Source organism: Apium graveolens, chromosome 11, assembly GCF_009905375.1.
Source record: "Apium graveolens cultivar Ventura chromosome 11, ASM990537v1, whole genome shotgun sequence".
Lineage (NCBI taxonomy): Eukaryota > Viridiplantae > Streptophyta > Magnoliopsida > Apiales > Apiaceae > Apium > Apium graveolens.
Window position 1 is genome coordinate 192,967,324 of NC_133657.1, and position 72,089 is coordinate 193,039,412.

General features: G+C 34.4%; 2 protein-coding genes and 1 non-coding gene across 3 annotated transcripts; 2 read left to right on the forward strand and 1 right to left on the reverse strand.

Moving 5' to 3' along the window:
* Positions 1–13,519: 13,519 nt before the first annotated feature.
* On the reverse strand, positions 13,520–28,200 carry LOC141698246 (protein NRT1/ PTR FAMILY 2.7-like). Its single transcript, XM_074502917.1, has 4 exons — positions 27,908–28,200; positions 27,610–27,827; positions 14,586–15,082; positions 13,520–14,511 (listed from the first exon to the last, which is right to left on the reverse strand). Exons 1-4 carry the CDS (start codon positions 28,032–28,034, stop codon positions 13,668–13,670), a joined length of 1,686 nt encoding a protein of 561 aa, XP_074359018.1. The 5' UTR covers positions 28,035–28,200; the 3' UTR covers positions 13,520–13,667.
* A 31,087-nt stretch (positions 28,201–59,287) lies between these two features.
* On the forward strand, positions 59,288–59,394 carry LOC141699393 (small nucleolar RNA R71). Its single transcript, XR_012565860.1, has one exon. It is a non-coding gene; the product is annotated as a small nucleolar RNA R71 (small nucleolar RNA).
* An 8,279-nt stretch (positions 59,395–67,673) lies between these two features.
* LOC141696367 (uncharacterized) lies at positions 67,674–68,309 on the forward strand. The gene has a single exon (XM_074500517.1). The coding sequence runs from the start codon at positions 67,674–67,676 to the stop codon at positions 68,307–68,309; it is 636 nt and encodes a 211-aa protein (XP_074356618.1).
* Positions 68,310–72,089: the final 3,780 nt, after the last annotated feature.

Below are 72,089 nucleotides of genomic sequence, written 5' to 3' on the forward strand. Positions count from 1 at the left end.
CGGAAGATTTGATGAGCATTTTCACGCTAGCAAATATTGCTGAGCCACATAAACTATTCAAGAAGGATACTAAAAGAAAATCCAACTAATTTTTTAAGCTTAGGTATTATGACCAATTGTGTAATATACTTGTAAATGTTTAGTTCAAAAACCTACCATGAAAAAATTGATATTTATTTGTTTAATCCTTTCCTATGAGTTTTCTATTTTCAAATTGTTTTTCATATATGTAGGATTAGAATAATGTTGTAAACTTTAGGGAACCAGGATAACTACAGTTATATCCCTTTTGTGCGCGTCTTTTAACTAACTATCACTAGAACTGATTAGTGTTCCGCTTCCATACCGAGGAAGTGATGCTCCATATAAGTTTGCATAAGTTTGCAGGATGAATAATCCAAATCACTTACTTTAACACAGAGCATCTTCAAGGATGATAATATGATAGTTATATTTTTAGCTAAATAAATATCAAATATTTATTATATAAAATTTAGCTAGTTAAATTTATTTTGTTCCAACTTTGTGATAGGTTAAATAATTAGAATTATTTCAACATTTGTTATAAAAAGAACCACGCATTTCCATTTATATGATAACCTGAAGATATTCAAAGATGCTGGATTGATAAATGAAGCAGCATGAGATACTAGGAATATTTTGTCTTATTTCATTGTCTCTTTATCATGTGACTTGGTGATATATAAACCAAGGGTAGCAAGTTGAAAAATATCCAAGTTAGTAAGCAATTACTAGAGAAATAGATAAAGCTACATTTGTAAAAAAAATCTATGTTCTTCGTAAGTTCAACTTGTAAGCAGCTGTGTGTAAACATTGCATCACAGAGTTCTCATATTAATATATATCTCTGTTGGATAATTTCAATCCACCAGAAAGTTTTTAAATACTTGTATTTAATTACTTTGTGTTTTGATTTCATCAATACTTTCATTCCCCATAGCCAAATCAAACACAGTTATATATTCACAATAGAACTTTTCTTAAAATTGAAAAAGTAGCCAGAATTACATTCAGCACCCATTTGTAATTATTTGTTAGATTGTTAGGGAATAACACTACGGACAAAAGAAAGGTTTATTAGAAAAGGGATTTTGGCAGCTCAAAAAAGTATCTAGTGAAATCTTACATAGCTTAAGGGAAAAGTTGGGATGACACAGATAATGAAGAAGAGCAATTTAGAAATCTTGCACTGATGGCAGAATCTACTTCACAAGTATCATTTCCAACTGTTCATGTTTTACCTACTGACAATCCATGTGAGAATGAAAACTTTTTTGCTTTAGATAAACTATCTTAGTGTATAAAAATGTAATTTATTATGATAGACATAAGGTAGAATGCAATACTAAGGAATGTGTCGAGCAATATACTGCCTTAAGAGAAGTCTATTGAAACATTTGTACTACACTAAGGTGCACTAATGAGACTGTGGGTGAATTAGAAGAAGAAGTAAAGAAACTCCAAATTGAAAATGATAAGATAGTTTTTCATAATGTCACTTTGGAAAATCATTAGCAGACAAATAAAAATTTAGAGCTTAAGATTAAAAAGCACCTTGAGACAAAGGAAGAGATTTAAAGCAAGATTACAAATTTAGATAATAAATTGCATGCTTTTACAGATACTTCTAATCTTGCTAAGAAGCTCATAATTGATCAAGTAGTTGGTGGAAAGGTTGGGATACGTCTATACTGTGACGAACTTAGAAAATCTTCTAAGAAATATGAAGTTGAGGAGAAAGTTATCAATCCCCCTAGTACACCTCATGTTCTTAAAAGAGCCAAGAAGCCTCTATTAAGAAAGCAACTGTTGAGCCCTTTGATGAAGATAATCTCTATTTCATCATGAGATGCTTGTTGAGGAACTTGAGATCTCAAGGACACAAAAGGCAAAGAGACTTATGTCTGTTGCTAATGACACTGATCAATCTAATGTAGAACTAGGTTTTACTTCTAAGAATAAGAGAAGTAGGAATAAAAATGGAAGGATATGATCTAATGGCCCTAGCTAGGAAGTTGTGTAATAATTGTGGTTCTGCTGTTCACCTCAATCATGCTTGTAGAAAGGTTAATGTAGATAGTGCTAAGAATGCTTATGTGCATAACATGCCTAACTTGCCTCATTCTCCTAAGCGCATAAAGCCCGTTTGCATGCCATAACCACGAATTCACAAATACGAATTCAGATAAGATAACTCTCAGAAATATGAAAAAACTCTCGAGGGTTTTTGATTAATAATAAGATAATAATCTAGTACATAGTGATGATGTTTATGTAGGTAGGGACATAAAACCCTAAAACAAAAGAAATAAACCAAATCCAAATTAAAAATAAAATATTTATTATAAGGCAGCATGATCATGATCATGCAGTATTTACCATGATCATGCACAACCACCAAGTAGCAACTATTGAAAATTTCCTATTTGGTATGAGCATGCCATCCGAAAGCGTGATCATATCATCATCCCTTCTCAACAATGTGATCATACAGTCCTTTTATTTGTTCTCTTTTTTCGATCCATAGCATCCTCATTCTTCGCGACAAGCTATCCTACATCAAATATGAATAGTTGAATCGGAAGATTTGATGAGCATTTTCACGGTAGCAAATATCGCTGAGCCACATAAACTATTGAAGAAGGATACTAAGAGCAAATCCAACTGATTTTTTAAACAATCCTTTAAGTTCAAATATAAGAAATTTGATAGAATATAATACTCCAACAGTGTCTTACTAGTTTAATAAATTACTAAGACACCCAATTCATACCATACTTTTAAGGTACCACAAGTCATACCTTATATCATCTTTATCAATAAAAAAATTATATTTTTCTCTTTTTTTTACTTATTTTCTCTCTCTTCTTTGAATTTATTGTATATATCTTTTTAAATTTATTATTATTATATTAACAAGAAAGAAGTATAATGAATATTGTTGGATCTAAAATGCAATATCGTATCTTAAATCACTAAAAATTAAAATTTTATAATATTTATAAGAAACTTGTCATTAGCACATTGTTGGGCTTGCTCTAACTATTTCACTAGCTATTTAATTGAAGTTGATGGATGGAGTGCCCCATTAGAGTTGCCTTGAGTGGACAAGATCCGAAAGAAAGGATTAATTTCATAAATATAAGAGCAAGGCATGGGCCAGGGAGGGAGATATTCTTTTTCGTGAATAATCAGTGATTTTATTATTGAATTGTATCCCAAATACAATAAACATTGAAAAAGCATATCTTTCATTCAGAAAGTGCTTATCATCTAACTGAAGATAATGCATATATGTCCCCAAAAACTTAAATAATAAAACCTTAATGTTTGAAAGAATAACCCACAAAAAAGGCCTCGTTAAAACCTTTAAGAGTAAAACCCAATGGGAAAAAACTCAAGAAGGAAAAAAAGTGCCCTCAACAAAGTACATTATATACAAAGCTAGTAAAACTAGTGTCTTCCGATAGTAAAAAAATGCCCATTGTCATCAAAATTTGTAACTAAGTTGCATTGTACACCGAGATCCCTCGCTATATAGCTGTGCTTTAAAATGTGAAACTCTTCCCGTTAGAAGTTCACCATGTCATCAAAATTATAGCAAAATTGTCTTATATTCCGAGTTTCCTGGTGGTAGTCCTTTAAAGTCTTATAATAGAACACTCATTTAAGTCTTTTTCAAACATCATGAAAATGAGAACAAAAAAATAAGGAGAATATATTAAAATAAGAGAACATTATATCTGATAAAACATGATAAAACATATAATTCATAAACATTAAGAAAATAAAATAAAATATAACCAAAGAAAATTTGTAGTTAGACACAAACAAGCCAACAAATTGACACTTGATTGCCTCTCAAAGGCCAAAATTATGTCATCAAAAAGGTAACCCACAAAAGGTACAATAAAGCCTTCAATTAAGGCACTAAATAAAATTATTCGGTCAAATAATTAATCAAATAATTGATTCAAATATAATAACATTATCTCCAAACAAGGTACAGTAGAACCTCTACATAAGAATACTCTATGTAGGAATAACCTCCTTATTGTAATAAAAAATTAAGGCCCCAAGTTGGGCCTGTTATAATTAAGAATAACATCAACATTGTAATATTCTATACTTTTTATAAGTACATCCTTTATTAATTTTCCTCTATATAAGAATAAAAATACTTAAAATTATATATATACACACATATATATACATATGTGTGTGATAAATATATATTCAATAATATAGTCTTCTTACATAAATAAACGTGAAAGATAACTTAATATATTTTCCAATATTATATTGTTTTGATTAAAATTGCATCATAGTTGCGCGCTCATATAATCACCTTGTTAATTTGTTTCAAAAAATTCATGTATTTGATATTATGTTACATAATTCGTCTCAAAAAGTTATAATATATCTTTTAAATACATGTATCAAGATATATAATACATAGTTTTAATTAATTTTTTAAATTCAAAATTTATTTGGCAACCTCTATGAAAGAATAACTCCTCTATAATAATATTTTTTGTCTGTTCTAACAATATTATTATATAGAGGTTTTACTGTACTAGCAAATTTAAAGTATCCGTGCAAATAAACAAATCAAATTTAATAATCAATGATTATAAAACTCGTCAGATAATAAAATAAGAAGATTCTATTAAAAATAGTAAAACAAGTAATAAATCCCTTAATTTAAGGGATAAAGAGAGAACAGCTACTTTAATTTGAAAATTGAAAAAAAAATCAAAAGTTTGTTAAACAATCGGAAAATAAAGAATGGATATACCTAAATTAGTGCATTAAACGTAAAATACAAGGCAAGGAATTGACAAATCATAACTTTTCGCACAAAAACACGCAAGCGTACTCTGTCGAAAGTAGTATAAGATTAAGTTCAGTTCGTTCCCACGGAGACTGCTTTAATTTAGAATGTGCACTTATGCAACAATGTATGATTAGTATTCACTACTAAGAAAAGTATCAATTTGTATTTGATTTAACTAGTTAAAAGTAATTATGCTATAATGGATTAACTAAAAGATTGAAATCAAGTTACTTATATGAAATAAAATATGGGATTCTAACTTCTTTAAATACTTCATTCAGAGTTTATAACTTTAATCATAGTATGTGACGGTGATGATAACTAATCAGATAACACGAAATCAGTGCACGCTATCTTTCGATATACATGTACCCTACAATTCAGCATCCATAATTTAGATAGAAGCTGGGCAGACACCGATTATGTTTAGACCTTATATGTCTATAAGATTTGAAAACAAACGGTTTAAGAGCAAGTTATCCATTTAGATTATATAGGACAGTGTAAGATGGTTAAAATTATACTACGAATCATGCATGACAAAACATCCATAAACCTATGCTAGCATGGCAAGTTCTAAACCTCTATATCCACTTTCGCATTCAATAGAGATTAACAAACAACTTAGATGTTAGCTACGCATCCAAGAAGATTAAGCACAACCATACGAGGATATCAATAATTCACCACACACTAAAACTTTAAGGCAATCAACTACTAAAATCCATAAATAAGTCCGTTAGAATCCCATGATAACGATTAGTTCATTATCAAACGTCTCGTTATCATGGGTTCCAATGAAAATTAGATAGTAAAAAGGTTCATAATACTACAAGAGAATATAAAAGTACTAGAGTTTAGACCAAATCCAAAACGAGCATCCAAAGTATCGCCTAATTAGAAGAATACAAAAGAACGATGTAGAACTAAGTCTTCTTCTTCTTAGCCATCTTGTGTGCTTTAGGTTTTCCAGAGTTCTCTCTTTGTTCCTTGTTGTTTAATTCGTCTCATTTTCTTTATCTATATGCTCCTAGCTCGGGCACGCCTAGGTCAAGCATGGGCGCGCTCTGCTACTGGAAAATAGGGCGCGGGCGTCCCAAGGTCAAGCGCGAGTGTGCCTAGCTACTGGAAAAATTCTGTAGTTTTCTTATTTCTCGTTCTGATCTTCTCGCAAGCGCTCGCACTTCATTTCCTGATCTCTTATCACCATAAAAGCATATAGAAATCCATTCCTACCTCCAACTAAAGCCCTTCATAGACTCAACATAAAATTCATTAAAAACACCGCATACTTGAGGTCAAATCCTCAACTTAAGCCGATATAAAGCGTTCTAAATGGATGTAAAATCCACTTATCACACCTCTAAACTTAAATTGATTCTTGCCCTCAAGCATAAATAGACTCTACAACTACTACTACTAATGCATGAATGCAACTAAATGATAATGCGAAGATTCTCTCGGTATAACCATAACCAAATCAATAATTCAATGTCTCTAAGATTGCAATAACTTTAAACAGAGCTCGACTAAGTCTCATATATTAATTTACAAGCCAGAAACATGAGTGTGTGTATGCTTATCATATATACTCCCAACACTAGATCAAAACCATATCATATTCTTCGCCATAACAATCACAATCTTATAAGTAGAATGAAATCTAAACACCACATTACTCCAAAACACCTTCATTATCACTAGAGTTAGACAAGGATTCATGCTATAACACTGAACACATCACACATATGCTTATTTGACCATGCCCCTGTCTGAACAAGAACGGCTCATCCAATCGATACCACTTCACTTCATGTAAAAACTTCTTTCTTTGAGTATAAAAAAATTATTAGGGAATAATATTACTCACAAGATAGTTCACAATATCTGCAAAACATGGTTCTTCTTCTTGCACCCTAAAAAGTTGTTCATCGGGAAAAGTTCCATTGATTAATGTGTTATCTTGTGAAGCTTTACCTTGATCTTCCAAGCGTGATAGATTATCTGCTACATGGTTTTCTGTACCTTTCCTGTCTTTGATTTCCAAATCGAATTCATGAAGCAAGAGAATCCATCGAATCAATCAAGGTTTTGAATCTTTTTTCGAGACCAGATTTCTAATAGCAGCATGATCAGTGTAAACTGTCACTTTTGTCCCAAGCAAGTAAGATCTGAATTTCTCGAACCCGTAGACAATTGTCAAAAGCTCATTCTCCATAGTAGTGTAATTCAGCTGAGCACCATTATGGGTTTTACTAGCATAATAAACCACATGGAAAATGTTCTTCTTCCTCTGACCAAGAACAGCTCCAACTGCAAAGTCACTAGCATCACACATCATCTAGAAGGGCTCATCCTAAACAGGTGCAGTAATAATAGGTGTTGTAGTCAAATTTTTTTTCAAAGTCTCGAAAGCAGCCAAACATTCTTCATCAAACTTTAAGGAAACATCCTTCTCCAATAAATTGCATAAGGGTTTAGAGATTTTAGGGAAGTCTTTAATGAATCACCCATAAAAACCCGCATGACCAAGAAAACTACGGATTCCTTTAACTAAGATTGGTAGGGGAAGATTTTCAATAACCCCCATTTTTGCCTTATCCACTTCCAGCCCTTTGCTAGATACCTTATGTAATATCCGGGATATATCGTGTAATTATTTTTGCTATTATATAATTATTATGTGTGTTCAGTATATATTCTGTGAGCTAATTGTTAAGTGTTATCTGTACTTGAATATTCAAAAATAATATTAATTGAGTATTTTAATTTTTATATGTCCAAAATAAAATATAGATAATTGTCATATCTTCCTAATTATTTTTATGTTGGTTTATGGATTTATAAGAATCATATGAAATTTCTAAAATCTTTTTCCGGGTTATTAAAATCTATTTTATAAAAACGGGAACTAACCGACATCAACCGTTGTTACATTTTTGGAACCCGAAACTCTTTCGAGAACTCCTTCCTAACCGAATTGTAATATTCCGAGCATATTCCATGTTTCGACTTTTTCGATCCGGCGTACGGTTTGTCCTGCGCGGGTCCCGGCGCAACATTTTCGATACAATATTTGATTCGATAAATCAATAAAACCCGTATTTTCGATAAACGGGAGCTTTTTATTAAACTATCACAATTATCACTTCGTAATACGTGTAATCAGGCGCTGAGACCAAGACCGTAGTACAAATTGTACTGATTTGGATAATTATCCCGAAAACCGATACCGTTTGGATCAGTTTTTACAAATAAACGTATCGTTTTATATCCGGAATGATCCAACGGGATCCTAATTTTCCGTAATTATAAATAGCATTTTACCGTATTTATTTCATATCAAAATCATTTGCAGACAGATAATTATATAATTTTCAGAGAAAAACCTTAATTTCCTAAAACTGTTCTAAGAATCAAACAAGCATTTGGAGGTGTTATTGAATTCGGTTTGGAAAGCTCGAGTAACCAATCTGAAGGTCTTGAAGAGCTCTACCAGATTCTGTAATCCATACACCTGCAGAAATCAAGGTTATTTTTTTAAAAATTTATTTATTTTCGAATTTATTTTATTAAAAATATGAATTTTTGTTCGGATGATTGTTTGTTTGATTTGATGATTGCATGTTGTAGAGCTTGTTTTCCTGATGATTTTCATATGTCATACGTCTGATTTGGAGTTCAATAACATGTTCAAATTTGAGTTTGATTTTCGAATTTTAAAATTAGGGTTTATAACCCGTATGAATGTTCTTAATTGAAATTTGGGGGTTTCTTATTCTGTGATAGATTGATGTTGTGTTATAGTGGGTTGTGTTCTCTGTGAAATTTGCAATCTAGTCCTATAAGTTTCATGAACCAACGAGGTCTGTGGAGAAGGGAGTTGTGTTTTGAAGCTTTCCGATGTTCGCCGGAAACTGGAAAATTTCACGGCCAAATTCCGGCCAACTCAGGGATTGTTAGGATGAATTGATTGCATGGTTGTGTTCCTGGTAACCTGTAGATGTGATCTGGAGGTGTTGGTGGGGTGAGGACGCCGGTAACATGTTCTCCGGCCATCCCCGACTTTTTCCGGCGACTGGACTCCAAAATTGCAGTTTGATCCCTGCAGTTTTGAAAACAATGCAGTTTGGTCCCTGTAGTTTCCAGACTTTATAAAAATTGGATTTCTGTTTTAAAAATGTTTAAAAATCATATTTCCTATTTATTTTTATTAAAAAATTAGTTTTTAATTTCTGAAAATTCTAAAAATTATTATTTTAATTCTGAAAATTATTTTTAATTCACAAATAAATCTAAATTAATTAGTTAATTAATTCCAGTTAATTTCTAATTGATTAATTGGTCAATTAATTCAAAAATTAATTGATTAATTAATTTAATTAATTATTAATTGATTTTAATTAATTATTTAATTAGATTTAATTATTTAAAAATGATTTAAAAATTTTGAAAAATAGTTTCGAGCTTTAAAATATTATTCTAAATTATTTCCAAGGCTCGATAATTATTCTAAAATTATTTCGGAGCCAGAATTGGCCAACCGAACCCTGTTTATTAACCCAAAATTGATTCAACGACCCGTTTTAATTCCGAAAAATGTTTTAAAAATTATTTTAAATACCAGAAAGCCTATTTATGACCCGAGACTTCTTTATAAATAATATATCATTGATTACGTGATGTATTATGTGCTATATGTGACTTGTTAATTGACTATCGGTCTATATATTCAGTGTTTACTTGATTATCGCATAACTTTCAATCTGTTAATCGGATTTGGGTAAAACGAAGGGTAGATAGAAGTATGTGTTGAATAGAATTTCATGAGTAAATTATTGATAGATGCTTATGATATATGAGCAGAAGAGGCAAGACGTAGGAAAGGGAAACAGATAGTTGAGGAGTAAGACGCTTGTGATTGGAAGTGAGTGCAGTGTAGTAAGCTAATATCAGGCAAGTGTTCTGAACTTTCTCGAGATATTGTAGTATTTGATAGTCAGATTGATATTGCAAGTGCTTTGAAGTACTGAAACCTAAACTTTGATTCCAGTTATTGTTCTTGAGCCATAAACCTTATTCTTTCTAGACCATTGACTGTTGTATACCTAAACACAAATCTCAAGTATACGATATTACTCCACAAATACATGTAAACAAAATCCCAAACACTGAACTGAATTACTTGTACATTCAATCATTGTATCCTATGCTTTGAAAGCCCAAATCTTTGAAACCCTGAAATGTTGATTCCTTTGTTATCCAATTCTTTCATTACCCAGCATCCAAGCTTGTAAATTGCCTTATTGATCCTTACAAGGATTGAAACCCTTTCATTGTTAAACATTTATTGTTGTTAATGATTTCGGTTATTGTTTATTATTGCATATTCTGTTATTATGTTAGAATTGGATTGTTTTTATAAAATTGTGGACCAGATTCGTGGTCAGACCATATAATGGTCAAGTTAGGCCAATGTGTGCCTTGGATCCAGTAGTTAGAGCAATGTTGTGTGCCTTGCTCGGGGTTAGTGCGTGACTGATCAGCAGCCTAACCTTGGTTTTTAAATTAAAAGTATAGTATCCAATTCTAAATCATAATCCATTGTTCACTTGATATCATAATCATATTCACCTGATGATCATTATTCTCAGTTTTATCATTGTGACTTGCTGAGCTAGTTAGCTCATTTGTGCGATGTTGTTTATATTCTTTCCAGTTAAAAAGGAACCAGTTGGTAGCAAGGATCCCCAGTCCAGCGCGAGAGCTAGGGGTTCAGGTTGAGAAAGCTGAGCTAGTAGGCTTCTTTTGGGATAATTTAAATTTGTAAAAGTTTGTAATAATGTTTAATACTCAGTTTGAGTTTGAAATAGTTGGGATTTGAACGGTTTGTAATATATTAGTGTGTTTGGCTTGTGTGCATACTTTAACCTGTTGCGGTCCGTGGTGGTTGGTAAGTAGGGTCACTGCATATATTATTATTATCTTTATTATTATTATAAACAGGTTATAATTAAGGTGTGTGTGTGGACCCCAAACTTCTGACCCGGGTTTGGAGGGCGCCACAGGTTTGGTATCAGAGCTACAGGTTATAAGTCACTGACACAAGCCTAGGTTGACGGGAATGGGTAGAGGGATAGGATTAGAAGTAAGGTATAGGATGATAGAACGTCGAGAGGTTGAGTGTTATGGTATAACCGGTATTAGTATAGTTTGCGTCGTGGTACGAGATTCTTATATTACGATATGATTTCAGCTAGCAGAGATGGCCGACTCTTTTATTCCCGTATCAGCTGATCACTCAGAGCCTTCAGTTGGAGCACCAGCATCGGATCCACGTCCTGTTATTCCACCAGCATTGGCTATTCTACCTCCACCGGTGTTGCAGCCCGTACCATTGCAGGCTATTCCACCTCCAGGCATGAGGCCACCTGTCAGAGGACCCCCACCTGCCGATTCAGGCTTTACTAGTCATTCAGTCACAGGAGTACCTTTCCAGTTCTCTTCCTATCATGTCCCATATCATCAGTTTGAGGCTTGCCTTATGGAGCAGCGATTCCTACAGGGTCAGATCCAGGAGTTATTTTGATATGAAATTTTGGATATATCACTAATATATATATATATATATCTATTGACATCCATACGGTTGGATCGTTGAAAAATATTTTTAAAATAATCGAAACACTAATTCAGGTTTCAACACTAGTCAGCTATACTAGTCAAACTAATGCTTGACTGTTAAAATGTCAAACCAAATAAAATTATTTTGATATGAAATTTTGGTTATATCACTAATATATATATATATATATATATATTGACATCGATATGGTTGCATCGTTGAAAAATATTTTTAAAAATATCGAAACACAAATTCAGGATTAAAAGCTAGTTAGCTGTACTAATCAAATTGATGCTTGACTATTAAAATGTAAAATCAAATAAAATTATTTTGATATGAAATTTTGGTTATATCACTAATATATATATCTATTGACATCCATACGGTTGGATTGTTGAAAAATATTTTTAAAATAATTGAAACACTAATTCAGGATTCAACACTAGTTAGCTGTACTAGTCAAACTGATGTTTGACTGTTAAAATGTCAAACCAAATAAAATTATTTTGATATGAAATTTTGGTTATATCACTAATATATATATCTATTGACATCGATACGGTTGGATCATTGAAAAATATTTTTAAAAATATCGAAACACAAATCCAGGATTAAACGCTAGTTAGTTGTACTAGTCAAATTGATGCTTGACTATTATAATGTCAAACCAAATAAAATTATTTTGATATGAAATTTTGGTTATATCCCTAATATAGTAACCATTTTTTTTAAAACATTTTAATATTCAAACTAGTTGATGTTACTCTAATACAAACTTACAATTTTAATGGGCCTCAATTCCTAACATATGACAGTTTTTTCTGTCGGAAGTTATTAATTTACGACATAAAATTGCGTCGTAAATTTATGTTTTATTTTATCAAATGTGGGTTCCACTTACCTAACTTGCGACGTATTTCCTAACTTTGTGACGAAATTAATACTTATGACGAAATGGTTACTTATAACGAAATGGTTACTTATGACGAAATATGTACTTATGACAAAATTGGAACTTGCGACATAATTGATACTTATCACGGAAATCTGAACTTAAGACTTGAGCAAAAACGTCGAATAATTTTCGTCGTAAATGGGCCAATTGCGACGAATTGTAGTGTAAAAATTCTGTCGTAAATGGGCATATTTCTTGTAGTGGACAAATGACAAACGAGTTATGGTTAGGATTTTCAGATAATCCAACATAGCCCTTACTCATACTAAAATTAAAAATAAAACCCTAACTTATGCACCTGTTCTAAAGGACGCGTCTCCTCTGAATTAAACCCTAGCTCTATTCACTCCAAGTGTGCTATATATAAAAAGCCCCCCGGCCATGTCAAATATTCACCAATACACGACCCATCAAATATATCTCAAAACATTTTGGTCTCCGTTCATTTCAAATCCTTCATATTTCCGTGATTTTGTAAAGTCAAAGCAATGGAAACCGAGTTCAATGGCCATGACAGCAAATGGATTGCTTTGTATGATCCAGCCCTGCATTTCGTTGAAGAAAAAATCAGCAACAAAGATTTTAATCTTTTCCATGCAATTGAAAGGAAGCTATTCTACAGGCTAGTCCATAAACTTGGTCGAAATATTGATGAATCTATGCATGTAGTGGCATTCCTCATCTGGCTCGAAAGAATCCGTTACAGCCACAACCCCGTCCACAAAGTGATTGCATGGCCGTTTCATCTGGTTGATGAACTTTCCAATGAAATTGCAGGATTTTTAAAGTGCCTAGAGAGAGAGAAAATAGGTAGCGAGTACATTTGTCTGTATTCCGTTCGAAAGTTATGTTCTCGCCACATCAAGTTGTTCGAGTTTCACCATAGAAGGAATAGTATTCTTGAGAGGGCTTGGAGGAAATATAGGCTCCACAAAGCAAGTGACGAACAACCATTGAATGTTCGAATGGTTGGTTTATGCTAGATATGTGCTGCTCTATGCATTTTAAAAACACACTACACTCCTTGGTTTGTTAAAAAACCAAAAGATACAAGAATTTGTAATAACATATATACTAAATGTATACTAATATCCATCCAATAAATCCAGCATTCTGCAAGAAGAAAGTGACTGTTTGCTACAGCCTAAATGCAGTATAGTTGCTCTTTCATATATCAATTGAAAGCAGTACTATTAATGATACTTATTTATTCATATATAGCACACACATTAATTTCCATAGGGATCAGAATGGACACTAAGCTTCATAGCAGCACCATAGTTAAAAAACTTGGCACAAATGAGATAGTAGGCGAAATTCACCATTCCAATTCCTGACATAATCCAGTAAACATAATCTGCTCTTCCTTCATTAATATCATCAGGCAACCAGTCTGTAGCTCGACGTATTAATCCAATGACCACAGCACTTGAATAAAAGCCAATTCCAACTATCAAAGATATCATGGCAGTCGCAGTGTTCCTTAAGGATTCTGGAAATTCTTGATAATAAAATGCAACCTGTCCCGGATAATGTAATGCTTCACTGATCCCGATAATTGTTAAGTTTATCACTAGCCAAAATGCTGACATTGGTACTACCGAGCCTGGTTGATCATCTAAATGTAAATTTTTCACAACTTGAAGTCGCTTATTTTCCACTAGGGCAGATCCTACTAGGGCTATGATGTTAATAATATGACCTACTCCAATTCGTTGAAGTGGAGTTGGGTAATGACCAAATAATTTTTGCCACATGGGAAACACCAATCGGTCCAAGATTGAGAGCGATATGCACGTCGACAAGATGTTAAAGGTTAGAAATGAAGCTGCGGGAACCTCAAAGTTATCTCCAAAATGTTTGTCCATTGTAAGAGCTTCAAGAAGTATTAAACTCATAAAAACACCTATTGTAGCACTTAATAGAATACTAGAAGACCATAGGGGAATTATTTTCAATAGGGTTTTAAGGTCTTCTACTTCTTCAACTGTACAAAGCTTCCATGATCTCTTATCTAGCAATAGATCACTTGATTGATTACTTTCAGGTTTTAAAGCTGCGTTGTTTAAGAAGCTGCACGATAGAATATTAATAATGTTAATACAGAACAATAACCGACTTGGGATGCGGTAGGAGGTATATATTACCTGAAGTCAGTAGTAGGGCCACAGTTTAACCTTGACAACTCAGCAGTCCCATAAAAATAGCAATTACTTCTTGCTGCATTTCTTTTCATGATTGCTGCACCTACAACTCTAGCAATGCTTGTGAAAGGGCTTTCTTTAGGCTTCACATAGCGATAATATTGCTTTCCAAGCATAAACACCATGAATCCACTTAGATTTGCAGCAACACAAACTCCAAACCCCAAACCCCAACTTACTCTTTCTTGAATATAGACCACCACTGTGGAGCTAGTGGCTATGCAAGCATATGAAATTACAAAATACCAGTTGAAGAATATGGAATGCTCATGATTGTGTTGAAATTGATTTGCTCCCATGGTAGCTAAGGTGATCCCCGTGCCGCCTGCCCCAAGTGAAGCTAGAACTATACCAGTGTACAATGCTCCCAGTGATGCACTGGTGCATGGTGGAGGGCGCAAGAAGTCCACTGAAGCAGTCAAGGTTATCAAGATCATACCCTAATTAGATATAACATTTTTAGCAAGTGTGAGACTTTGTGTTACTATTATTAGCAATTGTGCTAAAAATGCATAAACATATATATACATGCTTAATTCTTTCCGTAGAAAAGATATTAAGATATTTAAGATTGTCATTTTTTAGCAACAAAAAAAAAGATTAATATTATTCGGTATATATTTGTTGAGTAAAGTTTTGGTATAACAAATAAAGCCAATAAAATATATATATATATATATGATTTTCAATATTTTTTCCAGAAGGGATTTGGTTTATATTAGTTATATGCTAGATATTATGGCTAGGACTATATATCATTCGAGATGCTCTTAGAAAAGAGATCATTCTAGTATAGTGCATAAATCGTACTGATTAGTTTAGTAGATTTGGAATCAAAAAATTAGTAGATCTCTTCCGCTTAAAAAATGGAAATGGATTGTGTGTTGTAGAAATACTTTTGAGAAGTTGAGATAAATTGTGGATACTAAACCGGTCATCGGCCTTCCTGATTTTGATAAGCCATTGGAAGTTCGTACAAATGTCTCGGATAAAGCTATTGGGGTGTATTGATACAATAGGGTCATCCAATTGCATATGAAAGTAGGAAGTTAAAAGACCTACAAAAAAAAATGTTCTATCGTTTTAACTTAAATTGTCTAGATATGGTAGTCGGGTAAAAACATGATCGGATTTCACTCAAAATGGTAGGAAATATCGTTGATCGGTCTTGGCATCCGAATTCATGTTTGACAACACATGTCTGGGCCCTTGCGCTAACATGGTGGACCCACTTTGACAAGGTGCCATAATAAACATGTGACTAATACTAATTCATGCGTGTCAGTTAGACATCACCGGTTGGGCATATTTAAACTCATGTTAAAATTTAGTGGCCAGTATGAACCCAACCGTTTAGTCAGTTTAAACCTGTTTGTTCAGGAAGTCAAATTTAAAATGGTCGTACTAACCCCATTTTTGGTAGTACATGAGCAACTGCAACAAATAGTGTCAAGGTTGGCATGAGGTGCTAAATTGGGACGTCAAAGGGAGGGTGTCAATAAATTTGCGGGTCCAGTCATAAATAAAAATATTAAGTTGACATATTTTGTAGTGATCCTAAATATGTTGGCATTTTAATCTTAAACGTCTTATTTAATAATGTTTTGTTTGTATTGATTGCTTTGTTTTAGTCCCTACAACTAATGACTTAGTCGTAGCATTGGTGGAAAGCTTTTATGATCGTGCAGAATAGGAAATTAGAGTATTTTAGGAAGCAGTTAGCCCAGTTCCTGATTTTTAGCTTTCCAATTCTATGTTATACTATATTGATTAATAAAAAGGCATGTCTTTAACGAGCATATGTTCTTTCTAGTGTTCTATTTATTGTTCTCAATTCAAGATCAAACATCTATAATACAAATACATATATTAGGTGGGCAAATTATCTCGGAATTGGTATTAGGGCTCTTTTTCCTCAGTATATGTCCAAGTACATGCCAAAGACGATGATGATATAAGCAGGCAAAAATAAGGGAGGAGAATTGGGCTTGAGTTACCCGATGTTACCAAAGAGTAATTATACGCCTTGGTCCTTGAAAATGAGAATGGTCATGTAGGTTCATGGAATTTAGGATACAATGAAACCAAGTGATCCAAAATCAGGGATCGAGGAGAGAACGGATAAGGTTTCCCTTGATATGATCTACCAAGACATACGAGAAGATATGTTGTTGTTAGGTCACGAAGTATCGTAGAAGGGGGGGTTGAATAGGATACTCACTAAATTAAAAAAAATCGAATCTTTTGCGGATAAATAATTTAGTGTTCGGTTAGTGGTTCCGTGTTTTTGAGGTGGATAGTGTTTAGGTCAATAAAGTAACGAACACAAGATATTCATGGAAGTATATATATATATATAAATAAATAAATTCTCGGGGGTGTTGCTACACTCTGGTATAAATATTAACCGGCTACAATCGAAGAACAACAATGTTCTTGCTTCGACAAAGATAAAAATTAAATCCTATACAATGATCTAACTTTTTGTTTGTCTAAGGATCTAATTACCGGATAACGATTATAATGCCCCTATGGATATACGAGAGTTAATTTGGGAATTATAACATTTTTCTGATGAGAAGTTTTACGGATATTTAATGTGCCTGAACTTCTCTGTAAATCTTTATTTCTTATTTTATCAGCTCTCATATGAGAAGAAGATTAACATAACAATAACTGATTTTTTTTGTTCTTCTGCTGCTTGTGTGGATTTATATCAATCTTGATTATGTGGCTAAATATTAACCAAGTAAATGAATTAAATAATCAATAAAGTTATGGTTGAGAGATGACTTGCTTCCAGGGAGCTTTAGCCTTGCTCACTTGCGAATAGAAGAGTGGAATAGCATTTGGAATTATATTTACATGTCTTACTGGTGATTACAAGGATGGAATGATAGATTACCTTAATAAAAATCTTACTTGAGACCTTGTAGACTCCCTTGTAGCTAGGTGGCAACTCCATTGTCTCCTAGAATGCTAAGCTGAGAGTTTAAGTGCCTAGGAATCTCACTGGCGACTTTGAGTACCACCAAGGAGTGTAATTTACGCATATACTCCCTTGGATAACCTTAGTTGCGACCAAGGAGCTGTTGAAATGCTAACTTGCAACCTGGACCTCCCATGTAGCATTCTTTACTTAGTTTCTAACTAAGTGGCGACTAGAAGGCACCAAGGGGAAGCTAACTTGCAACTGGAGATTCCTTGTAAGCTTAGTTTGCGAGTACAAGGCTACTAGAAGTGCACTCTAGTAACCACTAACTGGCTTAGCTTTAATTCGTATTATATCCTTGATTATATTGTTAAGTTTGCAACAACTTTATTGCTTCAAACACTAACTATCAATAAATAATTGTACTTACACTGGAATCTTTTCTGGTACTCAGACACCTTCTTCATTGTTTCTACAATCTTGAGTACTTCATTCAATGTTCTTCACTAACGCTTGAACATATAAATGAACTCCTTTCAGTGAGTATAACATCAAGACTGCAGATGTCTTCTTCAACCTTTATCTATACCATGTTTCCAATTCTTCAGATTCCTATGCTTCAAACACTGTCTATCTTCTTTCAATGCTAATACACTGAAATTTTCTGATGGCACTTTTACACTGAATCTTTAATATTTCTGAAACCCTGAAAGTCTTAAACCTTTATTCTTCACTGAGTCATGAACATATTAATGAACTTCTTTCAGTAACCTGTAAACAGGCTTCAAACCTTCTTCTAATCTTTTGATTCTTTGTATTTGTCTTTTCTTTAATTCTTCTTGATTTCTTATATAGACGTAGTATTATTTACCTGTCATGTTCTAGCATTGAGTAATCACGTCAACTATTCATACAGCTTCGCAATCTCACCAACAGTTATTGCCTATTGCAGTGAAGAAAATGGCAAAGGAAGCATCGGCGATCAAAATTATGTGTCTAGGCACAGAACGAATGAAAAAATCAAAGATTCAGATATTGAAAGTCGAGTTCATGTCATTAAGTATGAACGGACCTGAACAACTTGATGGTTTTTACGTGAAACTGAATGGGCTTATATTGACTATTTGGGCTCTTGGACAAGAAATAGGTGATCATATATGTTGAGAAATTGCTTCATACAGTTCCTTCAAAAATTTTGAAAATTGCATTACAATAGAATAATTTGGAGATCTGTAGATGATATCGGTAGAAGTGGCTATTGGGTTACCTAAGGCCCATGAAGATTAATTGGAAGGACATAATGAGAATACTAGAGAGCAACTATAATTGACAAAGAAGAAATGGTCAAAAAGAGAAAATGACGAGGATAAACTTTTGTTTACAAGAAGAATGGCTTAAGTGAACAAATAAATAAAGACAAATGAACAATCATACATGAAGGGTCGTGGAGGACGAGATAAAAGCAGGGTCAGGTGCTATAATTGCAACATTCTTGGCCATTACGTGAAACCTCGACGAACTATGGAGCATAAACAAGAAGCCAGTAGAGGAATTGGAAAATGAAGAGCCTGCCCTTCTATTGGTCAAATTAGGAGAAGGAAGACAATAATATGATGTTACTCAACGAGTAAAGAGTAGTACCAAAACGTATTCCACATGGTGAAGAAACAGAAATATGGTAGATATGGCGAGGAGTTATACGAAAGAAGGTGCAGGTTCCATCCATGTTGTAGGGTGAATCTGTTAGTCATTTAGTTTATGTTCTTAATAGGCTTTCCGCTCCAGCTTTATTGGGACAGACACCTCATGAAGCACGGACTGAGAAAAAATCACATGTTGGTCATATACATGTACTTGGGTTCTTAGCTCATATGAAGGTTTCTAGTATTAAAATAATGGAACTTGACGATCGTAATAAGAGAGTAGTAAATCTTAGAAAGGAGTTAGGAACTAAATTGAACGATTAGTATGATCCTGAAAGCTAGCATATATATGTTAGTAGGGATGTAATTTTTACCTAATCTTAATTATGAATAAATGAGATTATATTTACATATGTATCGAAGTTTAGTGAATAAGAAATATATTTGTATGTATAATGAACAAGTGTGTATCATGGACACTAATCAAATCAAGATATGTGATTAATGACTTGAAGCTTAAAATTTTATTTAATTACAAAATTTTAATTAGTTCTTAGTTATCGTTATAAAAAGGTTATAATTGGATATGATATACATGATATATTGATAAAACTAAGACATGGCAAGAATACTAAAATATGATAAGAGCATAAATATGGTATGAACAAGATATGGGATTTGAAATTACTTGGAATCAATTTTGATTATATTAACTCAAAGTAATATACTAGACTTTGTATACTATATTAACTGAAAGTAATCTACTAGTCTGTGTGTACAATTTGAGAAAACTTGAGAAATTTTTTGAAAACATAATTGTTATGCACTCATACCAGATGTGTATATTTTCTTCTTTCTAATTTTAAGTGTATTTTGTACTTTCTCCATTTCTTCATTATTTAAAAAAAAAATTCCTCTTTCTTTTCTTGAAACAACATCATTATATTTCTTGTAGTGGAGTCCTTATTTTTTTTAGTACGAGGATACTTTACTCCTTTTCTTCAAAAGGCCTTTGAGTGAGATTTCTTTTTCATCGAAAGTTGATTTGTCTTCGAGATAATGTTGATTTACTCGTAGTGGGAATCTACTTTTGAGTGGAATTTATGTTGATGTCTCTTTATTTCGAAATTACAACTTAAATAAATATAAATATTAAGTACATGTAAGAGGAAATATTTAAACTCTTTTTACTATTTTACCCTTAATAATTTCGGATTAACAAGTATATATATAAATTGATTATAACAACAAAACAAAGATAAACTAGAACATTTGTAATAATAATAATTTGCATTAAAACATTGAGGGTATTTTTGACTTTTTCTCAAATAATCAATAGTAGAAACAACAGGGGAAATTCCGCGGTAAACATCTTTATTGTCATCACCTAAATGTATTGAACTACTTTCATCATCGAAATCATCTATATAATTTGCTAATTTAAGTAAGGTTCTTTGTACTGGCTTCTGGTATTTGTTTGGGCATTTAATTTTGGGAGAAGAAAGCAGTAACTTCTTTGTTGATAATAAATTATTGTCTTGATAACCATTTGTTGATGTTATATTTTGAAATCTTCTGATCTTCTTTGAAATTGTTCCACCACTTGATTCTGAAAGATAGAACAATGCTTAATTGTTGATCTTTAATAAAATTTTAAATTCTCAATAACAAATCCAGGGAATGAAGAATTTTGGACATAACATTAGTAGAGGGGAATATCGGCTTTAATAGTCTGTGGGCTTGAAATTTGTTTTGAACAGCCTTAAAAATTAAGAGGCATTTGGAGTAAGAATTTTTGTCAACTGACTCGAAGAAATCCCACAATTGTAGAAATGAAAAAAGCCGTTCTTGTAATTTTATTTTGGTCTTCAAGTAAAATAGCCAGAATGATTGTTTTTCTACTTATGGATAAAAAATGAATTGTGTCATGGTTGTTGGTAATCCCAGTAGGCTCCACTAGCTTGGGTGAATGACTTGTTATATTTGATATATTGCATTCGAGGGGGTTGAATATCCCATATCCTGGGCATTGTAAAATTATTTGAAGATAACTGATTATATGTGCAAAAGAATTACTTGGTAGTAGTCCCTAGTTTTGTATAGATCCCAAGGTTTAAACATTCATCCTTAAGGAAAAACATCTGATATAGCCAAAAAACACATCATCATTATTGAATCCATATTTTATTGATACGCCGTTCTAGTGGTTTCTTTTGGAAAAAAAAATCAGAATTTGATTTGAAGTTTGATTGGCTTATGAACAATTCCTGGTTTAGAATTTTTGGGAGATGAACTTCAAGATTTGATAGAGGTTTTTGTGGAACTAATAGTGTTGGGTTTTGGAAATAGACATACTATTTAGTCTGGATAGAAGTATTAGTGGGTTGACTGGATGAAGTATTTTGATGGACAACTTGAATTCAATTTTCGGAAGAGGTTAGAGATGATGTTGAGTGATTTTTGATATTGAGACCATGGGATTTAATAGTTTGAAGAACTATAAATAAATTATTATTATCTTCATATTCAATTACATGATGAAGTACTTGTTTTGCTTTATTGCTGAGTGTTCTGGAACGAATCTGGAAAGGTTGGGGCTTTACTCCCACCTCTGCCTTTTCGAGGCATTCATTATCATTTTTACAGAAAGCACGAGTAAGTAATTCAGGAATACGGTTCATATCTCCTTTAATATATTTAATGTCAAACTAAAAATTGCTTAATACTCCCTCTATCCAATTCATTTCTCTACACTTTTCTTTTTGGTACGTCCCTCTCAATTTTTCAATGTTCCAAAAATAGTAAAGTTTTATAATATAAAAATTAACTATATCTACTCACATCCACTATGTTATTCCACTACACTCACTATATACATTAAGAATTGATCGATCCCACCACTTTACCCATTTTCCATACTTTTTATCACAAAATACCCACAAAAGCGGTACCAATTCAATGAACTCAGACTTTGAGCAATATTGCATAATAGAGATCAATGATCTCGAATCAAATGAGATGATATCAAAATCTAGATCACGTGGTGTTTTACAGCATTTTATGTCAATATAAACTCTGAAATTTAGAGAGGCTTCCCACTACTAGTTATCAATTATAAGCATCTACATAAAGCTCTAAAATGGGTAAGGTACCATATGCCTAATAAAAAATATCCTTTACTATAGCTAAATTCTTCAATAATTTTTTTAAAATTTGATTTAAAATCAGGATTTTGGTAGATTCAAATCCATCCAAAAAAGATATAATATGTTTGTGGTATCATTTGGACAGTATGAATGAAATGTCCTTCCATTTGGGATCAAAACTGCCCCTAGAGAATTTCAAAGAATCGTGAATGACATATTTAATGACTACTCTACCTTATATATAGTTTACATCGATGATGTGCTAGATTTTTCAGAAACTATTGAATAACATTTAAAGCACCTTAAAAAAATCCATGTATTTTTAAGAAAAAAAAATTAGTCATATTACAATCTAAAGCTTTACTCTTTCAAACTAGTGTAAGATTTCTTGGTCACAACATCTCATAAGGAATCGTTGCACCCATTGAAAGAGCTCTAACCTTTGCCACAAAATTTCCTGATAAAATCATCGATAATACCCAATTCCGGAGGTTTTCAGGAAGTCTCAATTATGTCTTAGACTTCTATCCCAATATTAATAGGATAGCCAAACTCTTAAATGACCGTCTTAAGGTTAATCATGTTTCTTGGTCATACGAACATATTAAACTAGTCCAACAAACCAAAGCATAAGTTTTATATATCCCTTGTCTACACCTTGTTGATCCTAATGCACCTAAAATTTTGATTTATATGCACCTGAGTTAGGATATAGAATTATACTGAAATATATAGTCAATGGTAAAGAACAAACATCAGTTTACATTTGCACGCTAGATGATTTTTAAAGGAATTCTTCTACTATAAAAAACGAAATGCTTTCAATTTTTTCTGCATTATAAAATCTCAAAATGATTTATTAAACCAAAAAATTCTTCTTATAGTCGATTGTAACTCTGTAAAAGAGGTTTTACAAAAAGATGTTCAAAATATTGCATCGTAAAAATTTTTGCCATGTGTAAAACCTTATTAAGCAATTCTTATTTTAACATTGAACATATTAAAGAGATATGAACTGTGTTCCTGATTTTCTTAGTCGTGATTTCTGCAATACAGATAGATTAATGCCTCGAAAAGGCAGGGGTGGGGGTAAAGCCCCAACCTTTCTAGATATGTCCCATGACACTCAACAACAAATCAAAAAAAGTACTTCATCAGGAAAGCCTATCATATCTTCGATCCATAAGGTAATTGAATATGAGTATGATAATAATTTATTTATAGCTCTTCAAACCATTAAATCTCATTGTCTCAATATCAAAACTCCCTCAACAACATCTTAAAGCTCTTCAAAAAATTCAATTCAAGGTTTCCATCAAAACACTTCATCCAGTCAGCCCACTAATACTTCTATCCAGACTAAATAGTAGGTCCATTTTCAAAACTCAGCCCTGTTAGTTCTACAAAAACCTCTATCAAAGCTTGAAGTTCATCTTTTAAAAATTCAAAACCCGGAAGTATTCACAAGCCAATCAAACTTCTCCAAATCAAATTTTGAGAATTTACCAAAACAAACCATCAAAAGGTCATATCAATATAGAATATGGATTTAACAATATGATGCTTTTTTTATTATTTTTCCCAAATGATGGATATTCAAACCTTGGGATCTATACAAAATTCAGTGACTACTACCAAGTCATTCTTTTGCATACATAATCAATTACCTTGAGACATTTTTACAATATCCAGGATAGGGAACACTCAATCTATTTGTATACAACATGTCAAATACAAAAGTCGTTCACCTAAGTTAGTGGGGCCAGAAACTTCACATTCCCAAATCTTTTTGTACAAATTTCAAAAAAGTTAAACCATTGTTCCATATTTTCGTACTTGGATTAAGAAAACATGGCACAATTTATTTTTATCCAAAATCAAAAAATAGTTATTCATATCTATTTTACAATACCAAAATCAATTTCAAGAACTTTCTCTTTGGCTTCTACAATGGTGGGACTGCTTCGGGGGAATTGAAGAAATACTTACTCTAAATACCTCTGAATGTTTAAGGGTGTTCAAAATACATTTTAAGTCCACCGACTATAAAAGACGATTCCCCCCTCAATAATGTTACGTTTAAAATTTGTACTTGCATGGGTCTGTTCTTGGGAATTTAAAATTTATATTCAAGGTCAACAGACTAGTATTGTTCGATCTTTCAAATTCAAATGGCAGAGAAATTTCAAAGAAGATCAAAATATTTCAAAAGATATTATCAGCAAATGGTTATCAAGTTAACAATTATTAGCAACAAATGAGTCACTTTGTCCAAAAATCAAAATGCCTAAGAAATATTAGCCCAAGAAAAAATCAAAAGCCAGTAAAGAGAATCCTTACTTCAATTAGAAAATTCTATAGATGATTCTGATGATGAAAGCAGACCAATAAATTTAGGTGATGGAAATGAAGATGACTGCCACTTAAATTTTTCCCCGGTTATTTCTACTGATTGATTGATTGAAAAAAGACCAAAATACCCTCAAATTTTTCATGCAAATTCTTATTATTTCAAATGTTCTAGTTTTACCTTTGCTTTTTTCTAATCATTAATCAGTTTTATTTATATTTTTTTATTCCAAAATTATTAGGAGTAATAAAATAAAAAAAAAGAGCATAAATATTTCCTATTATATGCATTCAAATTTTAGTTTTATTTAAATTGTAATTTCTGAATTAAGAGACATCGGCATACATCCCACGTGATTAAAAGTTTGAAGACAAAAATAGATTTTCACTGAGATTAAATCAAAATAATTCTCCAGGACAAAGTAATTTTTGGTGAAAAAGGAGTCCAATTTAAAGACCTTTGAAGGAAAAGAATGAAAGAAGCCTCCCAAGAAAATAATGACTCCACTACAAGAAAGGTAATGGTGTTGTTTCATGAAAAGAAAGAGGATAGGCTCCCCAAATTCCAACAAATTGAGAAAGGGTGGGAATACTAAAAACTCACATGAAATTAGAGAGCTGAAAATATATACATCTGGTATGCGTGGATAGCAGTTCATATTTCTGAAGATTTTCTTAAATTTTCTCGAATTGTACACAAAGTTTACGAGATAACTTTCCTCTTTTAGTTAATATAATCAAAAGTGTTTCAAAGTATTTTGAACTCATATACATTATTTATACCATATTACATATATACATGCATGTCTGTATGTATGTGTGTGTAGGTAGTAATTATAGATGTCACACAATACTACTTAGATCTCTTAACATTTTATTTCCGGTGGTCAAGGTTTTACATAAGAATATAATGATAACGTTGATTATTCATTAGTATCTGCAATAAAAAAAAATTAAGGTTGGGGTTGATTATTTCTTGGCATCTTCAATTAAAATATGTATTTAACTCTTTAAATAACTCCTTCCTATGAGTTTCACTTATTTGAAACGGATTATTTTTCGAGTTGCACCATATGGCATTATCAAGTGGGTCGAGAAATGAAGATGTAAATGATCGTGAAGATAAATATGATGAATATAAAATGTTGAGTGATGGTTTTAGAGAAAAAAATAGCAACCACGAGGATTCGTACAAACAAGTATCTAAATTTTTAAACGTGAATAATGTTGAGGAACCAATCTACTATATTTATCATAATCAAAGTAGTAATAAGGCTTTTATTTAACTCCTCTTTTTAGTTGGAGATGTGTTTTTGAAGAAATATAAGCTCCCGTTTAATTTTTATATTGTCAACAGGCTAGTCAAGAACTAAGTTTGGGATATGAAAAAATACGTGCATGCATGAATGGCATTTTATTCTATGGTGATGATAACAAAATGGAAAATAGTAGGTATTGTGAGTTGAACCATGCAAAGTTGCAACTAATAGCGAGAGCGACTGAGAAGAATCTTAAGTTATTTCAAATCACACCATGCGGCCAATATATACCCGCATAGACCAGCATAAGAAGTATCACAATAATAGAATTGTGATCGAAGAGGTCTTTAGTATGGGTGTAATCGAGTCGAGTCGAATACTGTCAGGCTCGGCACGAACTGGATTAAAATAGTTTGGGTTCAGGTTAGAACTCGACCGAGCCTTTAATTTGAAGTTCGAAGCTCGGCTCGTAAAAATTTCGGTAGGCTTGAGTTCGGCTTGAAAACTCGAATTAATTTCACTAAATATTAGTAGAAACTCAAATACGATTGTTTCCGCTCGAGTTTGATTCGTTAAAAAATAAATAATGTATACAAATATTAAATATTTATATAAAAATATATTTATGATAAAAAAATTAAAAATAATAGAGGTTCGAGAACGCTCGCGAACCTTACGAGCCGAGTAATTTGAAACTTGAGCTCGGCTCGATTAAAAATTCTAAAAACTCGAGCTCGACTCGATTATTTCCAAACCGAATTTGAATTTTTTTTTTAGTCGAGTTAGAGTAGCGTACAAATAGTTTATTTCGTTTACACCCCATTCTTTATTCACCCCGTAGATTGAGAGAAATGGAAAGAAATGGACAAGAACGACCAAAATTTGATGGATGTTTTTTTGATAATTTAAGTTTTGTTCGTGAACTTAATTTGACATGTGGATATTTATACAACAATCTAAATTTGTGTAGGATGGTTTAAACTTTTGCATGTGAAAGCCAATGAATTTATGACGAAATTATGTTAACAGTGGTATTTTGATTTTGTGTAGCATTAGAAATTTTTGTTTATTTAATTATGTAGTTGATTGCATATTATAATTAGGGATCTTGTAATTAAGGTGTTGGATTGAGCTACACTTCATATGCAAATTGGAATGTGTGATCGGCAGGTTTAGAATCTGTATTTTCTAGGCAGGTCATAAGGCAGACCAACTTATGACCGCACTTCAGTCATAAGTATCAGTTTGTACATACCTGCGACCGTTGTTATCATTCCCCTCGCAAAATATCTAACTATAGTGGACAAATTATTCCATCATAAGTGACCCCGTTTCTGGGAGTCTCGGGTTGCTACTTGCTAGTGGACTTGCCATGTCACCGTTAGAGTTAATAATTCTAAACTAGCTACATAACTAGCATAGACTCTATTCTATTCTTTTCTGTTTAGCAATATTCAAATAGAAATCTCGGCATGTCCTCTTTACCTTCGAAGTTAATGATCTATTTCTGTTTTGTTCTATTTTGCCATTTAAGATGCAGACGTCTTTCATTGTACTATTGTTTACTTGTGTCATTTAGATGTTGATAGTGTTTCTGTATTCCAGACAATTTTAAGAATAAAAATCAAAGAACTTTACCGATAGGGAAATTATAGAGAAGATGCTGATGACCGAGAAGGAGCCAAAGAAAGAGTCTGCTAGAATAGCTCCAGCAATGGGAAACAGATTGCTGGATCCGGCAACAATGCTGCTGATCTGTGTAGCATGTATACTCTTAAGACTGAATACAGTGATCAAGTAAACCGTCAGGTTGCATCCCCACCCTGTAGCCGCCAGCGACAATCCTAGCTCAGTCCCTGCATTTTCCAGTACATGTATGAGCAAATAACATTAAACTGCAATTCTTGGTAGAAATTTGACCACAATTGTATTATACCTATAATGTATGGAAAGGTTGTCCAGCCACCACGCTTACTGTTCTGCATGCAATCCTCCCGTGCTTCTTCCGATAACTTCTTCCCCGAAGACTCGCCTTCCACATGCTCTAACTCTGAGTATTTCATAGTATTTATTTTTTTAACTCACACACATACTATCTATCTGGCTCTGTATCTTTATACTCTTTCTCTGTTTTTACCAACTTCAGCACATGCACCCCACTGATGAACCTTCATAATTAGCTATCTAGCTCTGTCCACAGGGGCCGACTAAAAATTGAGTGACGAAAATTTGTGGCTCTAAATAAATACATATTTTTATGATTTGGACATAACTTATCTGATTCGAAACAGTGGAATCAAATAAAATCTTAATTCTTTGTTTCAAGAGTACTAGTCTGATAGCATTAATAAGAGGACACTGCAAAGTATTTCCTTCAAATTGAAGACAATCAGACAATGATTGTCCTTTTTCTTTTTAGACATATTCCGTTGTATAAAATTAAAGTTAAAAAGACACGTGATGATGAACAATATATGAATTTGTGATTTTTTTTACAGGGAGGAGGAATATAATTATGTTCCTAGCTCATTGGCGGACAATATTATTATAACAAAACGTAAAATCAGAAATCTCTGTGTGTTTTCTACCCTTTGTCCTATAGCTAATGGATTAAATTCCTTTCAAATTCTTTTTACTCTGGCATTTTTATGTTGTTTTCCTCCGTCTTATTTTAATAATTAATGTACTTTGAGCAACACTTAATAATTATTTTTAAGCTTAGGTAATATGACAAATTGTGTAATATACTTATAAATGTTTAGTTCAAAGACCTGCCATGAAAAAATAGATATTTATTTGTTTAATCCTTTCCTATGAGTTTTCTATTTTAATTTTTTTTATTATATGTACGATTAGAATAATGTTACAAACTTTAGGGAACTAGGATAACTATACAGTTATATCCCTTTTGCAAGCGTCTTTTAACTAGTCTTTTAGGTAACTATCACTATAACTGATTGATATATAGTTCAAATATTTTAGGTTACTCCATTTAATTCATGGTTAAACTTGCTTACCAAGAAAACAAAAAATAATCCATGGTTAAACTAGTGTTCCGTTTCTATATCGAGAAGAGGAAGTGATGCTCCATATAAGTTTGCAGGATGAATAATCCAAATCACTTTAACAGATAAGAGCATCTTCAAGACGATAACATGATAGTTATATTTTTAGCTAAACAAATATCAAATATTTATTATATAAAATTTAGCTAGTTAAATTTTATTTTGTTCCAACTTTATGATAGGTTAAATAATTAGAATTGTTTCAACATTTGTTATAAAAAGAATTACCATGTTAAGATTGTTAAACTCCTAAAATAAAATTGATGGTTAGGGAATGAATATTGACGTAGCACGGAAGAATGGAAAAAATAAGCGCTAATCCTTAATAATGAATTCACAAATACGAATTGGAATAAGATAACTCTGAGATCTTCCGGAAATATGAGAAAACTCTCGAGAGTTTTTGATTAATAATAAGATAATAATCTAGTACATAGTGATGATGTTTATGCACGTAAGGACATAAAACCCTAAAATGAAAGAAATAATACCAAATCTCAATTAAAACTTAAATATTTATGATAAGGAACCATAATCATGAGGTATGTATCACGAACATGCACAACCACCAAGTAGGAACTATTGAAAATTTCTTATTTGACATGAGCATGTCATCCTAAAACGTGATCATGTCATCATCCCTTCTTAACAACGTGATCGTACAGTCCTTTTATTTGTTCCCTTTTTTTGATCCATAGCATCCTCAATCTTCGCAACAAGCTATCTTGCATCAAATATCAATATTGTTGAATCGGAAGATTTGATGAGCATTTTCACGCTAGCAAATATTGCTGAGCCACATAAACTATTCAAGAAGGATACTAAGAGAAAATCCAACTAATTTTTTAAGCTTAGGTATTATGACCAATTGTGTAATATACTTGTAAATGTTTAGTTCAAAAACCTACCATGAAAAAATTGATATTTATTTGTTTAATCATTTCCTATGAGTTTTCTATTTTCAAATTGTTTTTCATATATGTAGGATTAGAATAATGTTGTAAACTTTAGGGAACCAAATATATGTAGGATTAGATGTTGAAAATCTCACTAAAAAATATAGCAACATAGAAGCAAGTGTATAAAGAATTTAGTAAGTTTAGGCCAAGACCACAGTTAACAAAACAAAACATGCAGGTAAACAAAATCAGTATCTGAGATAACGAGGAGAGAAAGAAAGATGTACCCGAAACCATAGCTTTTAACAGTGACTGAAATAAAGGTTCACAAATACAAAATGCCAAGAAAAATGATCACAGCTGAGTCACCAGGCCTTGCTCGAAGTCCTGGCTGTTCTTGAAGAGAATATTGCCCCTACCAGCTGTGTTTGGGATGCGCACAATATCTCCACCAGGATAAAACAGCTCGGAGTTTATGTTAACAGCAGCAACAAAAGCTCCACTTCGACCAGCACCTCAGTCGCCGGAAAATATCAGCACTTCAGGACTTGTGGGAGAGAAATGCAGAGAGGTTGAAGAGAAGAGAAGAGAATGTAGTGTATATTATACATTCACTTTAACCTCTATTTATAGGAGAGGAAAAAATGAAACTGTCCACACACTTAATGTCTGAATTAAACTGCTTCATTAATGAAAAAATCAAAACTGATCAGATTTTGAATTCATTAATGAAAAAATCAAAACTGATCAGCTTTTGAATTTGTAACAGCTTTTCACATTAACACCCACATTATTATCAGAACTTAAGTTAAGTTCTGATTTGATTCATCAGTACTTAAGTTTTGATTCTGATATCAGAACTTAACAAGTTCTGATTTTATTCATCAGTTCTTAAGTTCTGATTCTGATATCAGAACTTGTTACAGATCAGATTATTTGCAGGTTCAATATATTTAGACTACTTAGCCTATTTCAGAACCCAGCCCAATAATCCAGTCACCGATAAATAAATTCGAATTAAAATAATTCTCAAATAAATAAAATCCTCGCCCAGGTCGCCTCGCGTACGCGAGACGCCGAGACATTCGCCCAAATCGCCCTTCGACCCGACCCGGTACCCGGTCCGGTCCGGTGCGTGGCGTGGCGGGGCGGGGCGGGGCGCGTGTGTGTGTGTGTGTGTGCGCGTGAAGCACACAACAACACAATGGACCATCACACACCTTAGTAGTTGTATACTACTCATGTGGGTAATACCATATAAAGCACACAAACCCCTTTATTTATTTCAATGTGGGACAAACATTCTCAAATTTACCAAGCTTTTCCAAGCTACTTTCAACTCTCATTTCATATGGATTTCATTAAGAAAATTCTTAAAACCATACATGAAAATTTAAGTTCAAATATCATTGAACAATTTCCAATCATTAGATTTTAGGATTAACATCAAGAACATAATTAAATTAAGCTCTAAAATCCTAATTTTCTAACAATCCCCCACAAATCCGTATAGAAATGCGATCAATTTCCCATCATGACTTGTTTTTTCAGAGTCGGTACCCTTCCGGGTTTGAACCCTCCTAATTCCTCTACTTCAATGGCTATCGGACTCAGATGGAATGTTTCACCTTGAATCTTAATCCGTTTAGTATAACCATATTCCATAGACGACGACAAGTCAAAGGTTATGGTGCCAATCTACGGCTTTGAGACATTAATGGTCATGTCTCGATCCTGTTCGTCGAATGCTTCAAGGATTAACCCTATCCTCTAATTGCGACCACACAATTACATTCGCTTAGCTGGGCATCTCCAGAGATATACTGCCTCTATCTCATCAAATGACTTGATCCCATTCAGAGTTTTAACACTCTTACTTTTCTGGCAGTGTCAGTACCTTCTAGGTTTACAGGGGATAGATTCAGATACTATAGTATCATCTATGTAGCAAAGGTACTACCAACTCATCCTTACAGCTTGTTATTACCCATTGAATACACTTCGAGGGATCTCCTCTCATGTGTATTGGGTTCCCACTGTTGATGAATTATGATGGCTTGACAGTCCCATCCCCAACCTTGACTTAAGGACCACTGCAGGTTCCAGTCCTTTAGTAAGAGGATCAGCTATATTATTCTGAGTTCCTATGAACTCTATAGCTATGATCCTATCAGTCACTAAACCCCTTATAGACTTGAGTCTAACTTGGATGTGTCTCTTAGTTTTAGCATTATGCTTTTTACTGCTAATCTTGTCGATAGTTGTTCGACTATCTCAGTGAATAGCAATAGCAGGAAGCGGTCTGCTTACTACAGGTATTGCAGACATAAGTCCGTGTAACCATTCAGCCTCCGTCCCTGTGGCATCAAGTGCACACAACTCAGCCTCAAAAGTAGACCGAGTAACAATAGTCTGTCTGCTTGACTTCCAGGATATTGCTCCACCAGCCAAGGTGAACACGTATCCAGTCACTCCATTGGAACCAGACTTCTTAGCTATCCAACTTGCATCACTGTACCCTTCAAGCACACCAGGAAATCTCCTGTAGTGTAAACTAAGGTACATTGTGCCTTTTAGATATTTAAGTACTCTATCAAGAGCATCCCAATGAGTTCTGTTTGGACAACTTATATATCTAGCCAATTTAGACACAGAATATGAAATATCTAGTCTAGTACAGTTAGCAAGATACTGCAAGCTCCCAATAATCTGAGAATACCTTAACTGAGACACAGGCACTCCTGAAGTATTCTTGACAAGAGAAACTTTCGAATCATAAGGTGTACTAGCGATTCTACACTGTGAATAACCATATTTCTCAAGTATAGATTTCTCTATATAATGAGATAGAGTCAAGGTTATTCCTTCAGTGGACTGAATCAGTTTGATTCCAAGAATCACACTTGCCTCACCCATATCCTTCATTTCAAAATGCCTTTTCAAGAATTCTTTAGTCTCGTTAATAATCTCAATATTGGTTCCAAACAGTAAAATGGCATCCACATATAGGCACAAAATAACACACTCATTACCTTTAACTTTAGTGTAGACACACTTATCACTTTCATTAATCTTATAACTGAAAGGAAATATAGTTTTATCAAACTTTTTATGCCAATCTCTGGGAGCTTGTTTCAAGCCATAGATGGACTTGATCAACTTACATACTTTCCTTTCATTGCCTGATGCAACAAATCCATCAGGCTGATCCATATAAATCTCTTCCTCAAGTTCACCATGAAGAAAAGCCGTCTTTACATCCATCTGATGGATAATAAGACCATGGACTGAAGCCAATGCTATAAGCATTCGGATTGTTACCATTCTTGCAACCGGAGAGTATGTATCAAAATAATCAATTCCTTCCTTTTGCTTAAAACCTTTAGCTACCAGTCTAGCTTTGTACTTATCTATTGAGCCGTCAGGGTTCAACTTCCTTTTAAAGACCCATTTGCACCCAATAGTAGAACACCCACGAGGGAGATCAACCAACTCCCATGTTCCATTAGAAACAATAGAGTCAATTTCACTCTTGACAGCGCCCTTCCAGTGCCTTGACTCAGAAGAATCCATAGCTTGCCGGAAAGTTAAAGGTTCGTCCTCGATATTGTAAGTGATGAAATCACCTCCAAAATCCTTGACTACCTTTGCACGCTTACTTCTCCTTGGTTCCTCTAGTTCCTTAGGACTAGAGCTACTACTAGGTTCCGCCCCCACATTTGTCATCTTTTCCACATGATCAGGAATAGAACTTGATGTGTGAGTAGGATCTTCCTCAGAAGTCGTTTCAGGTATACCAGTCTTCATAGGTTAGACATCCTCAAAGAATGTCGCATCATGAAATTCAACTATCGTGTTTGCCACTATACCATCTATGTCAGATTTTAACACTAAAAATCTCATAGCTGTAGTGGTTTCAAGATAGCCCAGAAAGATACAGTCAACAGTCTTTGGACCTAGTTTCTTTCTCTTGTGTTCAGGAACTAGCACCTTAGCAAGGCACCCCCACACACGAAGATACTTAAGACTAGTCATCCTGCCTTTCCATAACTCCAAGGGTGTTTTATCCATGTGTTTCAGAGGGACTCTATTCAAAATATGGCAAGCCGTATTTAGAGCCTCTCCCCACATGTATTTCGGCAACCCATAGTTAATAAGCATACTATTAATCATATCTTTAAATGTTCTGTTCTTTCGCTCAGCAACCCCATTAGACTCAGGTGTGTATGGTGGAGTAACTTCATGAACTATACCATTGTTTGCACAAAATTCATTAAAAGCATTACTCGTATACTCACCACCTCTATCAGATCTCAACCTTTTAAGTAACTTACTAGTTTGTTTTTCTACTTCAGTTTTATATATAATGAATTTACTAAGTGCTTCATCCTTATGTCCAAGTAAATAAACATAACAGTATCTACTACTATCATCTATAAAAGTAATGAAGTATCTAAACTGGTCCTTGGTCAACACACCACCAAATTCACAAATATCAGTGTGTACTAAATCTAACAAGTCTGAATCCCTAACAACGTTATGAAAAGGTTTCCTTATTTGTTTAGCAGACACACATACTTGACTTTTAGAATTCTTTTTTATGGTATGTTTTGGTATCAACTCTAAGTTCATCATGTTGTTAAGAGCACCAAAGTTTAAATGACCTAGTCTAGCATGCCATATATCTGAGGATTCAATACAGTTAACAGTAGGAATAACATTATTATTCAAATTTCCCAAAACGGGATCCGCATTAATAACAAATAAACCATTTGACAAGTAACCCTTGCCAAAGAATGTACCAGTGTGAATAAGAACTACTTTATTACACTTGAACGAAATTTCAAAACCGCATTCCCCATCTTCACAGTCAGGCTATGACTCTGTTGATAAGATACAAATAAACTAATATCAGCACAAATATGTACATTAGCTCCAGTATCTATCAACCATTCATTTGACAGATAGGTAGAAAATATCACAGGGTTGTAGGATACATACCGGTCAACGTCGGTTTCAGAAGCCGTAGCCTCACCAACAACCATGTTCACTACAGGCCCACTTGCGGTTCCAAGCACAACATTTGCTTGCGCTACCTCGGTTTTCTTCGCTTTCTTCGTAGGGCAGTCCTTACTCCAGTGCCCAACCTGCCCACAAGACCAGCATGGTTTGTTTACCTTGGGTTTCTTGGCCTTGTCCTTGTCACTCTTAGGTTTATTACTATTAGCTTTCTTAGCAAAAGCCTTCCTCTTTTGTCCTACTATAGGTGGTCCAATCAATGGCCCCAGCAGTTGCACCCGAACTGCTACCACCACCAACGATAACCTCACTTTCGTTAACCATTATGCTAAATTCTATATAACTATTATTCTCTTCAAGAATGTTGAAAATCTCACTAAAAAATATAGCAACATAGAAGCAAGTGTATAAAGAATTTAGCAAGTTTAGGCCAAGACCACAGTTAACAAAACAAAACATGCAGGTAAACAAAATCAGTATCTGAGATAACGAGGAGAGAAAGAAAGATGTACCCGAAACCATAGCTTTTAACAGTGACTGAAATAAAGGTTCACAGATACAAAATGCCAAGAAAAATGATCACAGCTGAGTCACCAGGCCTTGCTCGAAGTCCTGGCTGTTCTTGAAGAGAATATTGCCCCTACCTGCTGCGTTTGGGATGCGCACAATATCTCCACCAGGATAAAACAGCTCGGAGTTCATGTTAACAGCAGCAACAAAAGCTCCACTTCGACCAGCACCTCAGTTGCCGGAAAATATCAGCACTTCAGGACTTGTGGGAGAGAAATGCAGAGAGGTTGAAGAGAAGAGAAGAGAATGTAGTGTATATTATACATTCACTTTAACCTCTATTTATAGGAGAGGAAAAAATGAAACTGTCCACACACTTAATGTCTGAATTAAACTGCTTCATTAATGAAAAAATCAAAACTGATCAGATTTTGAATTCATTAATGAAAATATCAAAACTGATCAGCTTTTGAATTTGTAACAGCTTTTCACATTAACACCCACATTATTATCAGAACTTAAGTTCTGATTTGATTCATCAGTACTTAAGTTCTGATTCTGATATCAGAACTTGTTACAGATCAGATTATTTACAGGTTCAATATATTTAGACTACTTAGCCTATTTCAGAACCCAGCCCAATAATCCAGTCACCGATAAATAAATTCGAATTAAAATAATTCTCAAATAAATAAAATCCTCGCCCAGGTCGCCTCGCGTACGCGAGACGCCGAGACATTCGCCCAAATCGCCCTTCGACCCGACCCGACGCGGTGCGTGGCGTGGCGTGGCGGGGCGGGGCGTGGCGTGCGGGTGTGTGTGTGTGTGCGCGTGAAGCACACAACAACACAATGGACCATCACACACCTTAGTAGTTGTATACTTCTCATGTGGGTAATACCATATAAAGCACACAACCCCCTTTATTTATTTCAATGTGGGACAAACATTCTCAAATTTACCCAGCTTTTCCAAGCTACTTTCAACTCTCATTTCATATGGATTTCATTAAGAAAATTCTTAAAACCATACATAAAAATTTAAGTTCAAATATCATTGAACAATTTCCAATCATTAGATTTTAGGATTAACATCAAGAACATAATTAAATTAAGCTCTAAAATCCTAATTTTCTAACAAGAATAATGTTGTAAACTTTAGGGAACCAGGATAACTACAGTTATATCCCTTTTGTGCGCGTCTTTTAACTAACTATCACTAGAACTGATTAGTGTTCCGCTTCCATACCGAGGAAGTGATGCTCCATATAAGTTTGCATAAGTTTGCAGGATGAATAATCCAAATCACTTACTTTAACACAGAGCATCTTCAACGATGATAATATGATAGTTATATTTTTAGCTAAATAAATATCAAATATTTATTATATAAAATTTAGCTAGTTAAATTTATTTTGTTCCAGCTTTGTGATAGGTTAAATAATTAGAATTATTTCAACATTTGTTATAAAAAGAACCACGCATTTCCATTTATATGATAACCTGAAGATATTCAAAGATGTTGGATTGATAAATGAAGCAGCATGAGATTAGACTAGGAATATTTTGTCTTATTTCATTGTCTCTTTATCATGTGACTTGGTGATATATAAACCAAGGGTAGCAAGTTGAAAAATATCCAAGTTAGTAAGCAATTACTAGAGAAATAGATAAAGCTACATTTGTAAAAAAAATCTCTATTCTTCGTAAGTTCAACTTGTAAGCAGCTGTGTGTAAACATTGCATCACAGAGTTCTCATATTAATATATATCTCTGGTGGATAATTTTAATCCACCAGAAAGTTTTTAAATACTTGTATTTAATTACTTTGTGTTTTGATTTCATCAATACTTTCATTCCCCATAGCCAAATCAAACACAGTTATATATTCACAATAGAACTTTTCTTAAAATTGAAAAAGTAGCCAGAATTACATTCTACACCCATTTGTAATTATTTGTTAGATTGTTAGGGAATAACACTAGGGACAAAAGAAAGGTTTATTAGAAATGGGATTTTGGCAGCTCAAAAAAGTATCTAGTGAAATCTTACATAGCTTAAGGGAAAAGTTGGGATGACACAGATAATGAAGAAGAGCAATTTAGAAATCTTGCACTGATGGCAGAATCTACTTCACAAGTATCATTTCCAACTGTTCATGTTTTACCTACTGACAATCCATGTGAGAATGAAAACTTTTTTGCTTTAGATAAACTATCTTAGTGTATAAAAATGTAATTTATTATGATAGACATAAGGTAGAATGCAATACTAAGGAATGTGTCGAGCAATATACTGCCTTAAGAGAAGTCTATTGAAACATTTGTACTACACTAAGGTGCACTAATGAGACTGTGGGTGAATTAGAAGAAGAAGTAATGAAACTCCAAATTGAAAATGATAAGATAGTTTTTCATAATGTCACTTTGGAAAATCATTAGCAGACAAATAAAAATTTAGAGCTTAAGATTAAAAAGCACCTTGAGACAAAGGAAGAGATTTAAAGCAAGATTACAAATTTAGATAATAAATTGCATGCTTTTACAGATACTTCTAATCTTGTTAAGAAGCTCATAATTGATCAAGTAGTTGGTGGAAAGGTTGGGATACGTCTATACTGTGACGAACTTAGAAAATCTTCTAAGAAATATGAAGTTGAGGAGAAAGTTATGAATCCCCCTAGTACACCTCATGTTCTTAAAAGAGCCAAGAAGCCTCTATTAAGAAAGCAACTGTTGAGCCCTTTGATGAAGATAATCTCTATTTCATCATGAGATGCTTGTTGAGGAACTTGAGATCTCAAGGACACAAAAGGCAAAGAGACTTATGTCTGTTGCTAATGACACTGATCAATCTAATGTAGAACTAGGTTTTACTTCTAAGAATAAGAGAAGTAGGAATAAAAATGGAAGGATATGATCTAATGGCCCTAGCTAGGAAGTTGTGTAATAATTGTGGTTCTACTGTTCACCTCAATCATGCTTGTAGAAAGGTTAATGTAGATAGTGCTAAGAATGCTTATGTGCATAACATGCCTAACTTGCCTCATTCTCCTAAGCGCATAAAGCCCGTTTGCATGCCATAACCACGAATTCACAAATACGAATTCAGATAAGATAACTCTCAGAAATATGAAAAAACTCTCGAGGGTTTTTGATTAATAATAAGATAATAATCTAGTACATAGTGATGATGTTTATGTAGATAAGGACATAAAACCCTAAAACAAAAGAAATAAACCAAATCCAAATTAAAAATAAAATATTTATTATAAGGCAGCATGATCATGCAGTATTTACCATGATCATGCACAACCACCAAGTAGCAACTATTGAAAATTTCCTATTTGGTATGAGCATGCCATCTGAAAGCGTGATCATATCATCATCCCTTCTCAACAATGTGATCATACAGTCCTTTTATTTGTTCCCTTTTTTCGATCCATAGCATCCTCATTCTTCGTGACAAGCTATCCTACATCAAATATGAATAGTTGAATCGGAAGATTTGATGAGCATTTTCACGCTAGCAAATATCGCTGAGCCACATAAACTATTGAAGAAGGATACTAAGAGCAAATCCAACTGATTTTTTAAACAATCCTTTAAGTTCAAATATAAGAAATTTGATAGAATATAATACTCCAACAGTGTCTTACTAGTTTAATAAATTACTAAGACACCCAATTCATACCATACTTTTAAGGTACCACAAGTCATACCTTATATCATCTTTATCAATAAAAAAATTATTTTTTTCTCTTTTTTTTTACTTATTTTCTCTCTCTTCTTTGCATTTATTGTATATATCTTTTTAAATTTATTATTATTATATTAACAAGAAAGAAGTATAATGAATATTGTTGGATCTAAAATGCAATATCGTATCTTAAATCACTAAAATTAAAATTTTATAATATTTATAAGAAACTTGTCATTATCACATTGTTGGGCTTGCTCTAACTATTTCAGTAGCTATTTAATTGAAGTTGATGGATGGAGTGCCCCATTAGAGTTGCCTTGAGCGGATAAGATCCGAAAGAAAGGATTAATTTCATAAATATAAGAGCAGGGCATGGGCCAGGGAGGGAGATATTCTTTTTCGTGAATAATCAGTGATTTTATTATTGAATTGTATCCCAAATACAATAAACATTGAAAAAGCATATCTTTCATTCAGAAAGTGCTTATCATCTAACTGAAGATAATGCATATATGTCCCCAAAAACTTAAATAATAAAACCTTAATGTTTGAAAGAATAACCCACAAAAAAAGCCTCGTTAAAACCTTTAAGAGTAAAACCCAATGGGAAAAAACTCAAGGAGGAAAAAAAGTGCCCTCAACAAAGTACATTATATACAAAGCTAGTAAAACTAGTGTCTTCCGATAGTAAAAAAATGCCCATTGTCATCAAAATTTGTAACTAAGTTGCATTGTACACCGAGATCCCTCGCTATATAGCTGTGCTTTAAAATATGAAACTCTTCCCGTTAGAAGTTCACCATGTCATCAAAATTATAGCAAAATTGTCTTATATTCCGAGTTTCCTGGTAGGTAGTCCTTTAAAGTCTTATAATAGAACACTCATTTAAGTCTTTTTCAAACATCCTGAAAATGAGAACAAAAAAATAAGGAGAATATATTAAAATAAGAGAACATTATATCTGATAAAACATGATAAAACATATAATTCATAAACATTAAGAAAATAAAATAAAATATAATCAAAGAAAATTTGTAGTTAGACACAAACAAGCCAACAAATTGACACTTGATTGCCTCTCAAAGGCCAAAATTATGTCATCAAAAAGGTAACCCACAAAAGGTACAATAAGCCTTCAATTAAGGCACTAAATAAAATTATTCGGTCAAATAATTAATCAAATAATTGATTCAAATATAATAACATTATCTCCAAACAAGGTACAGTAGAACCTCTACATAAGAATACTCTATGTAGGAATAACCTCCTTATTGTAATAAAAAATTAAGGCCCCAAGTTGGGCCTGTTATAATTAAGAATAACATCTACATTGTAATATTCTATACTTTTTATAAGTACATCCTTTATTAATTTTCCTCTATATAAGAATAAAAATGCTTAAAATTATATATATACACATATATATACATATGTGTGTGATAAATATATATTCAATAATATAGTCTTCTTACATAAATAAACATGAAAGATAACTTAATATATTTTCCAATATTATATTGTTTTGATTAATATTGCATCATAGTTGCGCGCTCATATAATCACCTTGTTAATTTGTTTCAAAAAATTCATGTATTTGATATTATGTTACATAATTCGTCTCAAAAAGTTATAATATACCTTTTAAATACATGTATCAAGATATATAATACATAGTTTTAATTAATTTTTTAAATTCAAAATTTATTTGGCAACCTCTATTAAAGAATAACTCCTCTATAATAATATTTTTTGTCTGTTCTAACAATATTATTATATAGAGGTTTTACTGTACTAGCAAATTTAAAGTATCCGTGCAAATAAACAAATCAAATTTAATAATCAATGATTATAAAACTCGTCAGATAATAAAACAAGAAGATTCTATTAAAAATAGTAAAACAAGTAATAAATCCCTTAATTTAAGGGATAAAGAGAGAATAGCTACTTTAATTTGAAAATTGAAAAAAAAAATCAAAAGTTTGTTAAACAATCGGAAAATAAAGAATGGATATACCTAAATTAGTGCATTAAACGTAAAATACAAGGCAAGGAATTGACAAATCATAACTTTTCGCACAAAAACACGCAAGCGTACTCTGTCGAAAGTAGTATAAGATTAAGTTCAGTTCGTTCCCACGGAGAACTGCTTTAATTTAGAATGTGCACTTATGCAACAATGTATGATTAGTATTCACTGCTAAGAAAAGTATCAATTTGTATTTGATTTAACTAGTTAAAAGTAATTATGCTATAATGGATTAACTAAGAGATTGAAATCGAGTTACTTATATGAAATAAAATATGGGATTCTAACTTCTTTAAATACTTCATTCAGAGTTTATAACTTTAATCATAGTATGTGACGGTGATGATAACTAATCAGATAACACTGAAATCAGTGCACGCTGTCTTTCGATATACATGTACCCTACTATTCAGCATCCATAATTTAGATAGAAGCTGGGCAGACACCGATTATGTTTAGACCTTATATGTCTATAAGATTTGAAAACAAACGGTTTAAGAGCAAGTTATCCATTTAGATTATATAGGACAGTGTAAGATGGTTAAAATTATACTACGAATCATGCATGACAAAACATCCATAAACCTATGCTAGCATGGCAAGTTCTAAACCTCTATATCCACTTTCGCATTCAATAGAGATTAACAAACAACTTAGATATTAGCTACGCATCCAAGAAGATTAAGCACAACCATACGAGGATATCAATAATTCACCACACACTAAAACTTTAAGGCAATCAACTACTAAAATCCATAAATAAGTCCGTTAGAATCCCATGATAACGATTAGTTCATTATCAAACGTCTCGTTATCATGGGTTCCAATGAAAATTAGATAGTAAAAAGGTTCATAATACTACAAGAGAATATAAAAGTACTAGAGTTTAGAACAAATCCAAAACGAGCATCCAAAGTATCGCCTAATTAGAAGAATACAAAAGAACGATGTAGAACGATGTAGAACTAAGTCTTCTTCTTCTTAGCCATCTTGTGTGCTTTAGGTTTTTCCAGAGTTCTCTCTTTGTTCCTTGTTTAATTCGTCTCATTTTCTTTATCTATATGCTCCCGGTTGACTTGGCCGCTCAGAATATCCAAAACGTACTAAAAACAGTATTATGTCTGCCCGACCTAGCTCGGGCACGCCTAGGTCAAGCATGGGCGCGCTCTGCTACTGGAAAATAGGGTGCGGGCGTCCCAAGGTCAAGCGCGAGTGTGCCGTAGCTACTGGAAAAATTCTGCAGTTTTCTTGTTTCTCGTTCTGATCTTCTCGCAAGCGCTCGCACTTCATTTCCTGATCTCTTATCACCATAAAAGCATATAGAAATCCATTCCTACCTCCAACTAAAGCCCTTCATAGACTCAACATAAAATTCATTAAAAACACCGCATACTTGAGGTCAAATCCTCAACTTAAGCCGATATAAAGCGTTCTAAATGGATGTAAAATCCACTTATCACACCTCCAAACTTAAATTGATGCTTGCCCTCAAGCATAAATAGACTCTACAACTACTACTACTAATGCATGAATGCAACTAAATGATAATGCGAAGATTCCCTCGGAATAACCATAACCAAATCAATAATTCAATGTCTCTAAGATTGCAATAACTTTAAACAGAGTTCGACTAAGTCTCATATATTAATTTACAAGCCAGAAACATGAGTGTGTGTATGTTTATCATATATACTCCCAACACTAGATCAAAACCATATCATATTCTTCGCCATAACAATCACAATCTTATAAGTAGAATGAAATCTAAACACCACATTACTCCAAAACACCTTCATTATCACTAGAGTTAGACAAGGATTCATGCTATAACACTGAACACATCACACATATGCTTATTTGACCATGCCCCTGTCTGAACAAGAACGGCTCATCCCATCGATACCACTTCACTTCATGTAAAAACTTCTTTCTTTGAGTATAAAAAAATTATGAGGGAATAATATTACTCACAAGATAGTTCACAATATCTGCAAAACATGGTTCTTCTTCTTGCACCCTAAAAAGTTGTTCATCGGGAAAAGTTCCATTGATTAATGTGTTATCTTGTGAAGCTTTACCTTGATCTTCCAAGCGTGATAGATTATCTGCTACATGGTTTTCTGTACCTTTCCTGTCTTTGATTTCCAAATCGAATTCATGAAGCAAGAGAATCCATCGAATCAATCAAGGTTTTGAATCTTTTTTCGAGACCAGATTTCTAATAGCAGCATGATCAGTGTAAACCGTCACTTTTGTCCCAAGCAAGTAAGATCTGAATTTCTCGAACCCGTAGACAATTGTCAAAAGCTCATTCTCCATAGTAGTGTAATTCAGCTGAGCACCATTATGGGTTTTACTAGCATAATAAACCACATGGAAAATGTTCTTCTTCCTCTGGCCAAGAACAGCTCCAACTGCAAAGTCACTAGCATCACACATCATCTAGAAGGGCTCATCCTAAACAGGTGCAGTAATAATAGCTGTTGTAGTCAAACTCTTTTTCAAAGTCTCGAAAGCAGCCAAACATTCTTCATCAAACTTTAAGGAAACATCCTTCTCCAATAAATTGCACAAGGGTTTAGAGATTTTAGGGAAGTCTTTAATGAATCACCGATAAAAACCCGCATGACCAAGAAAACTACGGATTCCTTTAACTGGGATTGGTAGGGGAAGATTTTCAATAACCCCCATTTTTGCCTTATCCACTTCCAGCCCTTTGCTAGATACCTTATGTAATATCCGGGATATATCGTGTAATTATTTTTGCTATTATATAATTATTATGTGTGTTCAGTATATATTCTGTGAGCTAATTGTTAAGTGTTATCTGTACTTGAATATTCAAAAATAATATTAATTGAGTATTTTAATTTTTATATGTCCAAAATAAAATATAGATAATTGTCATATCTTCCTAATTATTTTTATGTTGGTTTATGGATTTATAAGAATCATATGAAATTTCTAAAATCTTTTTCCGGGTAATTAAAATCTATTTTATAAAAACGGGAACCAACCGACGTCAACCGTTGTTACGTTTTTGGAACCCGAAACTCTTTCGAGAACTCCTTCCTAACCTAATTGTAATATTCCGAGCATATTCCATGTTTCGACTTTTTCGATCCGGCGTACGGTTTGTCCTGCGCGGGTCCCGGCGCAACATTTTCGATACAATATTTGTTTCGGTAAATCAATAAAACCCGTATTTTCGATAAACGGGAGCTTTTTATTAAACTATCACAATTATCACTTCGTAATACGTGTAACCAGGCGCTGAGACCAAGACCGTAGTACAAATTGTACTGATTTGGATAATTATCCCGAAAACCGATACCGTTTGGATCAGTTTTTATAAATAAACGTACCGTTTTATATCCGGAATGATCCAACGGGATCCTAATTTTCCGTAATTATAAATAGCCTTTTACCGTATTTTATTTCGTATCAAAATCATTTGCAGACAGATAATTATATAATTTTCAGAGAAAAACCCTAATTTCCTAAAAATGTTCTAAGAATCAAACAAGCATTTGGAGGTGTTATTGAATTCGGTTCGGAAAGCTCGAGTAACCAATCTGAAGGTCTTGAAGAGCTCTACCAGATTCTGTAATCCATACACCTGCAGAAATCAAGGTTATTTTTCTAAAAATTTATTTATTTTCGAATTTATTTTATTAAAAATTTGAATTTTTGTTCGGATGATTGTTTGTTTGATTTGATGATTGCATGTTGTAGAGCTTGTTTTCCTGATGATTTTCGTATGTCATACGTCTGATTTGGAGTTCAATAACATGTTCAAATTTGAGTTTGATTTTCGAATTTTAAAATTAGGGTTTATAACCCGTATGAATGTTCTTAATTGAAATTTGGGGGTTTCTTATTCTGTGATAGATTGATGTTGTGTTATAGTGGGTTGTGTTCTCTGTGAAATTTGCAATCTAGTCGTATAAGTTTCATGAACCAACGAGGTCTGTAGAGAAGGGAGTTGTGTTTTGAAGTTTTCCGATGTTCGCCGGAAACTGGAAAATTTCACGGCCAAATTCCGGCCAACTCAGGGATTGTTAGGATAAATTGATTGCATGGTTGTGTTCCTGGTAACCTGTAGATGTGATCTGGAGGTGTTGGTGGGGTGAGGACGCCGGGAACGTGTTCTCCGGCCATCCCCGACTTTTTCCGGCGAGACTGCAAAATTGCAGTTTGGTCCCTGCAGTTTTGAAAACGATGCAGTTTGGTCCCTCTAGTTTCCAGACTTTGCAAAAATTGGATTTCTGTTTTAAAAATTTTTAAAAATCATATTTCCTATTTATTTTTATTATAAAAATTCGTTTTTAATTTCTGAAAATTCTAAAAATTATTATTTTAATTCTGAAAATTATTTTTAATTCACAAATAAATCTAAATTAATTAGTTAATTAATTCCAGTTAATTTCTAATTGATTAATTGGTCAATTAATTCGAAAATTAATTGATTAATTGATTTAATTAATTATTAATTGATTTTAATTAATTATTTAATTAGATTTAATTATTTAAAAATGATTTAAAAATTTTGAAAAATAGTTTCGAGCTTTAAAATATTATTCTAAATTATTTCCAAGGCTCGATAATTATTCTAAAATTATTTCGGAGCCAGAATTGGCCAACCGAACCCTGTTTATTAACCCAAAATTGATCCAACGACCCGTTTTAATTCCGAAAAATGTTTTAAAAATCATTTTAAATACCAGAAAGCCTATTTATGACCCGAGACTTCTTTATAAATAATATATCATTGATTACGTGATGTATTATGTGCTATATGTGACTTGTTAATTGACTATCGGTCTATATATTCAGTGTTTACTTGATTATCGCATAACTTTCAATCTGTTAATCGGATTTGGGTAAAACGAAGGGTAGATAGAAGTATGTGTTGAATAGAATTCCATGAGTAAATTATTGATAGATGCTTATGATATATGAGCAGAAGAGGCAAGACGTAGGAAATGGAAACAGATAGTTGAGGAGTAAGACGCTTGTGATTGGAAGCGAGTGCAGTGTAGTAAGCTAATATCAGGCTAGTGTTCTGAACTTTCTCGAGATATTGTAGTATTTGATAGTCAGATTGATATTGCAAGTGCTTTGAAGCACTGAAACCTAAACTCTGATTCCAGTTATTGTTCTTGAGCCATAAACCTTATTCTTTCTAGACCATTGACTGTTGTATACCTAAACACAAATCTCAAGTATACGATATTACTCCACAAATACATGTAAACAAAATCCCAAACACTGAACTGAATTACTTGTACATTCAATCATTGTATCCTATGCTTTGAAAGCCCAAATCTTTGAAACCCTGAAATGTTGATTCCTTTGTTATCCAATTCTTTCATTACCCAGCATCCGAGCTTTTAAATTGCCTTATTGATCCTTACAAGGATTGAAACCCTTTCATTGTTAAACATTTATTGTTGTTAATGATTTCGGTTATTGTTTATTATTGCATATTCTGTTATTATGTTAGAATTGGATTGTTTTTATAAAATTATGGAACAGATTCGTGGTCAGACCATATAATGGTCAAGTTAGGCCAATGTGTGCCTTGGATCCAGTAGTTAGAGCAATGCTGTGTGCCTTGCTCGGGGTTAGTGCGTGACTGATCAGCAGCCTAACCTTGGTTTTTAAATTAAAAGTATAGTATCAAATTCTAAATCATAATCCATTGTTCACTTGATATCATAATCATATTCACCTGATGATCATTATTCTCAGTTTTGTCATTGTGACTTGCTGAGCTAGTTAGCTCATTTGTGCGATGTTGTTTATATTCTTTCCAGTTAAAAAGGAACCAGTTGGTAGCAAGGATCCCCAGTCCAGCGCGAGAGCTAGGGGTTCAGGTTGAGAAAGCTGAGCTAGTAGGCTTCTTTTGGGATAATTTAAATTTGTAAAAGTTTGTAATAATGTTTAATACTCAGTTTGAGTTTGAAATAGTTGGGATTTGAACGGTTTGTAATATATTAGTGTGTTTGGCTTGTGTGCATACTTTAACCTGTTGCGGTCCGTGGTGGTTGGTAAGTAGGGTCACTGCATATATTATTATTATCTTTATTATTGTTATAAACAGGTTATAATTAAGGTGTGTGTGTGGACCCCAAACTTCTGACCCGGGTTTGGAGGGCGCCACAGGTTTGGTATCAGAGCTACAGGTTATAAGTCACTGACACAAGCCTAGGTTGATGGGAATGGGCAGAGGGATAAGATTAGAAGTAAGGTATAGGATGATAGAACGTCGAGAGGTTGAGTGTTATGGTATAACCGGTATTAGTATAGTTTGCGTCGTGGTACGAGATTCTTATATTACGATATGATTTCAGATAGCAGAGATGGCCGACTCTTTTATTCCCGTATCAGCTGATCACTCAGAGCCTTCAGTTGGAGCACCAGCATCGGATCCACGTCCTGTTATTCCACCAGCATTGGCTATTCTACCTCCACCGGTGTTGCAGCCCATACCATTACAGGCTATTCCACCTCCAGGCATGAGGCCACCTGTCAGAGGACCCCCACCTGCTGATTCAGGCTTTACTAGTCATTCAGTCACAGGAGTACCTTTCCAGTTCTCTTCCTATCATGTCCCATATCATCAGTTTGAGGCTTGCCTTATGGAGCAGCGAAACCTACAGGGTCAGATCCAGGAGTTATTGCATATCATGCGTACCAGAAAGATAGGGAGTGGTAAGAGGCGACTTAGGGAGAGGCTCCAGGCATTTCGTAGAGCAGCGGCTGTGAGGATTGCTTGAGGCTACACATGAGGACATCACCCCTGATTTCCTAGTGGAGTGGGCTAACTGGGTTCTAGAGGAGCTTGAGGAGATAGGAGGTCCAGATTTGCCATGAGCCAGAGATTCTGAGATGGAGATGCTGAGCAGTGTTGTTATGGTTATGTAGTATGGACAGTAGTGTGTAGTGTGTATCAGTAGACTTTTGAGTTGTATTTATAGACTAGCGATGTTGACTATGAGTAGGTTATTGTACCCTTTTTGCTTTTACTTTCGAATCGCCTTTACGCTTGTACTACCTAAAACTTTTGATCTATATATCAGTACCTTTTCTTTTCCAACACTGTCATTTACTTTATCGCACCTGTTTTACTTTACCTTATTTATTGCACCAGTATACCCTGTGATACCATGTACCCTGTTTTCCATAACTGTTTATATTCTGTAAAGAAGCATGCAATTTACTTAGTTACAACTGTTTTCAAAAAGAGATATTCCTATTTTACAAAACTTTTCTTTTATACAAAGATTTGATTCAAAAGCTAAATAAATTGATTGATTCTTTACAGAAAATGCCTCCCAGAAGAAATACCCGCACCAACACCCAGAATGAAGAAACCAATAACAACAACAATAACAACCAAGATGATACAAACCAGAATGTGAACCCAGGACCCATGGACCCAGCAATAGCCCAGATTCTTCAAATCTTGGCCCAACAAACAGTTCACCTGGCACAACAACAGCAGAGACAGACCAATCCCCAGGTAACTTTCAAAACTTTTCAGGCAGTAAACCCACCAGAATTCAAGGGTTCCTTAGAGCCAATTGAAGCAAATGTGTGGTTAAAGGAAATAGAGAAGGCATTTGCCTTGGTAAAAGTGAAAGAGGAGCAGAAGGTTGAATTTGTAAGTTACTATCTGAAGAATGAGGCCACCTATTGGTGGGAGATGGTGAAGACATTGGAAAGCACAGATGTTATTACTTGGGAAAGGTTTAAGGAATTGTTTTTAGAAAAGTATTTTCCTCAGTTTGTTCAGGATCAAATAGAGCTGAAGTTTTTAGAATTAAAGCAAGGGAACATGCCGGTAACAGATTATGAGGGGAAGTTTGAGGAATTGTCAAGGTATGTGTCGTCGTATGTTGATACTGATAGAAAGAAAGCTAAGAGATTCCAGCAAGGCTTGAAGCCATGGATCAGAGGGAAGGTAGCTATTTTTGAATTGGATACCTATCCCGGGGTTGTACAGAAAGTTATGATCGCAGAGACAGAGAGTGAGATGTTCCAGAAAGAAAAGGAAAGTTGAGGGAAGTGAGGGTCAGTCACAAACAAGGAAGTTTCCAAATTTTAAGAAGGGCAAGTTTCAGCCAGGGAGAAATTTTAATTTCAGGAGACAAAATGCAGGAGACGGAGGCCAGGGCAATCGTCCAGCTAATGTGAATCAGCCGAATCAGTTAAGATTAACTTTTCCAGATTGTCAAGTATGTGGAAAGAAGCATGGAGGAGTTTGTAACAAGTTGAATGTGGTATGTTTTAAATGCAACCAGAAAGGGCACTACTCGAGGGTGTGCCGAAATCAGCCAGCAAATAAGGATCAGCCTATCTGGAATCCAGCAGTGAAGGTTCCGGTCATTGGATTTACATGCTTTAAATGTGGGAAGCCAGGATATATGGCCAGGGATTGCAAGACACCAGCCCCAGTCAGTAATGCATTAAGGATTATGGGATCTACCCCAATAGTGAATGAGACTCTGAGGGCTAGAGTTTTTGACATGTCGGTGAAGGATGCGATCCAGGATGCGGATGTCGTGGCAGGTACGCTTAATGTGAATTCTTTATGTGCCAAAGTGTTAATAGATTCGGGAGCAACTCGATCGTTTGTTTCACAAGATTTTGTTAGTAAGTTAAATTGTCCAGTTGGGTATTTAAATGAAATAATGACTGTGGAATTAGCAAATCAAGAACGTGTAACTGTTAACCAAGTTTGTGGGAATTGTGAGATTGAGATTTCTGGTAGTAAGTTTTGTGTAGATTTGATACCGTTTAAGTTAGGAGAATTTGACGTTATATTAGGAATGGATTGGTTATCTAAGCATGATGCTCAGATAGATTATCGAAATAAGAAAGTAATGGTGAAAACGCCAGACGAAAGAATAGTAACGTTCAAGGGACAGAAGCAGGTAAAGAAGTTCTTAACGATGATTCAAGCCAAGAAGTTACTACGACAAGGATGTGAGCATTTCATAGCATATGTGATCGACAGAAGTCAGGAGCCAGCAAAACTTGAAGATATTCCAGTTGTGAAGGAATTTCCAGACGTATTTTCCGACGAGTTACCAGGACTTCCTCCAGATAGAGAAATTGAATTTGCAATCGACTTAGCACTTGGAACCGAACCAGTATCCAAGGCCCCGTATAGAATGGCGCCCGTTGAGATGAAAGAGTTAGCAAAGCAATTACAAGAGCTGTTAGAGAAAGGAGTAATCAGACCCAGCGTATCCCCGTGGGGTGCACCGGTATTATTTGTCAAGAAGAAAGATGGAAGCATGAGACTGTGCATCGACTATAGAGAGCTCAACAAGTTGACAATCAAGAAAAAGTATCCGTTACCCAAAATTGATGATTTGTTTGACCAATTGAAGGGAGCCAAGTATTTCTCCAAAATCGATTTAAGATCGGGATATCATTAACTGAAAATCAAACCAGAAGATATACCAAAGACAGCTTTCAGAACAAGGTATGGACATTATGAATTTTTAGTAATGTCTTTTGGATTGACCAACGCCCCAGCAAGCGTTTATGGACCTGATGAACAGAATTTTCAAGGAATATTTGGACAAGTTCGTTATAGTATTTATAGACGATATTTTGATCTATTCAAAGACGGAGGAGGATCATGCGGAACATTTAAGGACAACTTTGGAGATTTTAAGGAAAAAGAAGTTATATGCTAAATTGTCGAAGTGTGAGTTTTGGCTACAGGAAGTTCAGTTCTTAGGACACATAGTCAGTAATGAAGGGATCAAAGTGGACCCTGGCAAAGATCGACGCAATTACGAATTGGGAAAGACCGAGAACACCCACTGAGGTAAGAAGTTTCTTGGGATTGGCAGGATATTATCGATGATTCGTTCAGAATTTCTCAAGAATTGCAACACCATTGACAAAGCTTACACGAAAGAATGAAAAGTTTATATGGAATGACAAGTGCGAAGAAAGTTTTCAGGAATTGAAGGGGAGATTAATCACAGCACCTGTTTTGTCACTTCCAGACGATCAAGGGAATTTCGTAATTTATAGCGATGCTTCTTACAAAGGATTAGGATGTGTTCTTATGCAGCACGACAAGGTGATTGCGTATGCGTCAAGGCAATTGAAACCACACAAACAGAAGTACCCTACTCATGATTTGGAGTTAGCAGCTATAGTTTTCGCTTTGAAGATTTGGAGACATTATTTGTATGGAGAAAAGTGTGAGATTTTCACGGATCACAAAAGTTTGAAATATATATTTACCCAGAAGGAACTTAATATGAGACAAAGGAGATGGTTAGAATTTATCAAGGATTATGATTGCTCGATTAATTATCATCCCGGTAAGGCGAACGTTGTAGCAGATGCGTTAAGTCGGAAGGAAAGGTTAAATGTGTTATCTGTACCTGAAGAGATATATAAAGAATTTCAAAAATTGGAATTGGAGATTAGAATTTGCAAGCCTGAGGAAGCAAAAGTGTACGGTATGATTTTCCAACCGGAGTTATTGGAGAAAATAAAGAAATGCCAGAAAGAGGTAATGGATCAAGATATAAATAGTTTGGTAGGTGAGGAATTATGCACGCAACAAGATGATCAAGGTATTCTTAGGTTTTCTTCAAGAATTTGGATTCCACCAGTGACTGAGCTGAAAAATGAAATTTTACAAGAGGCACATAGTTCATGATATTCCATCCATCCAGGGAGTACCAAAATGTACAAAGATTTAAAGAAGAATTATTGGTGGCCAGATATGAAGAGGGAAATTGCGGAATGGGTTAGTAAATGCTATACATGTCAGAGAGTTAAAGCAGAGCATCAGAGACCAAGCGGATTGCTACAGCCATTGGAGATTCCAGAGTGGAAGTGGGAACATATTACCATGGATTTCATAGTTGGATTACCAAGGACAAGGGCTAATCATGATGCCATTTGGGTTATAGTAGATAGACTTACCAAGTCAGCTCATTTTCTGCCTATAAATGAACGATTTTCGCTCGACAAGTTAGTTCATATGTACTTGAAAGAGATCGTAGTTCGTCATGGAGTTCCAGTGTCTTTTGTATCTGATCGAGATCCAAGATTTAATTCAAGATTTTGGAAGAGTTTTCAAGAATGTTTGGGAACAAGATTGAATATGAGTACGGCCTATCACCCCCAAACGGATGGCCAAAGTGAAAGAACGATCCAGACAATTGAGGACATGCTACGTGTTTGTGCTATTGATTTCAAAGGAAGTTGGGACGAGCATTTACCCCTGGTAGAGTTTGCCTATAACAACAGTTATCATGTTAGCATTGGGATTCCACCTTATGAAGCCCTTTATGGACGCAAATGTAGATCTCCAGTATATTGGGACGAAGTAGGAGAACGCAAAATACTCGGACCCGAATTGGTGCAGCAGACAAAGGAAGTTGTTGAAATTATCCAGAAAAGATTAATAGCCGCACAAGATCGTCAAAGGAAATATGCAGACAAGTCAAGAAAAGACATGGAATTTGAAGAAGGAAGCTTGGTATTATTGAAAGTATCATCGTGGAAAGGACTAACAAGGTTTGGGAAGAAAGGGAAGCTAAACCCAGTATATGTCGGACCTTTTGAAATCCTAAAGCGTATTGGCAAAGTAGCTTACGAGTTGGCGTTACCTCCGCACATGGAGCACATTCACAATGTTTTTCACATATCAATGCTTAAGAAATATAATCCAGACTCCAGGCATGTAATAGAATATGAGCCAATAGAACTTCAAGCAGATTTATCATATGTAGAGAGTCCGATAGAGATTCTAGAGGAAAGAGAGAAAGTATTGAGAAATAAAGTGGTAAAGTTAGTAAGAGTATTGTGGAGAAACCCAAAGGTTGAAGAGTCAACCTGGGAGTTAGAAAGTGATATGAGAGAAAAGTACCCTCATTTGTTTTCTTAGAGATTCTGAGGACAGAATCCTTTTAAGGGGGGAAGGATGTAATATCCGGGATATATCGTGTAATTATTTTTGCTATTATATAATTATTATGTGTGTTCAGTATATATTATGTGAGCTAATTGTTAAGTGTTATCTGTACTTGAATATTCAAAAATAATATTAATTGAGTATTTTAATTTTTATATGTCCAAAATAAAATATAGATAATTGTCATATCTTCCTAATTATTTTTATGTTGCTTTATGGATTTATAAGAATCATATGAAATTTCTTAAATCTTTTTCCGGGTAATTAAAATCTATTTTATAAAGACGGGAACCAACCGACGTCAACCGTTGTTACGTTTTTGGAACCCAAAACTCTTTCGAGAACTCCTTCCTAACCCAATTGTAATATTTCGAGAATATTCCATGTTTTGACTTTTTCGATCCGGCGTACGGTTTGTCCTGCGCGGGTCCCGGCGCAACATTTTCCATACAATATTCGTTTCGGTAAATCAATAAACCCGTATTTTCGATAAACGGGAGCTTTTTATTAAACTATCACAATTATCACTTCGTAATACGTGTAACCAGGCGCTGAGACCAAGACCGCAGTACAAATTGTACTGATTTGGATAATTATCCCGAAAACCGATACCGTTTGGATCAGTTTTTACAAATAAACGTACCGTTTTATATCCGGAATGATCCAACGGGATCCTAATTTTCCGTAATTATAAATAGCCTTTTACCGTATTTTATTTCGTATCAAAATCATTTGCAGACAGATAATTATATAATTTTCAGAGAAAAACCCTAATTTCCTAAAACTGTTCTAAGAATAAAACAAGCATTTGGAGGTGTTATTCAATTCGGTTTGGAAAGCTCGAGTAACCAATCTGAAGGTCTTGAAGAGCTCTACCAGATTCTGTAATCCATACACCTACAGAAATCAAGGTTATTTTTCTAAAAATTTATTTATTTTCGAATTTATTTTATTAAAAATATGAATTTTTGTTCGGATGATTGTTTGTTTGATTTGATGATTGCATGTTGTAGAGCTTGTTTTCCTGATGATTTTCATATGTCATGCGTCTGATTTGGAGTTCAATAACATGTTCAAATTTGAGTTTGATTTTCGAATTTTAAAATTAGGGTTTATAGCCCGTATGAATGTTCTTAATTGAAATTTGGGGGTTTCTTATTCTGTGATAGATTGATGTTGTGTTATAGTGGGTTGTGTTCTCTGTGAAATTTGCAATCTAGTCGTATAAGTTTCATGAACCAACGAGGTCTGTAGAGAAGGGAGTTGTGTTTTGAAGTTTTCCGATGTTCGCCGGAAACTGGAAAATTTCACGGCCAAATTCCGGCCAACTCAGGGATTGTTAGGATGAATTGATTACATGGTTGTGTTCCTGGTAACCTGTAGATGTGATCTGGAGGTGTTGGTGGGGTGAGGACGCCGGGAACGTGTTCTCCGGCCATCCCTGACTTTTTCCGGCGAATGGACTGCAAAATTGCAGTTTGGTCCCTGCAGTTTTGTAAACGATGCAGTTTGGTCCCTGTAGTTTCCAGACTTTTCAAAAATTGGATTTCTGTTTTAAAAATCATATTTCCTATTTATTTTTATTATAAAAATTCGTTTTTAATTTCTGAAAATTCTAAAAATTATTATTTTAATTCTGAAAATTATTTTTAATTCACAAATAAATCTAAATTAATTAGTTAATTAATTCCAGTTAATTTCTAATTGATTAATTGGTCAATTAATTCAAAAATTAATTGATTAATTGATTTAATTAATTATTAATTGATTTTAATTAATTATTTAATTAGATTTAATTATTTAAAAATGATTTAAATATTCTGAAAAATAGTTTCGAGCTTTAAAATATTATTTCCAAGGCTCGATAATTATTCTAAAATTATTTCGGAGCCAGAATTAGCCAACCGAACCCTGTTTATTAACCCAAAATTGATCCAACGACCCGTTTTAATTCCAAAAAATGTTTTAAAAATCATTTTAAATACCAGAAAGCCAATTTATGACCCGGGACTTCTTTATAAATAATATATCATTGATTACGTGATGTATTATGTGCTATATGTGACTTGGTAATTGACTATCGGTCTATATATTCAGTGTTTACTTGATTATCGCATAACTTTCAATCCGTTAATCGGATTTGGGTAAAACGAAGGGTAGATAGAATTATGTGTTGAATAGAATTCCATGAGTAAATTATTGATAGATGCTTATGATATATGAGCAGAAGAGGCAAGACGTAGGAAAGGGAAACAGATTGTTGAGGAGTAAGACGTTTGTGATTGGAAGCGAGTGCAGTGTAGTAAGCTAATATCAGGCAAGTGTTTTGAACTTTCTCGAGATATTGTAGTATTTGATAGTCAGATTGATATTGCAAGTGCTTTGAAGCACTGAAACCTAAACTCTGATTCCAGTTATTGTTCTTGAGCCATAAACCTTATTCTTTCTAGACCATTGACTGTTGTATACCTAAACACAAATCTCAAGTATACGATATTACTCCACAAATACATGTAAACAAAATCCCAAACACTGAACTGAATTACTTGTACATTCAATCATTGTATCCTATGCTTTGAAAGCCCAAATCTTTGAAACCCTGAAATGTTGATTCCTTTGTTATCCAATTCTTTCATTACCCAGCATCCAAGCTTTTAAATTGCCTTATTGATCCTTACAAGGATTGAAACCCTTTCATTGTTAAACATTTATTGTTGTTAATGATTTCGGTTATTGTTTATTATTGCATATTCTGTTATTATGTTAGAATTGGATTGTTTTTATAAAATTATGGACCAGATTCGTGGTCAGACCATATAATGGTCAAGTTAGGCCAATGTGTGCCTTGGATCCAGTAGTTAGAGCAATGTTGTGTGCCTTGCTCGGGGTTAGTGCGTGACTGATCAGCAGCCTAACCTTGGTTTTTAAATTAAAAGTATAGTATCCAATTCTAAATCATAATCCATTGTTCACTTGATATTATAATCATATTCACCTGATGATCATTATTCTCAGTTTTGTCATTGTGACTTGCTGAGCTAGTTAGCTCATTTGTGCGATGTTGTTTATATTCTTTCCAGTTAAAAAGGAACCAGTTGGTAGCAAGGATCCCCAGTCCAGCGCGAGAGCTAGGGGTTCAGGTTGAGAAAGCTGAGCTAGTAGGCTTCTTTTGGGATAATTTAAATTTGTAAAAGTTTGTAATAATGTTTAATACTCAGTTTGAGTTTGAAATAGTTGGGATTTGAACGGTTTGTAATATATTAGTGTGTTTGGCTTGTGTGCATACTTTAACCTGTTGCGGTCCGTGGTGGTTGGTAAGTAGGGTCACTGCATATATTATTATTATCTTTATTATTGTTATAAACAGGTTATAATTAAGGTGTGTGTGGACCCCAAACTTCTGACCCGGGTTTGGAGGGCGCCACAGCTTATGCCCAAGAATGATACCCTGTTGCACCATGAAGTGACATATTTCCCAGTTAAGCACCAGATTGGTCTCAACACACCTTTTCAGCACCAAGCCCAGATTATGCAAATACTCATGTCAGAGAATACGGTCATCATGCATCTCTAAAAAGTAGCAGGTGTTCCACAGAGCCCAAAAGAAACTCGATGGAAAGAGAAAGTGCCAAAAGGACAAGTAAAAGTAGTCTTCTCCTGATCTTTTGGGGTAATGCAATTCTGATTATAGCTTGAGTACCCATCTAGAAGGTAATAACACTCATGACTAGTCCAACCTGTAAATATTTGATCGATGACTGGAAGCGGAAAATGATCCTTCCTGGTGTTTTTATTCGGCTTCCGATAATCCTTGCATACTCTCCACCCTGTGACTGTCCGAGTAGGGATGAGCTAATTCTTCACATTAGCCACAACTTTAATGCCTCCTTTCTTGGGCACACACTGCACCGGGCTCACCCACGAACTATCTGAAATCGGATAGATGATCCATACCTCCATCCATTTAAGAATTTCTTTATTCACCACATCTTTCATGATAGGATTGAGTTTTCTCTGATGTTCAACGGTAGGTTTACTTCCTTCCTCAAGCAGAATTTTATGCATACATAAGAAGGGCTGATTCTGCTATAGTCCACTCGATTGCTGATTTGAACTCTCTCATAATTTAAAAGAGCTTGTCTTCATCACTACCTGAAAGGTCAGATGCAATAATAACAGGTAAAGTAGATGCATCACTTAAAAAAGCAAGTTATCAGGCAGTGATTTAAGCTCAAGTGTGGGAGCTTCTTCAATAGATGGTTTAAGACGCTCCTGAGAATTTTTTAGCTCTGCTAATCCAAGAGACTCGAATGGAAAATCCAACTTCCTCTTCTATGGAGATCCATTCAAAAACTAAAGTTGTTTTGCCCCTTCTTCATCTTCACTATCAGATTCCCCTGTTAAGGCTCTCTCTAAGGTGTCTGACCTTAGAAATTAATCAAGCTCCAAATTCACTACAGAGTCGACCAGCTCTACTTTATAGCACTCCTCTTCATCTGTGGGTAATTTCATTGCGTTGAAGACATTAAAAGTGACATCCTGATCCTGAATCCTCATTGTAAATTCTCCCTTTTGCACATCGATCAAAGTTCATCCTGTAGCTAAGAATGGCCTTCCCAAGATAATAGGAATCTTCTTATCCTCCTCAAAGTTTAGGATGACAAAATCAGCAGGGAAGATGAGTTTATCCACCTTACCCAAGACATCATCCATTATACCTCGCGGATAAGTGATGGACTGATCAGCCAGTTATAAGAACATGTTTGTAGGTTTTGGATCAGGCAGACCAAGTTTCCTGAAGACAGATAATGGCATCAGATTGATGCTAGCTCCCAAGTCACACAAACACTTGTCGAAAGATAACTCGCCAATGGTGCATGGTATCATGAAGCTTCCTCGATCTTTAAGTTAAGGGGGCAGTTTCTGTTATAGCACCATACCGCAATCTTCTGTTAGAGCAACGGTTTCCAACTCCTCAATCTTCAACTTCCGAGATAGAATACCCTTCATGAACATAGCATATCTCGGAATCTGGCTTCCGCAAAAGGTATGTTAATATGCAATTTCTTAAAAAGCTCCAGAAACTTGGAAAATTGCTTGTCGAACTTCTGCTTCTGAAGTCTTTTAGGATATGGAGGAAGCGGATAGACCTGTTTATCTCCTGTATTCTGCTCAGGAATAGTGTGTTCAGCAGAATTTTTCTTCATTTCCCCTTCGTCATCCTTCTGATCATTTGTATCATCAAAATTTATAATTTATGGTACAGGGGTAGGCACGGGTGCGCTTGGCTTCTGCCGAAAATTTTCAGATTCTGATTTTTGATGGTTAGCGACCTTTCCAGATCTCAAAGTGATTGCTTTCAACTGTTTGTTGACTTCCCTCTTGCTTGGGTTAGCTTCCATATCACTAGGAAGAGTTCCTTGTGGTCGATTCAGCGGCGCATTAGCAATTTTTCCTATTTTATTCTCCAAAGTTTTGATTGAAACCACTTGGCTTTTACACATTAGCGTCAATTCCTCCAATTCAGATTTTTCTTTAGTAGATTGACCGAAACTTGTTGTTGCATTACCAGTGGCTGAAATTGTTGCCTTGGTGCATACTGTTGTTGAAAACCAGGAGGGTTGAATGGCTTGGCTCTAAACTGCTGATAAGGTTGTTGTGGATGTTACATACCACTCTGATTATTGCTCCAGATGAAATTAGGATGATTTCGGTTGTTAGAATGATAAGTGGCAGGAACTGGCTGCTGTGGTCTCTGAAAATTGCTCACAAATTGTGCCGACTTACTATATATAGCACATTGATCTATCGCATGTGTACATACACAAAGCTCACAAACACTTGTTAGCCGATGAACTCCATAGTTGGTCAGAGAATCGACTTTCATAGTCAATGCCTTTAGCTGAGCCGTTATAGCCGTAGATGTATCCACCTGCAGAATTCCTGCTACCTTGCCTTGTGGTAGTCTCTGATTTGGGTTCTGATATTCATTAGCAGCCATAATTTCAATTAGCTCATAAGCTTCCTCATAGCTCTTAGCCCATAAGCTCCACTGATGCTGCATCGAGCATGGGTCTTGACTGTGCTCCCAAACCATTATAGAAGAAATTGATGATCATCCAATCAGGCATTCCATGATGAGGACACTTCCTAAGCATCTCCTTGTAGCGCTCCCAAGCTTTACATAAAGATTCTCCCGACTGTTGTATAAATTGAGTAAAAGCATTCCTAATTGCATATGTTTTTGCCATAGGGAATAATTTAGTAAGAAATTTCTGAGCATAATCCTCCCAAATTGCAATAGAACCTGTTGGTAGAGAGTGCAACCAACTCTTAGCTTTATCCCTCACAAAAAAAGGGAAAAGTCTCAGTTTTACAGTATTTTCCGAAACACCGTTGAACTTGAAGGTATCGCAGATCTCGATGAAATCCCTAATATACATATTGGGATCTTCCGTTTGAGCACCCCCAAACTGGACTGAATTATGTACCATTTGAATCGTGCCATGCTTGATTTCAAAGGTATTAGCTATAATTGTTGGTCTAACAATGCTAGATTGAATGTCATTGATTTTTGGTTAAGAATAATCCTTCAATGCTTTCTCGAATACCTGAAATACACAAGCAAAGTAAACTTTGTAAGCAGAATAATCTGAGTCAGTAAACTTTAACGACCACTGATGACAAGCATATAAACTAAATTTAACACAGAGTCCCCGGCAGCAGCGCCAAAAACTTGTTCACACAAAAACAAGAAAGCGTATGCGGTCACAAGTAGTATAAGATTAAGTTCAGTTCGTTCCTCCGGAGACTGGTTTAATTCAGAATGCGCACTTATACAACAATGTGTGATTATTATTCACTGCTAAGAAAAGTATCAATTTGTGTTTGATTTAACTAATTAAAAGTGATTATTATATAATGGACTAACTAAGACATTAAAATCGAGTTACTTATGTGAAATAAAACATGAGATTCTAACTTCATTAAATACTTCATTCAGAGTTTATGCCTTTAATCATAGTATGTGACGGTGATGATTACTAATCAGATAACACGAAATCAGTGCACACTATCTTTTGATATACATATACTCTACTATTCAGCATCCATAATTTAGATAGAAGCTGGGCAGACACCAATTATGTTTCGACCCTATATGTCTATAAGATTTGAAAACATAACAGTTTGAGAGCAAGTTATCCATTTGGATTACATAGGACAGCGTAAGATGGTTAAAATTACACTACGAATCATGCATGACAAAACATCCATAAACCTATACTAGCATGGCAAGTTCTAAACCTCTCTATCCACTTTCGCATTCAATAGAGATTAACAAACAACTTAGATGTTAGCTACGCATCCAAGAAGATTAATCACAACCATACGAGGATATCAATAATTCATCACACACTAAAACTTTAAGGAAATCAACTACTAAAATCCAAAAATAAGTCTGTTAGAATCCCATAATAACAATTAGTTCATAATCGAATGTCCCGTTATCATGGATTCCAATGAAAACATGATAGTAAAAAGGTTTAGAATAAAAGAGAATATAAAAGTACTAGGTTTTAGAATAAATCCAAAATGTGCATCCAATGTATCACCTAAATAGAAGAATACAAAAGAAAGATGTAGAACTAAATCTTCTTCTTCTTAGCCGTCTTGTGTGCTTTAGGTTTTCCAGAGTTCTACATTTGTTCCTTGTTGTTTAATTCATATCCTTTTCTTTATTTATATGCTCTCGGTTGACTTGACCGCTCAAAATATCCAAAACATACTAAAAACAGTATTTTGTCTGCCCACCCTAGCACGGAAATGCCTAGGTCAAGCGCGGGCACGCTCTGCTACTGGAAAATAGGGCGCGGGCGCGCCTAGGTCAAGCGTGGGCGCGCCTAGCTACTGGAAAAATTCTGTAGTTTTCTTGTTTCTCGTTCTGATATTCTCGCAAGCGCTCGCACTTCATTTCCTAATATCTTATCACCATGAAAGTATATAGAAATCCATTCATGCCTCCAACTAAAGCCCTGCACAAACTCAACACAAAATGTATTTAAAACACCACATGCTTGAGGTCAAATCATCAACTTAAGCCGATATGAGACGTTCTAAATGGATTTAAAATCCACTTTTCAATAACACCCTATAATATGTGATTTATAATGTAAATCAACATAAATCTCACAAGTTAATACACTAACTCAAGTGATACTCATAATTAATGTTAGTGTTTGTGCCCTTGAGACAACACTATGATGCTTTAGTTTAAGACATTTGGATTATTAATATTTATATTCTATCGATTATTCCCTTTATAATTTATTAATTCTTAATTTACTGCGATGTAAATGTTAGATTAGTAAATGTCCTTGGAATATGATATGCAATTTTATATCTCTAAGTACGTGACTTAGAAATGAGATTATGAGAATAGTATCAATATTCTGAAAGGTCCCTTGTCGAGTATTATTATTAAGGGACAATATTAATACATTAAGACTGATGTGTTTGTTGACTAATGATCACATCTCATTGATCATAGGTATAGTGATACTAAAGTCAAAAACACAGCCATATGTAAATGTACATGGTGCTTGACAGGCCCTGATGTGAGATTCTACATGTCTGGTGTGTCATAAGTAATTCTCACAGTGATAATATACATTGATTCCATTAAAAGTTATCCTTAGACCTGAAGTTATTATATTTCTATACGAGAATTAATATACATTGATTCCATTAAAAGTTATCCTTGACCACGTAATGATAAAGTGGATATTGGGTATATTATGAATCGTATGAGAAATATGAATGATCTAGATGGGATTTAGCCCTCCTATTTTAGGAGTGATATTATTGACCTCTTGTGTGAGCTAGACTATGAAATGGGTGGCCACGCTCAAATATTGATTTGATATGATAGTCTACTCATTGATCAAGGAAACTTAGATTAAACTATGATGAGGATGACACATTACATGTCTCTAGTTTAATCTATAATATTTGGTTAAAGGGATTATATTACATTGTACATTATTCACGAAAGGTTTAATCGATTACCGATTCAATTATTATTACTTGGATAGCAATGATGTATTACTAGATGCCGCACATTATTTATAATTTTATATTAGATTTAAAATCCGTTGCCAACGTAATAATAACATATAGGGTCACACCAAAGAATGCTTGAAGGATTATCTAATTTAAATTGGATTTAAATTAAATTAGGTAGTTCGAATTATTTATAATATTAATTAAGTATGACTTAATTAATTAGATAAATAATGATATTCGAATTTACTAATATCAATTATGAAATTTAGTTGTTAAATAATTAAGTGTGACTTAATTATTATACAAATAGGAATTTTGAATTAATAATAATTCCTAATTAGTTAAAAGTTATAATTCTTTTTCTACTCTCTATATAATATCTCTTGTGTGGCTGATTTTATGTGCAAGACTTTTACAAAAGCCCTAGCCACCAAGAGAGAAGATGGAGAGAGCAAGAAGAAATGAGTTTATGCTAGTACACATCTAATCCTTGAGTTCAAGCATTCGTGTAGATATCGATAGAGCGTAGATCGCGAGAGCGGGATGCGTGGTGATTGAACAATCTTTGGATCTCCATTATTCAACCAATTTGTAAAGCTTCTTAAGGTAAACAATCTAATCTACGAATTAAATATTTGTTTTTTACAGGGATCTTGCGGTGGGTTTTGAAAATTCTATTTTTTCACATTTTAAATTACTGTTTCCGTTACGTTTATATGCACGAAACCCTTCAATTAATACAATAATAAATAAAAATCCAAATCACATAAATTACCATACCAATATTTTGGCACATAAACTTCAATATTAATAAAACTTCAGATACATATATAAAACTTCAATTAAAATTGATATTTGAACCGGTAATAATAGTGCATATACATTGTAAAGTAATAATATTAACAAGCCCATAAACATTGACCCTAATGAGATTTAAATTAAGAGATCGGTAACAGCTCTAATCAACTATATTTATACATAATAAGATTTATATGTGTATAAAAAGTAACATATATACTTAATAGCTAGGAACAACAAATCAATAGAGTATGAAGCAGATGTCAATCGATTTAAAAATGGAGGGGGAGAGAGAGAGAGAGACAGAGAGAGAGAGAGGGAGAGAGGATCAAGCACTTATCACTTACTCCAAAAGTAGCTAATTGTGGAGAAGGCGTAACTATAGCCTTTATAGTGTAGCAGCCAGCTCCACGTTTCGATATAGGGAGATATTGGACACCCCAACAACCCCCCCCCAGCCACCACTACCAAGTCCATGCCATAACCCCCCACCAGCATCTGCCAGCACTACAAAGTCCCCTCCTGAGAAATGGTTATCCCAATCTGAGACCATGACTGCACAACATATCTTTGGCATAAATCTCATAAATATGCGCGATAGTGGGAATCGAACCTGTGTCCTGCTCTGATACCACTTGTTAGGATCAAGCACTTATCACTTACTCCAAAAGCATCTACTTGTGGAGAAGGAGCAACTATAACCTTTATAGTGTTGTAGTCAGCGTCATGTTTCGATATAGGGAGATGCTGGACACCCTAACAGAATGAGGGATGTGGGAGGGGCAGAGAGTTTTAACTTTGTAATAATGGAATAGCTGTTTCTCGTCCCAAGTTATTTTGCATATTCTTTGTCTTTTATTACATAACCATATCTTTACTTTTCATAATATGGAGCAAAGTACCAACAAAGAGTTGGTGTAGTGGTTGAGATATTCAGTAATTTAAAAAGTTCGACTCCTACTGTATTAACTGATCAAATATGGAGGAAAATATTCTCGAATAATAATGCTTAAACATATATTTTATAATCAACCTTTTAATATATACATTTCTTTAGATTTTTATGTTATGAGAAAATACACATATTCTAGATTCAATTCTACCAGTATGGAGTACACACACAACAATATTTGACGTGGAAAACCACGTCCCAACTTGTATTATTAATCAAAGCAATTATCAATAATACATCAATACATAACACATCAATGGTGTCCCAAACTTATACTTGAGCCAACCAATGCTCAAACATCTCCCGCTACGATACCTAAGACGACTACATCTCTTAAGCATACATTAAACAATAACATGAGTATGTATATATAGTCATCACAAATTTAGCCAACAAGATATACCTAATTTGATTATAATAATAATTATTTACCCGTACAATTATTACTCAATCTCTGTTTAATAACAATTGTCAACACATATAATTATTACTCAATCCAATTATGTCGTGTATCATTAAGCCCATACCGCATATTGGGTTTAACCCCAACATCTTATTCCACAAACACATTACTTGTGTGAATAAGGGTTCAGGAGGGAAAGATTTTAACTTTAATAGATATTTTATTTAAGTAAGAAATCAAATTTAATGATATTTTCAAATATAATTAGTTGCATATTGCAATCCAAAGCTAAATGGATATAACTTTTTAAATTTATATGATTCCTCTCTTTCTGTAGTTAAACAACTACATACTCGCATACATAATTAATATTGTCAGCCTATCGATCGGTACCTGCTAAAGTTACTAAATTTAAAGTAATTGAAACAAGTTATGATTCATGTTTGTATCAATCGAGTACCAAATTTATGCATATACTAATCTGGTCATAGAATTATTGTATATATAAAATACAATAAATTGTCATGAACCGAAGCCTAGAATGTGACTCGAAAATTCTATTTTTAATCAGTCTGAATTAGGGCTGCTCATGGGTTATCTAACCCGTTCAAACCAAACCAAACCAACCCTTATTTGGGTCGACCAAACCGAACCATCCAAACCCATGGGTTAGTTGGGTTAAATTTCCGTTGGTCCGGTTATATTGGGTTGGTTCGGATTTTAACTTTTTAAAACCCTAACCCAACCCAACCCGGTCTAATTGTTAAGTACCAACTTATTTCCATCATATATTATTGACTCCCTATCCATTTTAATTTTGGAGACAGTCTGATATATTTGTTTTTGTCCATAACTGACTATGCACTAGGCAGTAGACAAATGAAGTAATAACAATAATATATTTTGAATTTGATCGTAATTTTGGACTGAACTTTTTGAATTGAATTGAACTCGGGTAATATAAAGCGGACAATGAGTTGTACTATAATAAGGTGCTTTCACAAACTATTATGTTAAACCAATTTGATTGATTATAGTACTTATGTTAATCATATGTTTATGCAGAGCAAAAGTAAATTTTGATAGGTTGTAAAATTAAGAATTTATATTTTTTGAATCAAGATTGTATATTTAACTTTCCACCAATTTTTCTGAAAGTTGTGTTTGTCTTTAACTTTATATTTGTGGTATAAATATCTTTTTACTTGTTTTTAATATACCTCTAATAATTTAAATGATCATTTATTTATTGTATGTAGCATTTTTTTTTATTATCTACTATTATTCTTCTTCAACTCATTCAACCCATTCAACCCAACCCAACCTGACCCAACCCATCACTCATATAATAGGGTTGGGTTATAATTATTTTTTGATATTAATAGGTTGAAAATTTTTGAACCCGAATTAAATGGGTTGGGTCGGTAAATTATCGAAACCGACCCAACCCAGCTCATGTGCATCCCTAGTCTGAACGAGAGAGGTTAAGAAAATAGAAAATTTTGAACTTGGGCCTTTCAGGTAGAAATAAAATGCATTGAGGCCTAATAAAAGAAACATTTGGATATATTGCATGTTGAGCCCATACTTAAATAGGCGTCTGTTTTAAAAGATGGTCTATTATCATGTATTTTACTGCATCATCATTTTAAAAAAGGAAAAGACAAAAAATTAATAACAGTCTTTAAGGAAATCGCATAATTTAGATGCAACGATAAAATATTATGAACGTGCACTACACAACTCAAAATCATTCACATCCCATCAAGCATACAAACAATTATAAAACATTATTTTGTATTTGTGTTCCATACTTGATACTTCTATGTGTCTAAGGCACTTCCCTTTGGCTTTACCCTAAAAATGCCCCTCTTAATAATTTATATATAAATAGGAAGTCAAATAGCTAATTAAACAAAAGCAAAATCATTTAAAATTTCTGAATATTATCATTTTACAATTTTACAATCAATCATTTTGAAGTGTTCTTCTCCATATTTAGATGACCATTTATCTTTCAAATTATCAAATATACTAAATAACATTAACCATAAACCTGATATTATTTTTAAGATTACCAAATTACATATCACATATAAAGAATTCAATTGTCAATCTAATTATTAAGGTTATAATATTTAACTTAAACTAAGCATTTGTATGTCGGATACGATCCGACTCAACAATAATTATACTATTCTATACATATATTATGTTCTATAACACTTATTGAGCTCAAAACAAATACACTAGGAACTTGACGAAAGAGAGATCCAACAACTGTGCTCATAAGAGCGAGGGAGGGTGAGAGATCAGCCGCCACTCGCTATGGACCGAGAGATAAATTTAGCCGTCCACTTCGACAACGACAATCGATGAGAATTCGTAGAAATATCATCATCAAAGTCAGAATCAGCCTCAGACTCCAATCATGATGGGTTAGAATTTGTTCTTTTCAATTCACGCCTTTCGGGCCTTCAAATATGTCGATTGTTTCTACTTTAACGATAAACTAGTTTGACGGGAAGGGTTTACTCATCTAAAAATTTACATGGTAAATGTAAGTCTCATATGAAGAAAATCACGGATCAAGGTATTGTCTTCCTTACTTTTTAGATTATACAACCAAATATTTTTATGTTGAATTCTTACATTCTTTTTTGTATCATTGTATATCACTTTTTACGTAAAACACACGTTTATGTGCACAAATAAACTGGGGTCTTTTTTGAAAACAGCATTTTCATTCTTTTGATTGAGAGTTAAACTGTATACATTATACAATTTCATAGCATGGAAAAATTTATTTTTTATCCAAAATCAGAATGATAGATTTCCTATCTATTTTACTTCAACATGAAAATAAAAGTTCAAGAACTTCCTCTTTGGTTTCTACAATGATGGGATTTTTCAAAGCAATTGAAGAATTCTTCGGGGCAATTCTAATCTATTTGTAGAATTATTATATGTTGGATATTAATCTAAACGTTGTGACGTTTTGAATAATTCAGCTGTATGTAGCGTATTAACAGCAGCATGAATAGATAGTAGAGTAGTTGAGTTATATCAGGTTAGTGCTAGAGAAATAACAGGAAGTGTCCGAGTTTGTAGCAACCACCTGGTGTGTGGTATTTAGTTCTTTTCATTTCTTTGTTTCATAGTTAAGTCTGTAACTTTTTCATAACTATTTTCAGCAGTTTCATATATAAAACGAGTGTTTGCTCAAATATCTCTTTAATTGTTTATTTATTTGCATCAATGTGGTATTAGAGCCTTAAACGTGGTGTATGCCAAAATACATGCCCAGAGCGGTGCCAATGGAATCGAACAAAAGTAAAGAAAATACTATCGGGCTGAGCTATCCAATGTTAAAGAAGGTGAATTACACAGCATGGGCACTTAAAATGAAAGTCTTACTGCAAGCTCAGGGTGTGTGGGTTGCCATTGAACCTAAGGATCCGAAAGCACCTGTGGAGGAGAAGACAGACAAGTTATCTTTGGCCGCAAACTATCAGGGAATCCCTAAAGATGTTCTGCTATACGTGTCTGAGAAAACAACGGCAAAAGAAGCATGGGAGGCATTTAAAACGGTGTCCCTGGGTGCAGATAAGGCGAAGAAAGTGAAAGCCCAGACGTTGAAAATTGAGTTCGAGTCTTTAAACATGAAGGAGACAGAGCAATTAGATGAGTTCTACATGAAATTGAATAGCTTGGTTACCAGAATCCGAGCTCTTGGTGAGAAAGTAGAGGAGACGTATGTTGTAAAGAAATTACTCAGGGCAGTTCCCTCAAAATTTTTACAGATTGCCTCAGCCATAGAACAGTTTGGCGACTTGGAGACGATGTTTGTGGAAGAGGTTGTTGGCTCTCTCAAAGCACATGAAGAGAGATTACGAGGGGGAATTGAACTAGCTGAAGGGAAGTTCTTCTCATAGAGGAGGAATGGCGAAAGAGGGAAAACTCAGAGGGGCAACTACTACTTACCCGTGAAGAATGGTTGAAGCGGAGTAGTAAGGAGGTAACTCGAAACTCTGGTGAAAATCGTAGCAGAGATGGAGGCAGGTTCGTGGGAGACAGGAGTAGAGTTAAATGTTATAATTGCTCAGGATATGGTCATTACGCGGCTGAATGTCGTAGGCCACAACGGGATCAAAACAAGGAGCAGAGGACTGAAGTGAATCTAACTCAGACTAGTGACAATGAGCTAGCACTGTTAATTGCAGAATGTGAAGAAAATGAAAAGGAAATGGTGATGCTGAATGAAGAAAAGGTGGTTCCAACAGGACGATCAGTTTAGGAAAGAGGAAGTGAAACAAATGTTTGGTATCTAGATAATGGGGCTAGTAATCATATGACTGGAGATTGCTCAAAATTCACCTATTTGGATGAAAAAGTAGCTGGCAAAGTCAAGTTCGGTGACGGATCCACAGTAAATATCGAAGGAAGAGGTTTAATTGTGTTCAATTACAAGAATAGGTGAAGAACGATTTTTAAAAGAGGTAGACTTCATCCCCACTCTATGCAATAATATAATTAGTTTGGGTCAGCTCTCTGAAGATGGAAATAAAGTCATATTAAATGGTGAGCATTTGTGGGTCTATGAGAAAAGTGGAAAATTGTTGATTAAAGTTCAAAGGTCCTCTAATCGATTATATAAATTGGTTGTTAAAAGTAATAAAAATATGTGCTTGTTGACAAAAAGGGAAGAAGTGTCTTGGTTGTGGCATTTGCGACTAGGACATGTCAATTTTCAGGCAATGCAACTTATGTATAATAACAACATGGCTCGAGGACTTCCTGTTTTTAGTCAACCCAAAGAAGTTTGTAATAGGTGCTTGCTACCAAAAAAAACACGAAGGCCATTCCCGGCACAGTCAGAATTTGATGCAAAATCCTTTCTTGAACTAGTCCATGGAGATTTGTGTTGACCTATCTCACCTCCAAACCCTGCTGGAAATAAATATTTTTTCCTGTTAGTGTACGATTTTAGTTGTCTGATGTGGGTGTATATGATCAAAATAAAAGACGAAGCACTGAGTGTTTTTAAGAAATTTAAAGCAGCAGTAGAAAAGGAAAGAAAGGAAAGCATTCAGGTCTTCAGAACCGACAAGGGCGGAGAGTTCTGCTCTAAGGATTTTTCTTTGTTTTGTGAGGAAACAGGAATTCAGAGGCACTATACGGCACCCTACTCGCCACAACAAAATGGTGTAGTTGAGCGCCGTAACAGAACCGTGGTGGCTATGGCTAGAAGTTTGCTAAAGGAAACACACATGCCATTAAGTTTTTGGGGAGAAGCATTTCGACACGCAATTTGTATTCTGAACAGATTGCCTACAAAAGCACTGTCAAAGAAGACACCTTTCGAGGCATGGAAGGGCAAGAAACCAAAGTTGGATCACTTGAGAATTTTCAGTTGTGTTGCCCATATGAAGACAACAGGCATTCATCTAAAAAAACTTGATGATAGAAGCAAGTCAGTCGTGTATTTGGGCAAGGAGCCAGGGACCAAAGCATTTCATTGTATGACCCAAGGGAAGGTACAGTTCATGTCAGTAGGGATGTGATTTTCGAAGAGAAAAAAACTTGGCCCTGGGATAAAGAAGAAATCAGTACAACTTTGGTGGAGAATGGTTCGAGAACGTTCACGGTCCTGGATGTCGAGATAAATGTAAAAGATAACAGCATGGGTGATCAAAGTCTGGTACAAAGTCCACAGCCTGGTATGTCAGCTACAGGTGGTGGTCAATCTGGTATGTTAGCTACATGTGGTAGTCAGTCTGTTATGTCCTCTCCAAGAGGAAGTAATGAAGAAGGTGGTTATAGCTCTGATGTCTCGAGTCATAGCAGTGAACCCTTAAGATACAGGAGACTGAGTGAAATCTATAATGAAACAGAAGAAATTCAAGCGGCTGAGGAGGAACTAATGTTGGTCGAAATTGATGAACCTACCACGTATGATCAGGCAAGCAAAGAAATAGTGTGGAGAGAAGCAATGTAAACAGAAATAGAATCCATAGAAAGAAACAATACCTGGAAATTGACTGATCTACCACCAAATCATAAGGCAATTGATTTGAAGTGGGTATTTAAGGCGAAAAACTATACAAACGGGAAGATCGTGAAGCACAAGGCACGACTTGTTGCCAAAGGGTATGTGCAGAAATTTGGAGTTGATTTTTAGGAGGTTTTTGCTCCAGTTACAATGATGGAAACGGTGGGATTGTTATTAGCTCTAGCTGCTTATAACGAGTGGCGGGTGTATCATCTCGACGTGAATTCGGCATTCCTAAATGGTGAATTATTGGAGGAAGTTTATGTAACTCAACCAAGGGGATTTGAAAAAGAGGGGGAGGAACACAAAGTCTATAAGCTTTCAAAGTCCCTGTATGGTTTGCGCCAAGCTCCTCGAGCCTGGTATGCTCGACTCAGTAAATATCTTGTTAAGCTTGGATTTACTAAATGTTCGTTCGAACACGCAGTTTACATGAAGCATGAAAACAACGAAGTGTTGATTGTAGGAGTGTATGTGGATGATTTTTTAATAACTGGGACAAACTTGAAAGGCATTGTTGACTTCAAGCAACATATGAAAATCGAATTCGAGATGAGTGATATGGGTCAGCTGGCATATTACATTGAGATGGAAGTCGAACAGGAAAGGGGCTATATAAAGATAAAGCAGACTGCATATGCTAAACGGATACTTGAGAGGGCTGGCATGGCTGATTGCAAACCTCTAAGTTACCCAATGGAACCTAAAATTCAACTGCACTGGACGAGAACAGGAAGCTGGTAAATCCAACAGAATTTAAAAGTTTGATAGGAGGATTGAGATATCTGGTAAACACGCGACCTGACATTGTTTATCCAGTTGGAGTGGTCAGCAGATTTATGGAGCAGCCAACTACTTTACATTTGAGTGCAGCTAAGCGTATATTACGCTATGTAAAAGGAACATTACACTATGGTCTGGTATATACGAAAGGTCGTGGAGATTACTTGTTGACAGGTTTCTCAGACAGTGATTTTGCAGGAAATATTGATGATAGGAAAAGCACGGGAGGAATGGCATTTTATCTTAATGAAAGTTTAATTACTTGGGTTAGTCAAAAACAGAGGTGTGTAGCTCTTTCATCCTGTGAAGCTGAGTTCATGGCCGTCACTGCTGCTGCGTGCCAAGGTATGTGGCTACATAGAGTGCTGAGTCAAATTTCAAAGGTATCACCAGGACTAGTCGTACTTTACATAGACAATAAGTCTGCCATTGACTTAAAAAAACCCTGTGTTTCATGGGAGAAGTAAGCATATAGACCTGAGGTATCATTTCATCAGAGATTGTGTTGAACAAGGTTCTATAGTTGTCAGACATATGAAGACAGAAGAACAACAAGCTGATGTTCTAACAAAAGCCCTTCACTTGAGCAAGTTCGAGAAGATGAGAAAGTTACTTGGTGTCAAGAATCTTCAGCATAGTTTAGATTAAGGGGGAGCCTGTTGGATATTAATCTAAACATTGTGTTGATTTGAATAATTCAGCTGTATGTAGCGTATTAACAGCAACATGAATAGATAGTAGAGTAGTTGAATTATATCAGGTTAGTGCTAGAGAAATAACAGGAAGTGTCCGAGTTTGTAGCAACCACCTGGTAAGTGGTATTTAGTTCTTTTCATTTCTTTGTTTCATAGTAAAGCCTGTAACTTTTGCATAACTATTT

Coding starts and splice junctions, on each gene's coding strand:
- LOC141698246 (XM_074502917.1), bottom strand. CDS start 28,034: ATGAAATACTCAGAGTTAGAGCATGTGGAAGGCGAGTCTTCGGGGAAG. Junction 15,083..27,609: donor TCTCTATAATTTCCCTATCG/GTAAAGTTCTTT, acceptor ATATCTAATTAG/GGTATGATCTTGATAACCTT. Junction 14,512..14,585: donor GGCCCTACTACTGACTTCAG/GTAATATATACC, acceptor TCTATCGTGCAG/CTTCTTAAACAACGCAGCTT.
- LOC141696367 (XM_074500517.1), top strand. CDS start 67,674: ATGCCCAGAGCGGTGCCAATGGAATCGAACAAAAGTAAAGAAAATACT.